We start from the raw sequence: 72,089 nt of genomic DNA, 5'->3' as shown, positions 1-72,089 counted from the left end.
AGTTTTTACATTCGATTGACTCTTCCTGTCATGACTGGGTCAGTGACCACCTGAGGGCGCTGTAGTTCATCGGACACTTAGTTGAAACTACAGCGCCTAAAAAGACTACAAATCCATACATACCACGCGCATACACTGTGTAGCGTACAGTCCGAAGATAAAATTACTTATTGATTTAAGTATTTGATATTTACTATTTGATTTGAGTATTTCGCATGGGTTTTACAACTCCTGGCTCCAAGAAGTCTGGATTTTCGTGACAGCTTAAGTTGTTCAGGGGGACTGGAGAGATAAGCAGGAAACTTCAAAGGCATTCCTGCCCACACACACACACACACACACACACACACACACACCTACGAGGCTGTTCTGACAGAAAGAAAATGCACTCAGAGATCCTGAAACAGCACAAAACTAAAGTGTTTTTTTTTTAAACTTTGTATCTCATTTCTGACTTTTCTTACCTGTGTAACCTCTCTTATAACCTGTATGCATGTTCCCTTTAGGCCTTTGTAAAGCATAAATATTGTAAGGATATGAAAAATTATGTTGATGTACTTTTAACCCCCCCCCCCATGTTTGGTACCGATGGGTTTCTGCTGACATTTTACAACACATGATGCATAGAGCAAGACCATAACTCGCATTGCTTTATTCTTTAAAGCCCTGTATTAAATGCCTGTCCGCATGCTTTAGGCGGACACTCAAATTTGCATACGAGCAGCCTCGAGACAAAGGAAGGTTCGCGCGCAAACTTTCCCCTGAAATCATTGGTCAGAATGCTGTACGGGTTGTCACGTGACCCGCAGGTATAACCAGACGTCTGCCCAAACATCTGGGCAGAAAGAGAAGGTCCTAACAAAGAACCCATCAAACATGGTCCCTTTAAGGGCCACGTGGCTTTCTAAGCCGCACAGACTTTTTCCCGTATTGCTTTCTTTATTTTTCCGGCAAAGTAAACTCAGTTTAAAGTTTGCGATCGTGTTCGTCCGAACTGCATTACAAACTCAACGCATCAAGAAGGACATCAAAGGAGTTTTCATCACGACGGAAGGGAGACTCGCATAAGAGGGACCTCCAAACATGAAAATCCAGGTGATTTTAGTTATGCGATTAAGCTGTGCCCCTTTTATCAAAAAAGGTGTTTTTGTTTGGATAATCTTGGTGGTCCTTAATGATGCATGTGGAACTGAAAGTTTTGTCACTCTTTTATCTGAAGCCTCTATTTCCTAGCTTTACTATTTCTCTTTGTTGTTACACGTTCTATAGACCCGATATCTCCACGTGGTTTACCTTTTTGTTTTGTGTTTAATGTAAGTTTGTGCGTTTGTTTGTGCGTTTGTTCGTACATCTGACTAGCCAATAAATTCCATTATAATCAAATTAATTGTATTGCTTGCTTCACTAGAAAATGTCACTGAAATACAGATTCCCCTGCCTAGCTATTATAAGTTGTTTAAAACTTTCGAATGATTAATCTACTTCACAAGAAGTAGATTTTAAATTCCCTTTTTCTAAATGAATAGATTACAGTGTCCGCTCGGAAGAATAATAAATTGATCCGGAATATTAATGATTAATAATAATTTGTTATTGTTGATAATTAATATTTATAATCTGGGAATCCGCTTGGTCGCGCAAGCATGATCATATACAATCATGTGTTTGTTTGACCAAATTGACTGAAGCTTAAGCCGGAATATTAATAATTAATAAACCGTTATTGTTGATTATTAATATTCATAAAATGAGCTAATTTCATGTTACACACCGTAACACATACACTTATTGTTTTCACAGCTGTCTCCGTTTTCTGTTGATAATCTGGACTATATATTCTATCATGCCACCACTGTTTGTCATCGCATTGTTGTCTTTCTTGTTCCTGTAATCCCAGTAAGTCGAGTATTCCGAGTTTGTTATTCTGATCTTGTTCTTGTATTTTGCCATAGTCTAGTTTGTGTTTTATTTGTATTTCTCGTCTGTTTTCCAGTAAGTCTAGTTTTTCTGAGCCTTGTCTCTGATTTAGTTTCATGTTTTGTTATTTATTTGCTACTTTGTACCTTGCACTCTGGACACCTTGTTTTATGTTTGATGCACTGTAAATAAATCGGCACTTGGATTCGCACCTTTTTGTTTTCCTGTTTTGATCACGCATAACGTGACACTTCCTCTTGATGAATGGTTGATCTCACTTGAATATCTTTCATCCCCTTAAACTTGGTTTTTATTGGGTATTGTTTGACTCCGCATTTCTTGGTTCTTCTTTTTGACCATGATGGAACATTTTTAACTGACCTGTTGTGGTTTTTCACAGTTCACCCAGGTCAAATCAGTCTGACAGTCAATGTTGCTCACAGTTGGTTTTACAACTGAAGCATATGTTTTCTTCAAACTAAAAAAGGGATATTGATTAACCCTTTTGCGTGCTTTCATATAGCTGATCCTTTAAACACACTTCAGTCTTTGTATTTCTTTTTCCTTTAACTAAACATGACATCCCTTTGTTGAAGCTGGATGATTCCTTAAACAGTTAATACATTTAGAAGGTCTTGAACATCCTGATTCATGTTTTTCTTCTCCGCAATTTCAGTAAGTTCTTTTTCTTTTACAGACAGTAGATCCATGACCAAACTTCTGGCAGTTGTAGCATCTCAGAAGGTTTGGAATGAAGATACTGACCTTTACACTCACATATCCAATCTGAATCCTCTCTGGAGGTTGTGGTTTATTAAAAGTCAGAATGTATGTACCAGTTTCAATGATCTGTTCTTCTTTTTTGATTGTAATCCTCTTGACATTTGTCACATCTTGTTGATTTAATTCTGATGCTATTTCAGCCTTATCCATGTCCTGAAGTTCTCTACTGTGTATAACTTCTTTGCTGCTATTCAGTGATGGATGATAAAATGAAACATTTGCCAATATATTTGCACACAGTTTATTTGCAGCATGGCTTTTTTATCACTCTACCAAAATCTGTCAAGATCGTAGCTTTTTCATGTCTTTAACAATTCCTGCTATGTCTTTCTGTATTGTTTTGCCATTCGTCATTTTGTTTTGTTTTTTGTTTGCCATATTTGTATTTTTTCTTTTATTCATCACATCTGCTCCTTACCCACCTTGGAGTCCAACAAGGGGGTGCACAGAGGCACAGTAATCCTTTAGATATGCACCAAGGATACAGTAGTGATATACTTGAGCAAAAATAGCAAAAAAATTATTTTACTCAACTGACCCTAAGCCAAAGACCTATTCTGTACTCCTCGACTAGCCGATTGGTTGGACCGGGTCTTTCCAACCTCCCGTCTATGTGAATTCAAAGCCAAAGTATTGTGTTGGATTTGAAGAAGCCGCAGCATACACTGTAAAAAAAAAAAACTTAATTTTACAGAAAATATCCTTAAATTTTTTACAGTAATTTTTTGTCATTTCACATTATATTCAAAACTTAGTAAAATGATAACCAATCTCTCTAAATTAACCATTTGACTTTCATTTTAGGTACTTTATTATTAAAGACAAATTACTGACATTTGTGTTTTTTATACAGGGAAATTACAGTATTATTTATACAGTATTTTTTCTGTTATTTTATATTATATTCAAAAGTTCGTAAAAATTACAAACATTATCAGTAAATTAACGGCTTGACTGTTATTTTATGTACTATATAAGTAATGACAAATTACAGCAATTTGTCTGTTTTTTACAAATAAATTGACATATTTTTTACAGTGTTTTTTCCTGTTTTTTAAGTACATTTAAAATTACGTAAAATTAAAGTAATAAATTGTAATTACTTGTTCTGTAAAAAAAAAAAAAATCGTAAAAAAAAGGTCAAATGACTGGCAGCTATGGCTGCCAAATAAAAACCATAAAGTTATAGTAAACTTTCTTTGTTGAAAAAAAGTGCAAAAAATAATAAATCTACAGATATTTTCATTAATGTTTACAGAGAACACTGTTATTTTACAGACTTTTCCTAGATTATTACTATCAAATCCATTTAATAAAGTTACACACTAAGAGTGCTCACATACACCTGTTTCAGATTCCGCTGATTGCACACACACAGTCGGAGGATCGTTATGAACTGATTACATGCACTTTAAAAGCAGCACAGACGCACGCACCAGTTGCTTAGTCTTGTTATGATGCTACTGTGAACATTATGATGCGGTTCTCTTCTTTTGCCTTGCTTTGTTTGTTAATTGTTTACGTTGTTTGCTGCCGGGACTGACCATTTGCCTGTTATTTGACCATGACTCTGGATTCCCTGCAAAATGTTACATTTGTTTGCCCCTGTGTTGACTGTTGCTGTTTGCCTTTGGATCTGCACTCATTTGTCAGCGTCCCCTTCATGTTACAGTTCAATTTCATTTAATATCTGTAACTGAATCATTCCATATAACTTAAACGTCTACATGATTTACATAAACACTATTCAATAAAATGTAACAACTGTAATATTAAAGTTGTGAGAATTTTAATCAGTTGTATCTCGTTTGTTGTTTTTATCAAAATTTTTTGATCCAAAATAAAACTGTTAAATTACGATCATGAGCATGTCTTGGCATGTTATTAAAGGTGTTTAACCGTAATGATTTAGGGAAAATTCTTTTAAATAACATTGTTTTCTCTTGAACTTTTAGTGTAGTCACTTTATTGATGATGTTTGATCATAATAATCTAGGAGAAGTCTGTATAATAACAGTGTTTCTTTGTAAAACTCTTAGTGTATACCTTTATTGAATGGATTTGATCGTAATAATCTAGGAAAAGTCTGTAAAATAACTGTGTTTTTCTGTAATCATTTTAATGAATATATCTGTAGATTTATTATTTTTTGCACTTCATTTCAACAAAGACATTTTACCGTAATTTTATGGTTTTCGTAGGTGCCAGTCATTTGACCTTTTTTTAACGATTTTTTTTCTTACAGTGTGCACATTCCTCAATTACCATGTTCTTGTCCTCCCCAGACATGGGTTGCAACTTACGGCAAAGAAGTTGCCCTATTTGTCGCCTCTAATGATGAGCAAGGGGGTGCTAGGGACCTATTCTACCCTAGGTGAGCAAGAGAAGCGTCTGCTGCGTAAAAAAAGTGGAGGAAACAGAACAAGGAAAGAAAAGAGTAAGCAGAGGCTAGGAAGCTGGACATCATTACACCAAATTCTGATCCTGTCCAGCAGCAGTTGCCTTCAAGGTCAGAGTAGTGAACAGTTCAGATTATATATGATTGTACTTACAGTATGTTGGAAGCAAATCTATCACTTAGTAATAGATTGGTTGCACATTATTTTATGGCATGTGCACTTTTCGTGCACTGAATTATTACTAAGGTATTGAGTAACATAAGATAATTATATGGGTTAAGTTTACACTAAGAAATGCTGGGTTCCAAACAATAAATTTTTGTTGGGAGAGCATAAAGGAATTAAGTTAACTTTTTTTTTACAAATTAATGTGGATTGAACAGAAAACAATTCTTAAGAATTGTTGTTTCATTCATTCATTTTCTTGTCGGCTTAGTTCCTTTATTAATCCGGGGTCGTCACAGCGGAATGACCGCCAATTTTATCCAGTACATTTGTACTCAGCGGATGCCCTTCCAGCCCTTCCTATCTCTGGGATACATCCACACAGTCATGCATACACACACTCATACACTACGGACAATTCAGCCTACTCAATTCACCTGTAACGCATGTCTTTAGACTGTGGGGAAAACCTAAGCATGCGGAGGAAACCCACTCAAACACAGGGAGAACATGCAAACTCCACACAGAAACACCAACTGATCTGAGGCTCAACCCAGCGACCTTCTTGCTGTGAGGTGACAGCACTACCTACTGCGCCACTACGTCGCCACATTGTTGTTTCAGCTCATTTTAAATAAGTAGTTTAAACAAACAAAAACATTTTTTGAGTGTAGTTAAGTTTAGGGATAGAATTCAGGTTACTACTTTGTTAATACCTATAATAAATACATAATATAAACATGAGGAACAGGGGCCTCATGTATCCACGCTGCGTACGCACAAAAACTTTGCGTACGCCAGGTTTCACGCTCAGAATCACTCACGTTTAGATTTACTAACGATGAACTGAACGTGGGAATGTGCGCAGCTCCACGCCAGCTTTATGGCTGGTGTACGCACATTTTTTGTGCGTGTCTGTTTTATTTCCATTGGCGACTCCTAGAGGCAGTTGTGTTAAATTGTACTCTACAAAGTGTCTGAGACAGGTTCATCTAGCAGGTATATAAGGTTTCCATACCATACAGTTGACCAGCCAAACATTAAAGCGCAATTTGCAGCGGTCGCCTGTTTTCCCAATGTAATCTGAGATATCTACTGCACGCACATTGCTATAAAGACACTATCTAAAGAGGAATTTGCATGCGGGAATCATAAACATTTCTATTAAAAAATGTGCAAATAAAATATGATGCACAAACTTATTAATGATTCCTACTTGTCTTTCTCGTGATAAATAGGCAAAATCTGATATGTAGCGGGGGGAAAAAAGAAGAATGACTTAAACAGACGCTGGATTCGAACCGAGTTCATGCTCGAACGTGTCAAAACATATTGACATGCGTGTTACGAGCTGCGCCACTGAGACTGTTGAGGGTACTGCAACATTTTACACCTATAAATCACATTATTTCTTCTGTAATTCACTCAGTGCGATGTTCAGACCCAACCGCATGAGCTAAACTCTACCACTCTAATATTTTTCTTTTGTTGTTAATTCCAGAGGACAAACTTTCAAACAACCCCGATTTTCTCCGGTCTACCTCCGAAAGCAGCGCCTCCAATTCACATTCTGTTCAAAGTTTCTCTTTTTGCTTGCTTTTGCCATTGCTTTTTCGTTTGGTTTTGCCAAAGTAGAGTCATTTGCATATTCATACGGGGGAGGAGGCAGGGAGGGGTTTTGTGCTCGTGCATGTTGCGCTCAGTTTCACGTTCATTCAGATGTACAAAAGAATATGCGTGAGATTCGGCGTACGCAGTGTTTTTTTTTTCTTAATTTTTTTCTTCTTCTTCAATGTTTTAGTATGATTTCCACGCAAGTCTTAGTACATGAGGCCCCAGGACTGTATAATAAAGTGATATATAAGTTTTACACATGGTGAACAGAACATAAACCCGTAAGTTAGAAGCATTATTTCATTCAGCAAAAAGAAGGAAAACTAATTTCCAGGAGGAACATGAATAATGTAAACAAAGAGATTTAAAAAATCACTAGAGAAGGAAAGAAAATGTGCTGACAAATACAAAAAAAGATACAAGCGGTTAAAGATAATTGACTTTCCTCGTTCTAAAATAAGAGAATTAACGAAGACAGGTTTGAGTAAGCTACAAAAAAAATATTTCATGAAGTATTGATTGAGGACATAAATAAGTTTCTTAAAGCAAGAAAAGAGAAAGTAAAACAACTGATAGCAAAAGTAACAGTAGGACAGATTTGCAAGACGATTTTCTGCAAAGGATTTGCAGATTATGCCCTTGGGTTTTCAAAGAAACGTCACAATGTTTAAGATGAAGACCTCCTTTCCACCAACCGAAATCCCAAAAACAGATTCACTGTTGCTTTCAAGTCCAAAGTCAAAAGCTTCTTTGTCCGAGATGACAACAGTAGAATTACAACTGGAAGAAAGCAAACAATTACAAGGAACCAGGTGAAGAAACAGAAGAGGTTTTTTATTTGATACAATGAAAATCTTCACAAAAAAAATTCTCACTGAAAACACAATATACCATACCCCCTTTTCTGCAAGCTTCGCCCATTTTAGGGTGGTCATCCCACTTTCTCTAAACAAAACGCATGCCTGTGCAAAATCCATGAAAATCTCCAATATGTTGTTGAGAAGTTAAATAATTTGAGGCTCATATTTTCTTCAGATCTTGAGAGTTTATCTAAAATAATCACCTGTGACACCTCTAGGAAGGTATGCATGTATGATGAATGTGAGAAATGCAAAGATATGACTGTTCAGCTCCCCAGATTTGATGGCTCAGCAAAAGTTGCATTCAATCAATGGGTCACATCAGAGAAAACAAGTCAAGATGTAAAGGAGGATCCTACCACTGTAAAGATCACAGTGAAAAAAAAGTGGAAGATACACAAGACAATCTTGTGGAGTTATTCCACTCTTTTACATAAATTCAAAAGACTCACATACAACATTAATCAAATGTAGTCCTTCTGCAGAGAGCTGAAAAGGAACTTATCAAAAGAGGAGGCAGTAATTCACATTGATTTCTCTGAACACTACACATGCAAGTACAGCTCAGAGATTCAGGCTGTCCACTTTGGTTCTTCGCACCAACATGCTACTTTGCACAGTGGTGTTCTGTACATAGGTGGTAAAAAAAGGCCATCTATTTCAGCACAGTGTCACCCTCCAAACACAAAAGCCTCCCAGCTATATGGAAACACATGAATCCAATTCTGAATCTACAAGCCAGAGACCCACACAAATCTCTCCTGCACTTCTTGAGTGATGGAACATGTATGCAATATAAACAAAAAGGCAATTTCTTTCTTTTCAGCACAGAGCTTGCAAGATGAGGTCTGAAAAGTGGAACATTGAACTTTTTTGACAAGCCATGGCAAGGGGGCCCCTGACGGTGTTAGGGGAACCTTAAAAAGAACAGCAGACAAGCTTGTGTCCGACGGCTGTGACATACCAGATGCCCAAGAGCTGTTTACAAGTAGTCAGCTATTTTGTTTAGCATCTTAAGCAGTGGAGCAGACAATCAAAATGATGCCAGGCCAGATTCCACCAGTGCCATCCTCAATGAAAATCCACCAAGTGGTCACATTTATTCAAGGAGAAATCCTTTACTGGGAAGTTAGTTGCATGTGCTCCACCCAAAGGCAGCTAAAGCCTAGTTCACACTAGAGGATTTTAAGCCTTATTTGAGCCCGATTTGGATGTTAATGAGCTCGCCGACAGATCAGGCTGTGATCGGGAAGAAATCTGCAGGTGCACAGCGCTCGCCGCTCTTTATATGTGAACTACTGAACAACGCATCAACGAGGCTCGCTGACGCGTCGCCGACACCTCGCAGACGGAAATCCAACATTTAGCATGCTAAATATTCCAGAGCAGTCGGCCGACTCAACCCCACGTGTGGTCCGATGTAGTGACAAGCTGCAGCCAATGAGAGAGCATATCAGCATGAGCTGAATGCCTGTGTGTTCAGGAGCTCAGCAGAAACATCTGTGATTGGTCAGAATGGGCATCAACGCACTCGCTTCATTCTGTGTTACCCACAGACAAGAGAGCAGGCTATATTAACAGTGGAACTACAATTCTGTAACTATTAGAATTACCATACTGCTCATTCTGACCGTTCTCATATAAAACGCCATATTGTCACATCATATTTACATTCAAAGCTATTATTGAGATATTAAAATTAAGCTTTGAATGTCTGGCATCATATTTAATGACACCATTACCTTAAAAATATAATTTTTCTTTGGTAATACAGCCTATAAATATGTAGTTAAGATACTAGAACATGCAAAAGTCTTGGCTTTCATTTTCACTTTTAAACAGGAGCTCTTTCGCGGCACAGAATATGCTGTTTTGAAAGATATCTGAAGTAAACTGATGTTTTTGCCAACAGAAAGTTTTGTTTATGTCAGCAGGAAGTTGCTTGGCAAAAAAATGCACACATATTTAAAGTCACAGCGAAAAGTATCAGACATGCATGCAGTCTTTTGACCAATATGGCAATTTAAGGCAGAAATGTTCAGTTCTTTACTGTTTTGTTATTAAAAAAATAACAATGTAAGAAAGAAATACACTGATAGTTAGAAAACGGCAGGGTGTTATTTGTTAGTTTTATTTCAAAGAGTTATACAATTACAAAAATTAAAAACTCTCTGTGTATCTATCCACTCGAACCTTGCAGATGAGTGATTAATCCGCTGATAAATCAGCTGATTTGACGATGTTTTTAAATGCTTTCTCCAAAGCTTGAAACGCTATCAGTGATGTAATCAGCACACAAGCAGCCAATAGTGTTCAGCTTTTTCCAACGACTCCTCTCTTAAACTTTCATTGGCTGTGGTTTGGTATCTTGAATGAGCTGTTGGGGAATGAGTTGTTGTCAGATCATGTAGTGTGTGACCCCCCTCTTGTGGATCATTCACAGAGTGTTGTGTAGTGTGAACACCACAGAGATTAAAAGACACAAAGTCAAGTCATGTAGTGTGAACGGCACAGCGATCTGCAGATGTTTAAAATCCTGTAGTGTGAACTAGGCTTAAGATGTCAGTGCTTCAACACACAGCATTTTCCTTTTAACATGACTGCCCAAAAGGTACCAACAGAAGGAACTGCTTGTTAAAGTGTTGATGTCATTGGAAAGTGTTGTGTGCTTAAATATAACAATGACCTGTACCCTGGGATTACCATGGACACAGATGAAGCTCATCCCCTTTTTAAATTGTATGCACCGTGTTGATGCCAACAGGTTAATCTCGCCTCCAAGAGATGACTTTCTCTGGTATCTTTTTGTGCTTGAGCTCATTCAGCCACCACAGCTAGGGACATCACGCTACATGGAAATCTAAAAGAATGTGTGGAAGCGACTTTCCCAGTCACTTTCATAATGTTCTTTTCAACAAAATTTCTTCCCCAATTTTGATGTTTACACTACCCACTTTTAAAAGTTTAAAATCAGCAGTTCATAAAAAAAACACTGTCCATACCACCCTGTCACAGAGAACAAACATGTCACATCAGTTACTACCCCGTCACACTGTCATTTTGTTAAAAGTTTATGGAAAGTAAATCTATTTCTTTTTTTACAACTGTAATATCATACAAATTGTCTGTGATGGGATGGTACACGAAAAGCTATCTTTCCTAAATAAAAACAATATCATAATTAAGGATTTTGTGCCTGAGGTGGGAAAACAGCTTTTTGAAGGGTTAACATATATTTCAAGTTTGTACTTGAACTTGCACCTGTTTGATAGAATGACCCTGTCATACTATGTCATTACTATGAAAACAAAGTGCTAATTGTCATAGAATGGCATCAAAAGAGACAGACCATGTAACATCACTTATGTAGCGTTTTCTTTTTTAAGCTAATTATCTAACCCGATTTCTGACAAAATCGTAAATGTTCTGTGCACTCCGTTATGCCAAAACAGTGTGCTCAGCAGATTTACATTGCTGGCATTAATGCATGGTTGCCAGTGTTCCTTTGGCTATATGACCAAAGCGGTGATATCTACATTTGTCCGAGATGCTTTCTGGCCTCTCCATGGGTTTTGGGTTTCCACCTTGTTTTCATTATCTGTACATAAGAACACATCAGTGAGTTCTGACTCTTGATGAAGGCATTGTAATTTAAATGTCTGGTACCTTTGAGGAATTCTATGGTGTTCAGTGACACCTGAACTCCTGCAGGAAATAAGTAATATAATTTTAATACTCTCTTCAATTGACAAAGGAATCTTCCCTTAAAATTATATTGTTACAAATGGTTTGTTTCCTCTTTTTAATATTACACAGTGTTTGTTCAAAAGTAGAACTGTTCACTGGGCCCAGACTCAATTTGTGTGTAAACTATGAAAAAATGTAAATAAACAAAACGAATACCCCCTCGTTGCAGGCCTGGACGATGCTTGGGAGTGTTGTGGCTCAAATAAAATGCCCATTCACTTTAACGAATAAATACAAAGTACTCAAAATTCAGAACGATCCTTCAGTATGTTACTGCTTGATCTAGATGACCTGCGAGACGCCAATGACTCGAACAGATTACTCAACAGATGCAAACTTGTCCAATGCAGACAGCAGAAGCAACGGCTGTCTTGAAAGCATTGTTTTTCTAGATGATCTAGCGCTAAAAGTCTCAGCATTCGTTAATCTCCCTGTTATGTAAGTTTGGAAACTTGACCACTCACAGGCTTTCAGCATGATTGTTTTTTTAATATCAACTTCACATATAACAGCACTCTCTTCATCTCAAACAAGCTTCCTTGTTTTTTTTTTTACATCAAAACAAATCAGTGTGACTCAATAACCGATACATGTGTGATGGGGCGACGTATGGGCTTGGCACTACATTTCCCATAAGTCCGTAGCAGAGCGTAACGTAGCGTAATAGGTGTCAGTACGCGCTATAAATAGACGCACAACAGCATAGCGTGTTTTTGGTTGTCATTCATTGAGGCTACAAAAAAGTGGGTATCAAGCAGAATCCCACCCGTGTTAATGGTGATTGGCCTGGTGACACAGTCGGCAGATTTTAACTGATATGCTACTTGTGTGAATTACATTCAAAAGGTTCTCTAAGAAGAAACTCTGGGTTGGGTTTTAATTCCTTTCGGTTAGGTCCAGTTATGTAAGGACTAGCACGACTATTGTTACTATTTTTGTTTGTTGATTTAGGTGAAAGGCCCTGTTAGTTGTGTGCTGTGTACAAATATTATTGTAACTTTTTCTTTGGTTTGTTTTGTTACTCTTGTGTGTTAAAGGGCAGCCGCTCGTCTCCTCCGTGGGTGTGACTGGCACTGGTGAGGTGGTGGGACCCTTTAATGGTTTGTGGTGATTTGTGTATATTTTTGGAGTGCTGTGGTTGCTGTAGTGTGATTGCTGTGCTACTGGGAGTTAAGAGCTTCTCATCTGTTGCATCTTCTCACACTTCGTCCTGCCCCGTTGTAGGCCTGAGGTTTGCCCTGAATGTTTTGTTATTTTGTGTTGCTTACTTTAGCATTCTCTTTTTTAAATTGAAATTGCCCCATTTATGCAATATTTTAACGAGTAACTGGTTTTGTACTTTATAATAAAAACTGTTTGAATGAGTCATAGAGTTCTGATTAAGTTTTGTGGCTATTATTCACTCATCATTATCTGATGGGTTACAATTTGGCGTAGTCGGCAGGATCATTAAAAAAAAAAAATACATAATTTTTATATACCTTTTTTTTCTCTTTTTTTTTTGGGCTTCACCATTTATTGTTGGTAAGTAATAGGTAAATGTACTGGTAACAATAGTCGTGCAAGAAGACTGCTGTTTTGATCTCCCTAGAAGTCAATCCTACATTGTTGGCTTGCTGTGACTTCTGCTTGAGTTTGTTCCAGAATGTCTGAAGATCTGCAGCAAGAATTAATGGACCTGCGCGAACAGCTGCGTAGTATGAAGGCATTGAATGATCAGCTAAGAAGTCAAGCCTCACCAAGTGGACATTCGATCAATCCATCGTCCTCTATTAATTCTAATACTCCTCCATCCTCTTTTAACAGGGTGCTGTATGTTCCTAGAGAGCGAAAATGCCCACGTTTTTATGGACAATCTGATCCTTCAGCTGTGAGTCTGGAGGAGTGGATTGAGGAGGCCACTATGTGTATTGAGGGGAGAGGTTGATCTGAGAGGGAGCAAACATTGTTTTTACTGGATCATTTGGGAGGGGAAGCAAGGATGGAGATAAAGCTACGTCCTGCTGCTGAGAGGGAAAAACCTGAACTGATTTTTAATATTTTAAAGAATATGTATCGGGGTAAACTGACTTTCGTGCAGCTCCAGCAAAAATTTTTTGAGAGGAAACAGCAGGAGGGAGAATCCTTAATGGATTTCTCCCATTCATTAATGTCTTTAATGGAGGCAGTGCGAAGTAGTAATCCATTAGGTGTTCCTAATGCTGATCAAGTATTACGAGATCAGTTTGTAGAGCATGTTAGCGATGTAACATTGCGACGTGAACTCAAGCGATTTGTGAGACAAAAGCCTTCTTGTTCTCTCATAGATGTTAGGGGTGAAGCAATTCGGTGGGTGGAGGAAGGAGAAATGGGGTCCACTACACCAATGTTACAACCATGGTGTAATCGAACACAAGGTAGGGTAGTCCAGTTTGAAACAAAACCCAGGTTGGATAAGTTATCCGAGTTCAGTGAAATTAAAGACATGCTTAGAAGTCAACAAGAGCAAATAGATGTTATTACCAAGTGTCTTAATGAACTTAAGCCTATATCTGAACATGTCAATACCACTTCCCCTAAACCCAATTCTCGAAGGTGCTTGCGCTGTAATAAGCTCGGCCATATTGCCCGATATTGTCGACAGCCTTGGCCGGTTGACGCTAGACCTAGGTCACCGACGGTTAATGTGGTTGAGACCCCTTTGGAAGAGCCTTTAAACCAGTACCCTCTGCTGTCATGAGCCAGACAACAGAAATGGGTAGTGATGGCTCAAAGCTATCTATTCCAGTGTGCCCTTCTGTTTTACAACGTATGGTTGGGCAGTGTCCACACGTGACTGTTCAGATGGGGAAGGTTACTGTTCCTTGTCTTCTGGATACTGGTTCCATGGTGACTACCATAACTGAATCTTTCTTTCTTAGCCATTTTAAACTGTTGGGTGAAGAAACCCTTAAAGAATGTAGTAGGCTCCAGTTGAAGGCTGCAAATGGGTTAGAAATCCCATATGTAGGATACTTTGAGACTGACATGTTGGTGTTGGGACAAACTATCCCAAGAAGAGGCGTTCTGGTAGTTAAAGATCCAGTTGAAACTTCATTGCATCAAGGAAGGGCATCTACACCTGGTCTGCTGGGTATGAATGTTATTGGCCAATGCTACAGTGATTTGTTCGAACAGCATGGCCCAGGATTATTTTCAGCATCTTTAGTTCAACAGGCAGAATCAGGATGGAAAAATGCCCTTCTGCAATGCCAGAGAGTCGAGAATGCCTCTACAGCTGACTCTATTGGTCATGTGCGAGTGCAGTCGGAATATCCAGTGCAGATTCCAGCAGGCACATTAAGGTTAGTACCAGCACTTTGCCCAAAAGGGTTTGGTTATGATAATACAGTTGCATTATTGGAACCACAGGAATCAGGATGTAATGGTTTACCTTCAGGAGTTTTGATTTCCCCTTCCCTGCTCCGTTTATGCCAAGGCATGGTGTTCGTTCCAGTAGTGAATGTTAGTACAATTCCTGTTAGCCTACCACAACGAGCTAGATTGGGAACATTAGTAAGAGCTGAAATGATCCCCTCAAAACCTCAGGGTTTTTCATTTGAAAGGGTGGAGAACACTTTCACCGTTTTGGTTCAGGCTCAGCAAAGTATATCCAAAATAGAACTTGATACTAACTTAGAATTACAAGGGCTTGCTGAATCAGAACAAAGACGGGTAAGAGACCTCTTAGGCAAATATAGTGACATTTTTGCAAAAACTGATGGGGATTTGGGATGTACCTCTTTGATCGAACATCAGATCCCCTTATTAGATGACATCCCTGTGCGTCAAAGGTATCGTAGACTTCCCCCAAGTCAGTTGGAGGAGGTTAAAGATCACATTAAGCAGCTGTTGGATGGCCAAGTCATTAGGGAGAGTTGTAGTCCTTACGCTTCACCTATAGTACTGGTTAAGAAGAAGGATGGCTCCTTACGAATGTGTGTTGATTATCGCCAGTTAAACGCCAAGACTCGTAAAGATGCTTTTCCATTACCAAGGATTGAGGAGTCTTTGGATGCGCTGACTGGTGCCAGGTGGTTCTCAACACTTGATTTGGCCAGTGGTTATAATCAGGTTCCGGTAGCAGAAGAAGATAAGTATAAAACTGCCTTCTGCACACCTTTTGGCCTATTTGAGTTTAATAGGATGCTGTTTGGATTATGTAATGCACCAAGCACGTTTCAGCGGCTAATGGAAAGGATTTTTGGTGACCAAAGTTTTCAATCCCTGCTATTATACCTGGACGATGTGATTATTTTTTCTTCCTCCGTAGATCAACATCTGCAGCGCTTGGAATTGGTGTTGAACCGCTTACGACAACAAAATCTAAAGGTTAAACTCAGTAAGAGCCGTTTCTTTTGTCCTAAAGTCCCCTATTTAGGGCATGTCGTCTCTGCTGAAGGTGTGGGAACTGACCCCGATAAGGTGGCAACTGTGGCAAATTGGAAGCGGCCTGAAAATGTCCAGGAGCTTCGGTCATTTTTAGGATTTGCCAGCTATTACAGACGGTTTATTAAGGGATTTTCGGGCATAGCAGGCCCCCTAAATCGACTAGTCGCAGAAGTCTCCTCTAGTAAAAAGGGAAAGTCTTCAAAGATGTGTGTGAAGAAGAGCTGGACAAAAAATTGTGAGAGTGCATTCCAAACACTGAAAGAGTTGTTAATAAGTGCCCCAATCCTGGCCTATGCAGACTTTAGCAAACCTTTCATTTTGGAAGTGGATGCAAGCCATCAAGGGTTGGGAGCAGTTTTGTCTCAAGACCATCAGGGAAAACTTAGGCCTATTGCCTTTGCAAGTCGAGGTCTAAGGCCATCCGAACGGAATATGCAGAATTACAGTTCAATGAAATTGGAATTTCTGGCTTTAAAATGGGCTGTTGCTGACAAGTTTCGAGATTACTTATTGGGACATAAGTGCATAGTGTACACCGATAACAACCCCCTGAGTCACTATCAGACTGCTAAACTTGGAGCATTGGAACAGCGCTGGGTGGGACAATTAGCAGACTTTGATTTGGACGTGAGGTATAAGCCAGGTCGACTTAATGGCAATGCAGACGCACTGTCTAGACAATACACTGAGTCAATGTCTCAGATTTCTGTAACCACATCGATCCCAGAGGCAGTAAGGCATTGTGTCAGTGAGGAAAATCCGGCATTAACCGTGAGAACTATTTCTGCCCTTCCTCTTTAGACGAAAACCAGCCTGCGGGAATGGCAAGAAACCGATCCGGTGATTGGTCAATTTCTTAAGTACTGGGATCGTCAGAGGCCTCCAACGCGAAGGGAGAGGAGTTTTGAGTCTTCGGCAGTGATTGAGCTGGTTCGTCAGTGGCAACGGTTAATAAAGGTGGAGGGTATCTTGTATAGAAGGTATCAAGCCCAAGATGGATTTAAAGAGTTTCGTCAAGTGGTGTTACCTCAGGCTCTACGAGATGAAGTCTTAAGTAGTCTGCATGACAATCATGGCCATCAGGGTGTGGAACGGACGGCCAGTTTGGTTCGAACACGTTGTTACTGGCCTGGTATGTACAAGTTCATTGAAAATTGGTGTAAGCAGTGTCAAAGATGTAATTTGGCAAAGGATGTGCGACCAAAAGTTAGAAGCTTTATGGGTCATCTTAAAGCAGAAAGACCATTGGATATTTTGTCCATCGACTTCACACTTTTAGAACCCTCATCTAATGGAACCGAAAATGTTCTAGTCATGACGGACGTCTTTTCAAAATTCACTCAAGCGATACCAACCAAAGATCAAACAGCACAGACTGTGGCACGGATATTAGTGGAGCGTTGGTTTTATTTATTTGGCCTGCCAAGGCAAATCCATTCAGACCAAGGGCGATGCTTCGAGAGTAGAGTCATCCAGGAACTGTGTGAAATATATGGAATTGCGAAAACCCACACAACTCCTTATAGACCTCAAGGAAATGGTCAATGTGAGCGGTTTAACAGGACAATGCATGATTTACTGCGCACCCTTCCTGCTGAAAAAAAGTTCCATTGGCCAGATTTTCTTTCACAAGTTGTGTTCGCTTATAATACCACAGAGCATCAGTCCACTGGTTATTCTCCATATGTCCAGCAGATGGAAGTGGTGAAGTTAAGAGGATACACAGATGTGAGTTGCGGCCGGTCTGTAGTTCTACAGATGATCCTGGGTTGCCCCCTCAAATTAGAGACGAAAAATCTAATTCGAGCGTGGAACCTATCTTTATTATAGTAGAACCAACAGAAGATGTATGCTCTGAGGAATGTATAGGAAACCCCCAGCCTGATTTAAGCAGGAATTTAAGTGTGGTGCCAACATCTGTTCGGTCTGATACAGAACCAAAACGCACACAGAGATCTACTGCAGGATGCCATCGGAACCCATACCACCTTCCCCAGTCAGCATGCAGTAATGAACAAAGAGCTGTCCCGGTGATGAGGCCATCCAGCAGCCCCCAAGGTTATTTGTTTAGGCCATGGGTGTGAAATGATTTATCGATGGGACATCGATTCAGATTAGGGGGGTGGATTGTGATGGGGCGACGTATGGGCTTGGCACTACATTTCCCATAAGTCCGTAGCAGAGCGTAACGTAGCGTAATAGGTGTCAGTACCAGGCCCGGATTAAGAACTCAGGGGCCCCTGGGCACATTATCTTGTAAGGCCCCCTACCTGGCCGCACCCCTATAGTTGAATTAAAAAAATAAGAATAATATAATAATTTTTAAATAAAATGAATCTATAATTTGTTGCCCACATATTTAAATAAATGATATATAGTACATATGTATTTATAGTCTGCAAAGATTTAAATTATTTTTCAAAGCATTAAATAAAAATACTAATAAAACTATATATATAATAATTTTTTTAAAGGGTATTTTATTGTATTGCTTTTCCAAACTTATAAAGCATATTATTGCCATTGCATATAACGCACAATGCTTCTCCAATCCAGTTCTATGAATCTGAGTCTTTCATAATACAAACACGAATTTACAGTCTCTCTCCTCCTCTACCTGTATTTTCTCTACTCTTCTCGTGATGAAGACTTGATTATAAACCTAAAAGTATCCGAAATCACAGACACTCTACCTCTTCTCTCCCCTCTCTCTCCTCATCTGGGCCTTTCTCTCTCTCTCCCTCTCTCTCTCCCTTTCTGTCCGTCTCTCACACGATGAATCCAGTCCGCGCTGCGCTGCCGTTAGCCTCCTCCGCCTGGTTAATGCTAGCTACTCATCATTTAAAGTTAACGTCGTCTTCTGTACCCTCATTCTCCTGATCAAGGGTCTGTTTAAAGAAGGTGTGTATGGAAAATGCCTCAATAAAGATGCCTCCTCTTCTCTCTCTCTTGCGTTTGCTAAATCCACTTGTCCACTCATTTTTGATCTATGACAGATATAACGTTACACTAAAGTCCGCTCAGTTTAGTGCGGATTACAAAACTGACGTTTCCGCACTTGACCAATTACAGCATTCTGTTTAGTTAAAGAAAGAAAGGCAATTTAAATATAATAATGATATTAACATGTGATCGCGATTTTTTTGCTCAGAGGAAATACAGGTGTCTGAGCAATAGAGTTTTTGAAGAGAGGCGCGGCAGGCGCCTATAATAAGACTAAACATTATTAAATACCCACGAGACACTTGTGACTTTATATCACATTTGCATTATTTTTAAAAAATGTTTCTTTCCTGTTAAAAATAAATATATTTCCAATCTGATATGTAATGGGGAGAAAAGAAAGTAGCACGAGTTCAACTGATGGTGGATTCGAACCGATGTTATGACTAATCGCGTCAAATGATGATGCCATTTGCCTTACAAGGTGCGCCACTGCGGCTGTATTACTTTACTGCTCTTTACTCATCTTGTCTCTATCAATCAGGCATCGATTTGCGTAAACCCTGAATAGCTTAGTCCAACTAGATGCGCTATTTGCAATTAGCCTAAAAAGACACTCCGAAATTGTCTTTTTTTCTCCCCCCTCGCAGGGGCCCCTAGTGCGCACGGGCCCCTGGGCCTGTGCCCATAAGGCCCATTGGTTAATCCGGCCCTGGTCAGTACGCGCTATAAATAGACGCACAACAGCATAGCGTGTTTTTGGTTGTCATTCATTGAGGCTACAAACAAGTGGGTATCAAGCAGAATCCCACCCGTGTTAATGGTGATTGGCCTGGTGACACAGTCGGCAGATTTTAACTGATATGCTACTTGTGTGAATTACATTCAAAAGGTTCTCTAAGAAGAAACTCTGGGTTGGGTTTTAATTCCTTTCGGTTAGGTCCAGTTATGTAAGGACTAGCACGACTATTGTTACTATTTTTGTTTGTTGATTTAGGTGAAAGGCCCTGTTTGTTGTGTGCTGTGTACAAATATTATTGTAACTTTTTCTTTGGTTTGTTTTGTTACTCTTGTGTGTTAAAGGGCAGCCGCTCGTCTCCTCCGTGGGTGTGACTGGCACTGGTGAGGTGGTGGGACCCTTTAATGGTTTGTGGTGATTTGTGTATATTTTTGGAGTGCTGTGGTTAGTGTAGTGTGATTGCTGTGCTACTGGGAGTTAAGAGCTTCTCATCTGTTGCATCTTCTCACACTTCGTCCTGCCCCGTTGTAGGCCTGAGGTTTGCCCTAAATGTTTTGTTATTTTGTGTTGCTTACTTTAGCATTCTCTTTTTTAAATTGAAATTGCCCCATTTATGCAATGTTTTAATGAGTAACTGGTTTTGTACTTTATAATAAAAACTGTTTGAATGAGTCATAGAGTTCTGATTAAGTTTTGTGGCTATTATTCACTCATCATTATCTGCTGGGTTACACATGGTTACGTTCTCAACAGCCTTGTGAAAGAAGCTACATTTTAAAACAAATTATTATTATTTTTTTTTAAATCTAGAGAACAGAGTGTAACACTGTGTGTTTTCTTCGGCTCTCCTCTCTTCCTTTCGCTTTTACCCAAACCCTCCTTTCTCTCCCCAGGCATGTCACTCAAGGATGTCTCTCAGCCAATCAGATTTCGAGTATGTCACAGTTTAAAACATCAAGTTAGATAGACACAAAAGGAGCACATTTTTGGAATGTTCATTTCCCCTTAAACTACAAAATTCATACAACTTTATTTTAAGGAAAAATATATATATATTTAAATCCTTAAAATAAAACAATGACAATCCAGTATTTCACACCTAGTCAGAGTCATGTTTATTTTACCTGGGTTACATAATAATGAGGATACCCAAAATTAACTAAAAGAGAAGAAACATTATAAAAAAAATTCTAAAGACCTGTTAATTTTCTTTAAGCAGCATTTGTCAGTTTTACTCCAAACTTAATTCATATTTTATATTTTAAATGCTGAATTATTTCTAACTTTGATTGTAAAAACAACTTAAGTCTCCAGCAGCTCCAGCAAGAGCATCATCTTCAGCATCACCTTCTTCATGATCACTGTCATCGCAATCTGTCATTTCGTATTAAATTTAATTTTATTCAAATATATCTGGATTCGGAAGTCAAATAGCAATAACACAGCATTTATGTAACATGCCAGATGACCCTACATCTTATGCTGCGTTCACACCAGACGTGGATGTGCCTCCTGCTGATGTCGGACAACAGCTGATCAAACTGGGCTCAACTCAGTCGGAAGCACCATTAAAAAGCCTCCACCATCCAGGTACAGTTTATGGAGGAGTTGATAAACTCACAGAGCTAATTGTACCTCTGAAAAGATCTAGTTGACTCAAAGCGCCAGACAAATATACACAGCTTTTTAGCCTTCCTAAAGTATTTAAAACAGCTACTCTCTCAATAAAGTTTCTACCTTTCTTCCCCTCTTCCCTGATCTCAACTTGACTAAAGTGGCTGCAGATTCTATGCTCAAACTGGCTCAGGCCATTGACACATCATTATAAAGAGCAGTACTGTCCCTTTCTCTGAAACCTTTTAGCAGCATTTTAGAGACCTCCTCAGCACATCTGTGGTTAAAAACAATGATTCTGGTGAGTATTGCTTTGGTTTATTCTGCATAATGTTGTAAAAAAGATAAGTTGTTTTAAGAAGAGAACCCAGTCCAGGAGACTCGAAACAAGCAAAATTCCTTTACTGAGACGTGTTGGTTTATCTGCAGTCATACAGCATCTTTTAAGAAGTCTGTGTGTCTGCAGAGCCTACTGGAGGTCTGCAGTCTGCTAGTTTATCTCAAGTCTGATTTGAGACAAAGATGTCCTGTCTATATTGTGTTCTTAAGAGGAGGGGAGATGGTTAAACAAAACATGCATATTCAGTTTTGGAGTCAGAAGGGTAAGACTCCAAAACTCCAAAAAATAAATAAATAAATAAATCAGAAAGACAAAAGGGTAAATATCCCTCCTAGCTGGGATGTTGATGAAATGATATAATTAAAAACCAAAGAACAGAACTTTTCAGTTATATGTAGATTATTGTTCATTTGAAATTAGATTATATAAATTTATATTTCCACAATAGCTTTGAGGAGATGCTGTCTCTTGTACTTTTCTTTTTCAAGGTGGCAATATAGGAACTGGACATCCTGAGTGAAGGGAAAGGTTGGGGGCTTGTTAAATTTAGCTTCGTTCCGTGTCACCAAAGCAGTGTGTAAGATCATCTCTGACCACTTTGAGTAGATCTTTTTAAAGGTCTCTGTAGATGTAATCATTTCCTTGTCTTCAGACATAAGTGCCCGAATTTAATAATTTCGCAGATCTTATTCAATGAACACCCCAGTTTTAAAGCAAGACTTTAGCTTTGGTAACAGTGACTCTTCTTAGCATAGCCAGATTCCATCTGAACTGCTCTAATGAGTCTATGAACATTGGCAGGTTTAATGACTTCTTTAGGACTGTACACAGAAAATATATACGCAAAATCAACAACAATCATCCAACCTTGAATAGTTTTTGACGAATAAACTCAAATTTGTTAGGGTCATGCCGGTGTTTGTTAAAAACAAGACAAGCTGAAGAGTACTCTGGTAATTTTTGACAACAGCAGAAATGTCATCCTGCTTAATCACACCCAATAATTTCCAGACAGCTTGAGAAATTTGCTGATTGAATAAAGTCTTTGTTATAGGTCCAAGGCCCAAAACGGTCTCCTCTCTTCAGTTTTATGGTCTGCTGATTTCAAAGGACATGTTTTCAAATAGCACCTCAGAACTCTTCGTATAATCATTGCTTTGCAGTGCATGCAATGAACAAAATTCCTTGCATCTCATTTTCTTTTAGGTGCCTGCTTTATTTTGAGGTCCCCCTCCCCACACTGTAGAACATCAGTGTTGTTTAAAGTTTCCCTAGTTCTTGGGCCTCTAAAGCATTTTTTTTTTTTTTTTTTCTTTCGAGTGAACTGGAAATGAAAAAGCCTGCACAACTTCAAGTTCACCCATATGAGTTTTTAAATGATGTGCTAACTTGGATTGAGGCTTGCCACAGATGTAACAATAGTTATTACTATTTGCTGAACATGAGATATTTGCAGACTGCACACACTGACCTTCAGCCACACTGCTTTCCCTCTCTGGGCGAAATAAGCACATTTGAAAATTGTGCATCACTGAGCCTTGCTTTCTAGGAAGAAGATGTTCACCATATCTGTTTGAATCACTATCTGTCTCAACATCAGTCAGCTGCTTCTCATGACAGAGTAAATGTACAAAGTATCTTTGAGCCATGCAATGCCAGCTGTATGGGATGGGATCATCCGCATGTGTAGCAGGTATATATAAGGTTTCCTTACCATGCAGTTGAACAGCCAAAAATGTAATCGTAATTTACAGCGATTGCCTGTTTTCCCATAAACGAAAACGAAAATAAGCTTGCTCTTTCAAACAACTGAAAAGTGCACTGTCATAAGATTTTGAAATGGTCAAAGCTGAATTACAAGCAGTTAAATCCGAGATAGCAAGCAACGCTTCGGCTGTTCGCTCAGATCATATGGCAATTAAAACGACAGTGTCAGACATGGAATGAGGCTTGTGAAAGTCAGTACACTATAAAACTCTGCAAACTTTATAAACTTACACATAGAAAATGTACTGAAATAGTTATTTGTAAATGAAGAGTTTCATTGCAAAACAAGATATATCCATTTTGACAAATGTTGGTTATTTGACATTATTTTTTAAGACATCAACAGTCACTTTCATTCACAATTTTTATATATTTAACTATTGCTTGGGCTCATTGAAGGCCAGGAACACAATATTCTTCAAATCCAGGATATTTATTTAACTTTAGGTTCATAAATAGTTCATAAATAAGTCAAAAAAACATGCCAAAATGCAACATATTATCTTAACATTGTCAAACATCTCAAATTGATTAAAAAAACATAGATATGGAATAGTATATACAAAGATTGATTTATAATACGATTCTGAGTTAGTTTTGGAAATCTCATATTAGAGCAATGTTATTTTAAAGAATGATAATTAATCAATATTAACAGAAATAACTGAGCAAAAGAAAGCAGGTGAAAGACACCATGTGCGATAATAAAATCTTTAAAATAGTCGCGCGCATCAAATTTTGGAGCAAGTTATCATCCTCAAAATTTGATTTTCACAGGAATTATTTATAGAATAAACTTATTACGGACACTTAGAAATGTAGCCTTGCAGACAGGTATCCTGTGATGGGAGCGCAGGAAAAAGGCAGTATTTCACTGTAACCCCTGACCTTCTTCTTGACATCAGTGGAGACTGACAGACGCAGGATGTTTTTTTATCTTGGTCCACTTTTGTAGCGTTTTTATACATTTTTGTGAAGATGAAGGTTACATCTTCATCTAATAGTTTTTTTGGCATGACACAGACCAACATTACTCGCATTTCTGAGCAAAGTCAGAGAACATCATATCTACTTTAGCTCTCTTTGCCACTGGTCCTTTACCTCTGTTGTTTTCACATCTGGAAATTTACATATGTACAGCTTACTCACAGGCGGTATAGAAGAATCCATACCAGTCCTTACTTTTATATGGATTACATATAAAGAGATCATTTGTTTTCGACTTGAATTGGTTAATACAAAATTACACATATCAAGCTTTATATAGAAATCATAAATCATCATCTTTGTTGACTGATTGCCGAGTTTCCTTTCAAGAGTTCACACTTAGCTGATGATTGATTATAAGCAAGTTTGGCATGCTGTCCCGGGAGAGAGCCCTGAGCTCAAAGGTTCTTGAGCCCTGGGCTCCCTCCCGTTTGGAGGGCGAGAGGGGAGTCTTGAGCTCAGGTAGATCTCGACAACTCCCCCTTGATAAAAACTGATGACTAAAAATTGAATGCTATGAAAAGATATGCTGCATGGTGAGAGATTAACAGTGGTGCAAAATTTAGATTTATCAATTTACTTGTCGTGCATGTTTTTGGAATGTGGGAGGAAACCAGAGGACCCGAGGAAAACCCACGCAAGCACGGGAAGAACATGCAAACTACACACAGAAACGACCACCAGCCTGTTAAAGGACTAGAACCGGTGACGTTCTTGCTGTGAGGCAACAGTGCTAATCACTGGGCCACTGTGCTGCCCTATGGAGGAAAAGGTGAAGAGATAGGGGTGGAAGGGGGGATTCTTCAAATCAAAGATGACTGTAGTGAAAAAACCCTGGCTCTTTATAGTGGGTTAGGAATGGCCTGATTGGTGGATCATGCATGCTAATGCAGAACCAGCCGTGTTCAATCAATCTCCTTTCGAATTAGTTTATGAATAAACTTCACTTCAAGAGTTCACACTTAACTGATGATTGATTATAAGCAAGTTTGGCATGCTGTCCCGGGAGAGAGCCCTGAGCTCAAAGGTTCTTGAGCCCTGGGCTCCCTCCCGTTTGGAGGGCGAGAGGGGAGTCTTGAGCTCAGGTAGATCTCGACAACTCCCCCTTGATAAAAACTGACGACTAAAAATTGAATGCTATGAAAAGATATGCTGCATGGTGAGAGATTAACAGTGGTGCAAAATTTAGATTTATCAATTTACTTGTCGTGCATCATACATGACGCAAGTGATTAATTTTTATAAATTGTTAAAATTTTTGGTATTTGTTATGCAGCAAGCCCAAAAATGGTTGTGTACAACATGACTTTGTATAAAACTAACTTATTGTGTAATATGTTTAAAATTGATCATAAACAAATAATTTCTCAACTTACTGCATGGGGAGACTCATGAAATGTTAATTATAATGTTTACAAAGCGATTTATTACTTCCAAAATCACTATCACAATACATACGTCCACACCTTATATCTGACGGGCAGAAAGTGATTAATTTTTATAAATTGTTAAGTTTTTGGTATTTGTTATGCAGCAAGCAATGGTTGTGTACACTGATTTTGTATAAAATTAACTTTATTGTGTGATAAGAATTTAAAGTGATCATAAACAAATAAATTTCTCAACTCAAATGAGTGGCGGCTTGGACCCGGAAACAGTATTACATACGTCACCAACAGGTCACCACCTAACAAGCGGACTCTTCTTTCATGCCGCTTGCAGATTAACCAGGTTTGTTCAGGCCCTGATGCAAGTTCCAGCGTAAGGCCGCCTTCGCTGATGTAACCAACGCCGGCAGCCTTCTCTCTTCTCTTTTCCTTCCACCTGTGATCCTAGGGTCATCAGTAGCGCAAGTATGCCTCCGCAAACGGCTCTAGTCCCCAACTTTCTGTCAGGCCCCGACGTAAGTGCCAGCGTGAGGCCGCCTCCGCTGACGTCACTAACGCCGGCAGCCCCTCTTCTCTTTTCCTCCCACCTGTGATCCTAGGGTCATCAGTAGCGTGAGCACGCCTCCGCAAATGGCTCTAATCCCCAACTTTCTGTCAGGCCCTGACGTAAGTGTCAGCGCGAGGCCGCCTCCGCTGACGTCACTAACGCTGGCAGCCCCTCTTCTCTTTTCCTCCCACCTGTGATCCTAGGGTCATCAGTAGCGTGAGCACGCCTCCGCAAACGGCACTAGTCCCCAACTTTCTGTCAGGCCCCGACGTAAGTGCCATCGCGAGGCTGACTTCACTAACGCCGGCAGCCCCTCTTCTCTTTTCCTCCCACCGGTGATCCTGGGCCACGTATAGACTATATCCCTTAGATTCATCGTCTAGGTACTTAACATGTATAAACTTAAATATGTTATTAACGTTTACATAGACAACACGCGTATATAAAATAAATTGCTTAAATAAATTTGATAAGTAATTATGAAGTAATAATAACACCAATCCGATAAGCAACTTCAGCTCGAAATCATCCAGAATCCCATGACTAGCTTACCCCATCTATTTTCACAGAGATTCAAGTCGCAATTGCACTCAATATAAACCATGGAACTCCATTCAAAACTTTCGGCTACTACTCAATGCTCCTTGCACTACCATAAGTTCCTTTAATCCTATCAATTAAGTTTTCCACAGAAATTAAACTGAAAAGTCAGTGGAAATGCGCCATCATTGCCCCCTTTTTTACAATTTCAATCCCTTAACCTTTCCTAATCCTGGTCATTAACCCCTTCAAGGAGTTCTATTATAAGGTTGCTGCTGCACATTATAAGGTCGCTCTCACTGGAGACGCACACCTTATTTATCATGCACCACTGCAATCGCAGTTACCTCTCCTACAGGAGTCACACACCTTATCATTTTGTATTATTGCAAGCGCAGTGACTGCTCCTACAGGAGTCGCACACCTTATAATTTTGTACTATTGCAAGCGTAGTTACCGCTCCTACCGGAGTCACACTCCTTATCATTATGCACTACTGCAAGCGCAGTGACCGATTCTACGGGAAATGCACACCTAATTACATACTACTGCTAGTGCAGTGACCTCTCTTACAGGAGACATACACCTTATTATCATGCACCACTGCTAGCGCAGTAACCACTTCTACTGGGGACACACACATTAATATTATGCACCACTGCAAGCAAAGTGATCACTCCTACAAGAGACATACACCTGATTACACACTGCTGCTAGGGCAGTGACTACTCATACGGGAGACACACACCCTATTATTATGCACCACTGCAAGCGCAGTGACTGCTCCTATGGGAGAAGCACACCTTACTATTATGTGCCACTGCAAGTGCAGTGATAGCTCCCACTGGAGACGTACACCTCATCACGCATCACTGCTAGTGCAGCGACCGCTCCCACGGGGGAAGCCCACCTTATTATTATGCACCACTACAAGTGTAGTGACAGCTCCCACTAGAGACGTACACCTTATTATGCACCACTGCAAGTGCAGTGACCGCTCCTACGGGAGACACACTCTTGATTACACACTACTGCTAGTGCAGTGACCACTCCTACTGGAGACGCACATCTTATTATGCACCACTGCAAGCGCAGTGACTACTTCTACGAGAGACATACACCTCATAATTATGCACCACTGCAAGCGCAATGACTGCTCCTACGGGAGACGCACACCTTATTACACACTGCCGCTAGTGCAGCGACCACTCATACCTCATACAGGAGACACAAACCTTATTATTATGCACCACTGTTAGTACAGTGACCGCTCCTACGGGAGACGTACACCTCATAATTATGCACTACTGCAAGTGCAATGACTGCTCCTACGGGAGACGCACACCTTATTACACATTGCCGCTAGGGCAGTGACCACTCATACCTCATACAGGAGGAGACACACATCTTATTATTATGCACCACTGTTAGTACAGTGACCGCTCCTACGGGAGACATACACCTTATAATTATGCACCACTGCAAGTGCAGCGACTGCTCATACGGGAGACGTACACCTTATAATTATGCACCACTGCAAGCGCAGTGACCACTCCTATGAGAGACGCATACCTCATCATACACTATTATGGGGATGCATACTTTAACACACACCATTGCTAATGCAGTGACTGCTCCCACAGAAGATGCCGACACTCTTGCTGGAGACATTCATCATGCACCACTATCAACACAACAGCTACTTCCTCCCGAAACACAAACCTTATAACTCAACAGCACCCCTCCAAATTTTTAAGATCAGCAAATTTTGGGGGGCTTGCACATTGTCTGGCTGCTGTCCTGTAACCAAATAGCGTTTTTTGGGGAGCGTTCTGGGGCCGGGCTAGATACTTTGCTCGAATCCCAACTCCTCTTTCCTAATAAGAAAATAACTTGAGTTGGAGTGTCTCCTCGAGCTCAGAGCCCTCCCCCCGGACAGCACGCCAAATTTGCTTTATACTTAAACGAATGCAAGTGTGAACTCGTGAAGTGATGTTTTGTAAACAGATTTCGGGAGGAGCATGCGCAGAAGTTTCAGTATCGAATACGTCAATGACAATTATCCCATCATCAAATCAGTTTCTGAGCAACTCCTATATATACCAAAGCTGTCTTACCTGCAGCATCTCACTACTTTAGCATCCCTCCACCACCCCGTCACCTCACCTCTTGCATTGCATTCCCGGGGGGAGCGTTCTGGGGCCGGGCCAGATACTTCGCTTGAATCCCAACTCCTCTTTGTTTCCTGATAAGGGGAATAACTCGAGTTGGGGTGTCTCCTCGAGCTCAGAGCCCTTCCCAGCATGCCAAATATGCTTTATATTTAAACGAAAGCAAGTGTGAACTTACATTTAAGTACAAATGAGCCATCATATCTATGAGGAGCCATAATCAGATTTCTGCACTGCACTTATTTACTTGTTTAACTCGTTAAAACATTAGATACAATATAATAAGTAAACACTGAATATACAATATGAGCATCCAGCCACGATTTTCTTTCTCTATCGTTGCTGAAAGAAATAGAGAATATTATCCCTTACTGTAACTCTAACCAGACAAAACAACACAATTAGCACATAAAAGTACTGCAGAAACCAACCCAAGCTCATTCTGAAAACGTAGTCCCGCGGACATTTTTGGAGACAGCGAATATGTCCCAGGAGGTACGTACGGCTGCATTTATTTTCTTCAAGCGAACACTGCGGGGCAGTGTGATGCTGTTCTCTATTGCGCTTGCTGGCCAGCCGGCCGACCGCTTACCTCCTTGTGGAGGGCTTCCCCGCTGCAACCCGTTTGTCCACTCAGCTCACTGTGTACGTTGGCAGGCTTGAGATGCAGATAGGAGTTGACCACGGCGATCGGTTTCGAGTCCGGGGAACAGCGGTTCCAGCAATCAGGTAAGACAAAAACAGAATCCCTAATTAAGTGAACGAGTTTCATAACAGGGTGAGAACGCGGTAAAATCCAAAAACGCGGTAGAAAAAAAAAAATCAGGGCTTTTCTTTTTTTGGACGACTTTTGTAAACTGTTGCCTGTGTTTAGGGAAGCAAGCGGGCGGGCGGGTCAATCGGTAAAATTGGTTGGGTTCAGGGAAGGAGGAGGGCGGGTCAGCCGATTGGCCGGTCGCGCAGTCAATCATCCGGTCAGTCGGACAGCGGCCTCTGGTGGGTTCACGCGAGAACAGCGCGGGCATGAACTGCACTCATGAGAGGCGTTTGAGATGCGAAAAAGCGCACAACAGTGGCCTCTCACGGATTCGCAAAAACAAAAACTGCAGCCGTACGTACCCGCCGGGACGTATTCCGCGGTCTCCAGAAAGGTCCGCAGGACTACATTTCCACAATGAGCCTGGGTTGGCAGAAACACTTAACGTTAAATCATGAACAGCTGCTACTTACCAGCAAAATACACTACTCGGGCGACGTGCTGAGCCATTTGGTTTCGCCCAGTGGGCCAGTTGACCACAACTTCTTTGGAGAAGTCCCATTCCTCTTTTTGTTTAATGCTGTTTAATGTTTCAACGTGAATACCAGTGTCTTCTATGTACTTCGAAAGGCCTATTTCGACCGTATTTACCTTAAAAAAAATCAAACAAACAAAAACTGAGCATCGTATTTTGATGACGGCAAATTAGTATTCAGCAGACGGTTAAGAAGTGTAGTGACGTAACAAAAAGTGCGCCAAAGCGAGATCCACCAATCAGAGAAGTCATTGTTGCTACCACAACATGAATGAAGGCAAGCGCTTATGTGGCGATGCCGCCAGCTAGCGGTGGTAGGTAAATATTAAGATTGAAAATAATAATATATACAATAATAATAATATAAAATTTTGTTACATGAATTAATTCATTTATTTTACTTATTTCATACAAAATTAACATACATATAGATAAAAATGGAGCCCCCCCCCCATAAAGAGGGGACGGTAAAAACAATATCCTAAAAATTCAGATGTACCTGTTCCCAGACAGACTAGACATAACGTTCGAGGTTACTAAAGTAACCCTTCGTTCCCCGAGGAGGGGAACGGAAGCACTATAAGTGGATTTGATGTTCTAAATCCACGTATGGGAGGATTCGGTTCAGAAGCCGATCGTCTGAAAGAGTATTGAACGGGCCAATTAAGCAATGAATTGGCAGGAGGGGCTACCGGCTTTCGGCGGGGCATCGGCCGTTGGCGGGCGCCCCCGGCGAGGAGCAGCGGAGGTGGATGGCTCGGCCGGGGATGGAGCGGGCTTACGGCCCCGCCGATAGATGACATTGCCCATCGCATCCGACTGCTCCTTCACCGCCTTGAACTCCTGGGTGAATTCACCGACGGTGTCGCCGAACAGGCCAGCCTGGGATATGGGCGAGTCAAGAAAGCGAACTTTGTCAACCTCGCGCATATCTGCCAGGGTTTGCTAGAGGTGGCGTTCCTGGACCACAAGTGTGGACATTGTCTTCCCCAGTGCACAAGCGGCAGACTTAGTGGTCCGGAGAGCATAGTCGGTGGCCGTGCGCAGCTCGTGTAACAAGCCTGGGTTTGACCCACCCTCGTGCAGCTCGGCCAGCGCCTGCGCTTGGTAGCGCTGGTAGGTGGCCATCGCGTGCAAGGCGGAAGCTGCCTGGCCCACAGCCTTGTAAGCTCTAGCTCCGAGGGAGGCAGATAACCTACAGGCTTTGGACGGGAGACAGGGCGGACCGAGGAAAGCGGGGGCGTCACGCGGACAAAGATTGACCGCAATGGCGCGCTCCACCTGCGGGATCGCCTCATACCCCCTGGCAGCTCCACCATCCAGGGTGGTGAGGGCGGAGGCGGACGCAGTGCGGGCAGAGAAAGGTGCCCTCCAAGACTGTGTGAGCCTACTGTGCACTTCCGGGAAGAAATGGACGAGAGGCTTCGAAGGCTTTGCCTTTTGGTCCTCTACGTAACACCCATCTAGTCGGTCCGGCCGCGGGGCTGGGGGATGAACCATCTCCAACCCGACGGCCGAAGCAGCCCGAGAAAGCACGGCCAACATGTCCGCTTCAGGATCCGTTTTGACAATGAATCCGAATCCAGATCATCGTCGGACAATGAAAGCCCACCCTCCGATGCCGCGGAGGACATCTGATCTCCGGTGTCAGCGAGCGTGAGAGCTACCATCTGATTGGACGGATCACTCCCAGTACTCGAAGCTTGGATGGAGCGCTTGGAGGAGCGAGAGGTCCGCGAGCCCTTAGGCGGCGGGTTGTCTCTCGCTGGAGCCCTCAGATCTGCCCGAGCGTCCGCTGCAGAGGAGGAGGCGACAGGGATGGCTCGCTCTCTTACGAAAGCTAACCGCGATCTCAACTGTGCGATGGTCATGGCATTGCAGTGATGACATGAACCGCCCCCGAGCACCACATTAACATGCTGGACCCCCAAACATGTAATGCAGTAATCGTGCCCATCATCCGGAGCCAGGAAACCCCCGCAACCAGAAACGCACAGTAAGAGCGCCATCCTGAAAAGGACGTGCTGCACGACTGTGTTGCTCTTTTAGGATGCTTTGCAGCAATACGCACCGCTCTTGGAGGACCGGACCCAAAGGGACGGCAGGCATTTATTTTACTTATTTCATACAAAATTAACATACATATAGATAAAAATGCGTGGACTCGCTCTGGAGCGGGAGACACTCGTTCGCTCGAAGTGGCTGTAGATCAGCAGGAGGAACCCTCATGAACTCGATCAGAAAAGTCTCTGAAGCGAAAAGGATAGCGTCTGCTGGCGCCAGGTGTGCTTAAATGCTCAGTTAATTGGCTATGCAGCACACCTACGCAGGCTTGCGCTGCCAATTCATTGCTTAATTGGCCCGTTCAATACTCTTTCAGACGAGCGGCTTCTGAACCGAATCCTCCCATACGTGGATTTAGAACATCAAATCCACTTATAGTGCTGGAGTTCCCCCCGAAGGGGAACTGGAATAAACAAGGATTAACATGGGTAAGTTTGTTTATTTATTTACTTATTTATTTGTCAACATAACATTATACAATTTTTTATTTATTTATTTTTTAAGTAGCCTTGAATTAACCTGTGGGTTAATCTTTTGCAGCCACGTATAGCTTTGGTTCAAATTTCATGTTGTTTACATTTTCTTTGTTTGTTGGGGAAAATAAGGAAGGAATTGCATAAAACGAAGAAAGGAGATAGAATTCAGAATTTGACAGCTACGATGAAAGCCTTTATAATGAGGTAAATCAATCAATGAGTTAGCTAGGTCATAATACTTTTTAAATATGAACATATGCAAATAGCCTGGCCATTGTTGGTAATAGACAGAATTGTATATGTCACTTAAAATCTAAAATAAGACAAACAATAAATTTTTTTTGCCATTTGTAGCCATTATGTGTCATATGATAAAACTGCACCTATGCATTCAACTTCTTAAAGCACCAATAACCTAGTAAACAAATAAAAATGTAATATACAAATAAGAAATACAACAAAAAATAATTTATTTCTTTTGTTTTTTATGTGGATACAGAATTCAGAAGTGGAAGTGACGGCTCAAATGAGGTAACATTTAAAAAAAAATTCATGCAAAATGTGAAAAGTTATATATAGTTATTTAAAATGTGTCACTTCCAGGATGACTGTGATGCTGAAAAGCAGATTATAGAAAATCTGGAAACAGGCAATTTGTTTGAGAATAATAAGGTACATTTGAATTGAGAGAAGGGGTATTATTAGAAGTGTTAAAAGGTAGCCTTTAGCTTGGCACTAGAATGCTTACTGCCAAATATGTAAATACTTGTCTAGTAAAACCTTTACATGTGTATGCATGTATTGTATACATATTTTAAAAATCCAATTCAGCATCCTTTAGTACATGATTTATTAATTTTCATAAATATATACAAAAATATGTAATTAAATAAATAAGATATAAATAAAATAAATATTTGTATAAATAAAAAACGCAATAAATAAAAAATAATTACATACAAATAAATTAAGTAAATACTAAATATACTAAATGGAATGAGACTGTAAAAACATGGGGATAAAAGTTTATATTAAGTCATGAAAGTTGTTTTCATAAGAATAAGTCATTTTACCATACCTTAGTTGTTCACTGAAAATTAAATATTTGTCTATTTGATCCCGAGTTGCTAGTGTTAATGTAAAATCATAATGATGATTAAGTTATTTTTTCCTCTTAGAAAAAGAGTCCATCAACTTGTGGATCCTGTATCGATTCAGGGCAGGCAAATCTGATTATTACAGCATTTATTCTCCGCCACAAGATTACAGAGGCAGCTCTTCAAGATCTCCTTACACTTCTCAATGAAAGAGCCCACACTCTCAATGAAAGAGCACCCCACACTCGCTACCTGGTTGAGAAAAAAGTGCTCATGGTGAAATGGAACGTTCGAGGTTACAGAAGTAACCCTTCGTTCCCTGAGGAGGGGAACGGAAGTGCCATAGAGTGGATTGATTGAAATCCACGAATGGGAGGATTCGGTTCAGAAGCCACTTGTCTGAAAGAGTATTGAACGGGCCAATGATAGCAATGAATTGGCAGCGTAAGCTTGCACAGGTGTACTTCATTGCCAATTATCACAGCATATAAGCACACCTGGAGCGAGCAAACGCCATCCTTTTAAGCTGAAGAGACTTTCAAACAGCTAAGGGACAGTCATTATGGCGACGGAGTATGGCACTTCCGTTCCCCTCCTCGGGGAACGAAGGGTTACTTCTGTAACCTTGAACGTTCCCCTTCGATTGGGGAACTTCAATGCCATAGAGTGGATTGATTGAAATCCATGAATGGGAGAAGTATGGAAAGCGCCATAATGACTGCACCTTACCAATGCCCCCGATGAGGGGATAGTCAAGCAAGCGTGACGCACCCACATCATGGGAGGCGCAGTCCTCCAACGTGTCCCTGGCCCTAATTTATCCTACTTCAACAGAAGTCTTACGGATTTAGATATATTTCTTGGGAAGTCGTGAGCATCTAGATAATTCTAGGAAAATACGACAGTACGTTGGGAAGCGTGCAATCCCGATAGGGAGGACGCTGCGGAGGCCATTCGTTACCCAAAAGGGGGATAGATGGCAGAATTTACATATAGACTAGCCCTAAAAAGGGGGAGTGCGCATAGCAAAAGAGTGGTTAGCGGAGAGGGAAGACACGGGTCCGCCCAGGGGGGGGGGACTTAACCGTGGCGGAATAAGCATATGGGATCGCCTAGTGGGGATCACGCATAGCAGGCACCTTTACCCAAAACGCGGGCTGACCAGCGGGCAGACCTACAACGTAGTGGGCCAGCAAGTGACTCCTCCGCTGAGTCAGTGCTGGGGGCCACAGAGGAATCTGCAGGGCTCACCAGACGGGGAACTTTACTGACAGATAAAAAGGCGCACGTACCTCCGTGTTAGGGAGAATAGCGCAGCAAGCGATTTTCAACACCCTACCGACTTGTTTCCTCAATCACCAAGGGTTACCTAATACCCTTGAGGAAACCGGCTCCACTCGCAGATTGTAAAACCTCGCAAATGTGTTGGGTGTCACCCAGCCCGCAGCTCTACAGATGTCTGTTAGAGAGGCGCCGCGTGCGCGCGCTCGAGAGGATGTGAAGCTCCGAGTGGAGTACGCACGCACTCTCGGGGGACGCGGCTCATCTCGGCTCTGATAGCGAAAGAAAGGCATCCACAATCTAGTGGGAACTTATTTCGGTAAGGCACTTCCCAGCTGCCGACCGCTATAACAGACGAAGAGCTGCTCAGATGATCTAAACTCTGAGTGCGGTCCGGATAATACGCAAAACGCGAACTGGACAATAAAGAAGGGCTGGGTCTGCCTCCTCCGAGGGCAGCGCTTGCAGGCTCACTACCTCGTATTAAAACGGAGTGGTAGGAACCTTTGGCATATATCGCGGGCGGGGTCTCAGGACGTGAGAGAAAGCCAGCCCAATTACAGGCACAAGTCACTGACCGAAAAATGCCTCCGGGTCCCCGACCCTCTAATCGATATCAACGCGACCAGCAGAGCTGTCTTCAGGAACAGAAAGATACTGAGTCGAGGATCGAAGGGATCTGACGCGGCTTGTGTAGCGAGGACGAGATCCTAAGAGGGCATGAGAGGGGGCGGGGTGGATTAATTCGCTTAGCGCCCCTGAGGAACCGGATGATGAGGTTATGCGTTCCCACCGTGTCATGAGAGCGGAGATGGCAGCCACGTAACCTTGAGTGTGGAGGGCGACAGCCTGCTCTCCAGCTTCTCTCGGCGTAAGAAAGCACAACGCTGATCTGGCAAATTACGGGGGTCTTCTCTGCGAGAGACACACCATTCAGTGAATAGACTCCACTTCAGGGCATAGGCGTGCTCGGGGAGGGGGCTCTAGCCTGAGTGACGGTTTTAGCCACTGCAATCGGAGGTTACCTAAGTCTTCCTCGCATCTAAGGACCTCCAAAGATCGGCGAGGGTGCCAGATGGTGCCCTGTCCCTGAGAGAGTAGGTGCTCTCTCGAAGGGACTGCCAGGGGAGGGCTATCGCGAGGGAGAGCTCTGACATCCAGGTCCGGTTGAGCCAGAGGGGCGCAACCAGCAACCTGTTCCTTGTCCTCCCTGACCTTGCACAGTAACTGCGCGAGCAGGCTCACTGGGGGAAACGCGTATTTGCGCATGCCCCGAGGCCAGCTGTAAGCCAGTGCATCCGTACCGAGAGCACTTGGTCAGGAAAGAACAACTGGCAATGAGCGATCTCAGGGGAAGCAAAAGATCGATCTGGGCTTCCCCGAATCGCGCCCATATCAGCTGAACAGACTTGGGGTGGAGTCTCCATTCTCCAGGATGTAAGGCTGCCGTGAGAGCGGATCGGCTGCACGGTTGAGCTTGCCTGAATATGAATGGCGTGCATCGATTTCAGCCGCGGGTGACTCCAGAGGAGGAGACGGCGGGCGAGCTGAGACATGCGGCGAGAGCGCATACCCCCCATCCGGCTGATATACGCCACCGCCGCCGTACTGTCCATCCTGACCAGCACGTGTTGCCGCTCCAGCACCGGAAAAAAACGGTGGAGAGCGAGGAACACTGCCAACAGCTCCAGGCTATATGCCAATGCAACTGGGTACCTTCCACAGGTCCGCAGCCGCATGCCCGCAACGCACAGCCCCCCAGCCCGTGTTGGAAGCGTCTGCTAAAACGACAACAAGACTGGACGCCTGTTCTAGAGACACCCAGGCCTGTAGGAACGAGGGGGCGCTCCAAGGTGTGCGCGCGCATGCCATGCGCGTCTGGAAACTCGATCTTGAAGCCAGTGCTGAAGTGGTCTCATATAGAGTAATCCGAGCGGCCTGAAGCGGCTGCGGATGCCATATGCCCCAGGAGCTTCTGAAATAGTTTCAGTGGGACCACTATTTTACTGTCGAGCTCTCTCAGACAGAACAGCATCAGCTGAGCGCGCTCTCCGGAGAGGCGCGCTGCCATGGTGACCGAGTCCATCTCCAGCCCGAGAGAAGAGATCCTCTGCACGGTTGCGAGTTTGCTCTTTTCTCGGTTGACCTGAAACCCCAACAGGTGGAAGTGCCGGAGCACTTTGTCTCTGTGTATAATCAATTGTTCCGAGAGAGGGCAAAAATCAGCCAGTCGTCAAGAAATTGAGTATGCAGATGCCCGCGAGCCGAAGGGGCGCTAAGGCACCCTCCGCAGGCTTGGTGAGGACCCGCGGAGACAGAGAGAGCCCGAAGGGGAGGGCTTTGTATTGCCAAGCTCGACCTTCAAAAGCAAACCACAGAAACTGACGGTGGCGAGGAATAGTGGAAACATGGAAATACGCGTCCATCAGGTCTAATGCTGCAGACCAACCCAGAGGACGAACGCACCGGAGGATGCGCTTCTGCGTGAGCATTCACGCGCAGATCTAGGATTGGCCGTGACCCACCACTCTTTTTGGGCATGATGAAGTGTGGGCTGTAAAACCCGCTCTCCATCTCGGCTGGAGGGAGCGGCTCGATTGCATCCTTCGCCAGGGGGACAGCAATCTCCTCTCGCAAGACAGGGGCGGACAGGGGGCTGACCCTGGTAAATACACACCCGTGACTTGGGGGGCCGTTTCGCGAACTGAATCGCATAGCCGAGTCTGATTGTGCGTATGAGCCACCGCGAAGAGCTGGCCCGCGCTAACCAGGCAGGCAGAGCTCTCGCTAATGGACTCATCGCTACAATCGCTGACGTACCAGCAGTGGGGCAGCGTGGAGTGGGTGTGCTGATCTGGGAAGCGCGCGGGTCCCACGGAAAAGCTGGAGGTGAGATATTTGCTCTCCCTCCGCACCCGAGCTCCGGAGGGGAGGCTCGAGGGGTGGGAGAAAGGAGACCGTCCTTCCAGCGCTCGTGAGCCACTGGCGAAACGCACCGAATCTGCAAGCTAGAAAGCATAGCGTCCCAGGCTGTCACATCCGGGGAAGTAGAAAAGTGCCCTTTCATAATGTTTTCATGGCAGTAAAAAGTGCCATTGGAAATAGGGCCCCGCCCTCCAGCGGGGAAAGAGCAAGTTCCCTCTTCTCCAGATGGCCTGTCCCAGGGACGCTTCGCGGTCCGTTGCCAGACTTAGCAGCGTTCTGGGCAGGGGGGCTGCCTGCTTCCGAGGTGCCCGACGCGCTCGCTTCGCCAGAGGCGTGTGCAGGGGCGGAGCAACTCTCGTAGACGGGCGCCTTCTGCGAGGAGCAGGTATGAATGGCACGGCGGGCGGAGCGGGCTACGGACCGCCGATAAGACATCACCCATCAACTGCTCTCTCACCGCCTTGAATTCCTGGGTGAATTCACAAACGGTGTCGCCGAACATGGCTTGGGATATGGGGAAAGTCAAGAAAGCGGACTTTGTCGACTTCACGCATATCAGCCAGGGGTGGCGCTCCTGGATCACTAATGTGGACATCGTCCTCCCCAACGCACACGCAGCGGACTCAGTAGTCCGAAGAGCTAAGTCGGCGGCGGTGCGAAGCTCGTAAGCCTGGGTTGGACCCACCCTCGTGCAGCTCGGCCAGCGCCTGCGCTAGGTAGCGCTGGTAGGTGGCTATTGCATGCAAGGCGGAAGCAGCCTGGCCCGCAGCTATGTAAGCTCTAGCTCCGAGGGAGGCAGATAACTTACAGGCTTTGGATAGGAGACGAGGCGGACCCCGCCAAGAAGAGGCGCCGCGCGGATTGACCGCCATCGCGCACTCAACCTGAGGAATCGCCACATACCCCCTGGCTGTTCCACCATCAAGAGTGGTGAGGGTGGAGGGACACGCAGCACGAGCAGAAAAAAAGTGCTTTTCAAGACCGCATGAGCCTACTGTGCACCTCCGGGAAGAAGGGAACGCCCCTCTAGTCGGTCCGGAAGCAGCCCGGGAAAGCACGGCTAACATGTCCGTTTCAGGATCCGTAGTTACATCGCTCACCAGCCCGAAAGGGGCGAGCGGGTCTGGATCATCATCGGACAATGAAAGCCCACCCTCCGATCGGGCGTAAGGGCTACCATCTTTTAGACAGATTGCTTCCCCCGCCCGAAGCTTGGATGGAGCGCTTAGAGGAGCGGGAGGTCCTTGAATTCCTGGGTGAATTCACAAACGGTGTCGCCGAACATGGCTTGGAATATGGGGAAAGTCAAGAAAGCGGACTTTGTCGACTTCGCGCATATCAGCCAGGGGTGGCGCTCCTGGATCACTAATGTGGACATCGTCCTCCCCAACGCACACGCAGCGGACTCAGTAGTCCGAAGAGCTAAGTCGGCGGAATACCAACTGCCAATTCGCCCGTGGGTGACGGATTATCTCTCGCTGAAACCCTCAGATCTGGCCGAGTGCCCGCTGCAGAGCAGGGGACAACTGGGGTGGTTCGCCCTTTTGCAAAGGCTAGCCGCGATCTTTACTGCGCAACAGTCATGGCATCGCAATGATGACATGAACTGCCCGCGAGTAGCGCATTAACATGCTGGACCCCCCAGACATGTAACGCAGTGCCCGTGCCCATCATCCGAGGACAGGAAACCACCGCATCCAGAAACGCACAGTCGGAGCGCCGTCCTGAAAAGGACGTGCTGCACGACTGTGTTGCTCTTTCTGTGAAGTTTGCAACTTTATACGCACCAAAGAACGCCAGACAAAGAACTTTATACCGGACCCAAAGAACGCCAGGCAAGGGAGAAACCCAGCTCGACCGTCTGCCGCTGCGTGTACACACTCTGGACCGTGAGAATGCTCTCGTTCGCTCAGAATCGCTGGTCACAGCAGGAGGAACCCTCATCGACTCGATCAGAAAGTCTCTGAAGCGAAAAGGATGGCGTTTGCTCGCTCCAGGTGTGCTTATATGCTGGGATAATTGGCAATGAAGTACACCTGTGCAAGCTTACGCTGCCAATTCATTGCATTCATTGGCCCGTTCAATACTCTTTCAGACAAGCGGCTTCTGAACCGAATCCTCCCATTCGTGGATTTCAATCAATCCACTCTATGGCACTGAAGTTCCCTAACCAAAGGGGAACTGTATTTCTACTTTCCATCTTGCACAGAGTATATTGGAGAAACTGGTGAGGGTGTGTAGGGATACCAACTGCCAATTCAAGTATGATTTGACCACTTGCAAGAAAAATGGAAACTTCTTTATCTATTTACCACTGGCTTCACAACTAAAAGACCTCTTAGAAAATTCAGATATTTTCTCAAAGCTTGGAAGGCCCCAGAGTTACAGTGATGATACAGTCTCTGACATTTTTGATGGAAATCAAATGCGGCAAACAATGCTCGAATACAGCATAAGTGAGTCAGATCTAACTCTTCTTTGGAACTGTGATGGTGTTCCAGTTTTTGAGTCATCAATGTATTCTATCTGGCCTTTACGATGTGTTGTCAATAAACTGCCACCTGAAATTAGAAAAAAACATGTTCTTTACATGACATTATGGTTTGGACAGTCATCACCAAATCACAAATACACAAGCTACCTCCCGAGCATTTTTACTCGCCAGTGCTTGTGATGCAGCTGAACGGCCCAGGCTGAAAAATTCCATTCAGTTTAATTGGAAATTTGGCTGTGATTGATGTCTCCATCCTGGCGAAATGGTTGAGAAAGGAGCTGGGATGGTTCGTGTATATCCATTCAGTGTGCATGAGCCTGAGCCGAGAACACAAGACAAGTGGGTAGATGATGCTATTGCTGCAAATAGTACTCCCGTAAATGGTGTCCGTGGCCCTTGTCAGCTTTTGTTCTTGCCATTGTTCAACATAGTGAAAGGTTTTGTACCTGACTACATGCATTGCGTGCTGCTAGGTGTTGCATCTGATTAAAAAAGCTGACTTGATGCTAAAAAAATGTCATATATGCTGAAACGCCTTATGGCAAACAGCATGTCTCATTTACTGTGCATCAGCTGACACATTTTGCAAGCAGTGTGCATAGCTGGGGACCCCTTTAGGCTGCATCTGCCTTTTCATTTGAGGCCAAAAACAGGAAGTTGCTAGGTTTCTTCCATGGACCTCAGCATGTCCCCATTCAAATAGCAAAATCTTTTTTGCTATGGAGAAGAATCCCTAAAATGCTAAAAGCAGCAGATGATGCATCACCAACTGCAGTCACCTATGTTTAGAAAATCTGAAACTGCTGCACTGTTCTCCCACAGAAGTCTTTTAAAAGGGGCATCTGCATCTTTTTCTGTAAAGGCGTGGTGAAACAGTTGCCTGTGCAACATATGTTGGCTTTAAAGCGACTTCTGGGGAACGGTGTTTACCAAGGCATTTACCACAGCAAAAAAATATTTTGTCAAAACTTATTTGCAGAGGAGAACAGTTCCTAGTCAGATCGAACATGCAATTATCCAGCGATCGTTCGAGTGGACAGTTGAGTTTATTATGGCTATTGCTATCAAAATAAAAACCCATTAAGTTTGAGCAGGGTAACAAGATCGAAGTTTAAGACATTAGATTTATAAATATGCACAGGCACCTTTCTTTATACAAAATAAAACTTTATTGTCTAATCTAACAGAAACTAACACCTAAAACAAACACACATTCATACAAGTGTAGAGAAAAATAAAGAAGGTAAAGTAAGAGGTTGCGAGAATGTAATGATGGGAAAACCTCGGAGTTTGTAAGAGCAAATCAAGCAAACCACACATAATCATTTTAACCCTTCTATTGTATCTTTAGGGCTGAATTTAGTTCCTACCAGTTCAGATGTAGGCAGAAAGTGGGTACTTGTGGTTTATCCGTGATGTGAAGAAGCTCCCATTGTTAAGCATCTGGCTGGTTGGCTGTCCCTAGTCCTCGCGAGGTTTGAGAGTGGAGGTGGAGTAGATAGTTTGAAGTTTGAAGCGGTACGGCCAGACGTGATGTCTACTGGTTTGTGACGCACTTAACTAGACTCTTGATGGAAAATAAATAAAAGAAAGTATCTGACATGTGAAATGTCTGAGCTGTGCAATTAACCCTTTCCGTCTGGGTCTCCGCCTGCTTTCTTGGAAGTTTCTCTGCTTAGGTCTTGTTCTTAGGTAGTTGCTATGACTTGAATAGTTGAAGAGAGAGTTACTTTTTAGAAGAAGAGTTGAAGAGGAGCTCTTTCTAAGGAAGAGCAAGTTGAAGAGGTTGCAGAGTTTGAAGAGGTTGCGGTTTTTGAGAGCATGGTTCCAGAGAGTTGCAGAGCACAGTGGAGAGCTGCCAGTTAAGAGAGCATGGTTCAAGAGCATGGAGATTGTTGCTTTGAACAAGCTTTATAGGGCGGGTTCTGATCCACCCTCCATGGAAAGTAAGAAACTAACTTCCTTGAATCCTGGTTTTATGGCTCTTTGTTCGAAGAAGAGGAATTTGCATTGGCAAACTGAAGCAGATATGTTTAAGTCTCTTAAAATGTTAACATGTTGTACTTGTATTAAGATAAAATGTCAACAATCAAATAGTACAGCAAGTTAGCTTCAAAACAACTCTAAACATGATTGTTTATGAGCTTGTTTAGCTTCAGTAGAGAGTAACATCCGGTACCATGTGTCAAAAAGTTTGATTGATGACCGCCCGCCCCTTTTAGGGCAGGGCTTCCGGTGTAAACCCCGCCCCTTTCCGTTAATTAGATTCTTATCAGTTGAATTAAATTAATAATTCCGGTAATCAGATTCTTATCAGTTGAATTAAATTAATAATTCCGGTAATTAGATTCTTATCATTTTAATTAAATTAATAATTCCGTTAATTAGATTCTTATCAATTGAATTAAATTAATAATTCCGTTATTATCACATTAAAATGAGATATTTTAATATTATAAAATAGATTTTAATGAAATAAATTATGAAATAACATTAATTTAATGAAATAAATTAATGTTATAATAAAACAATAAACGATTAACTGTGTTGTATGTTCCATTTCTAATGTAAAGATTATCTCATGCAAATTTTTAATCTATCTATGATGCAAACTGTGAATAAATGTCTAATTACAAATATTTTATATTCCTACACAATGAATATCAAATATTTAACTTTATTTAAATGTTATAATAAAACAATAAACGATAAACTCTGTTGTAAGACCCATTTCTAACGTAAAGTTTATCTCGTACAATTTTTTAATCTATCTATGGTGTAACCTGTGAATAAATGTTCAATTACAGATAATTTAAAATCATACACAATGAATATTAAATATTATTATAAACACTCAACACGATTTGAATGTTATATTATTTTGGCTCAATATAGAAATATAGGAAGAAATGAATTCAAGAAACTGTATTTAATAAACCATCATCATTTTGGTATGATGTTTAACTCAATACCACGTTGTTACATATTTTAATCCAGGCTAATGATAACCTCTTACATTATTTTAATGATTGCCGCAACTAGGTTATATATTGTTTTCATTAATAATCTGGCATACGTCAGATAATCATTATTGAACGTCTTGTTTTAGTCTATTTAATTTTATTTGATACAAACATTAAACTGCGTTTACGTTTCTTTGAATTTGGATTTTTGAATTTGTCGTGCGGCACCTCTGTCGAACTAATTTCCTCAGCGCAGCATGAAGAGCCTACAGGTCTCTGCGATAAGGTTATAGCCGTTGTCCGTTGTAATAAACACAGTAAGGATCCGAACAGATCTGTGAACACGAACAGCGGGTGGTTCCGCTAAGGTCTTTTGATACCGATAAGCGCCATGGGTCTCTGAGCACAAACATAGACCTCTAGCGCCATCTAGTGTTTACTCAGCAAATACATAAATTCGTTTATTCCCTTATTTTCACCCGATTAAATGAAATATGTTTAACCTTATCTAAATAATAAACGAGTGTATTACATCAACTTGGATGCAATAGTCTAAAAGACCATATTAGTTACAATTATCATATTCCATGTTTTATCCAAACACATCTGATATTTTAATTAAAATAACCACGTATTTATGTCACCATTAAAACAGTAATATTACATGTTAAAATGTTTCCGGAGGCTTGATTATAGATTATACGACTACAATAATAGATAATAACAATGTTTTCCATTTCATTCATATAAAGTGAAATGATTCAATATTAAAGATATACGTGATATAATACATACACGACTATATATATACTTTATTTAACCCTACATTCAAGTTATTCCATTACGTTATATCAGGTTTTAACGATACTGTTTAATAAATTAAATAATCTATAAACTAGCTGTCATAATATATAAAAGATATTTTTATTTCTACTATTATATAAAAGTCTGTGTTTGTGATTCTGAAAGTAATACATTCAAGTAGTTTTTATGGTTCTTATCGCTCTCCGACACCTGGCACGACCCCCACATCTTTATACTTAAATACAGCAGACATCCCCGGGGGAAAGTTATTCATCTGATCATCGCCCGTTGATGTGAATCGTCTCCTTCACCAGCTCTTCTAGTCTACACTAAACTTTTTGAGGAAGCATGGCTCGTCGTAAGTAAAATATTATTATTATGGTGTAATACATTACATTAAGTAATACTTCGTCAGTCATACTGTGACCTGAAATATTTTCAATCTATCAGCTTTTATGTTACAGAATTAAATTAATCAGTGATTGATGATTTTGAAGCCATCAACCAATTCTATGAGTAAATATTGTTTTATACGGATATTTTATATGTTATATAAACGGCTGTTTTAAATCATACATTTCTGCTTTATCTCGTAGTGTGGCCTCGATCCAATACTGACGCCCAAAGGGAAGAAGGTAAATGTTTTATTTAAATGAAATATTCTAGGCCCATTGTATCCTAGCGTGGATTCGAAACCCGGTTAGAAAACACACGCGGCTCGAAGACGAGCGCTTTTCATACAGGCCACAGAAATAGTCATGTGATTTTGGTCATTTAATGTCTCTAGAATGGTGCAGTTCTAGATAATCTAAAACGTTATTAATACAATATTTTCACTTTTATGTTTCAGATAATAATCAAAGTTATTGATTTAACAGCGGAGGACGAGCAAGAAGCGACCGATCTGGTCCAAGCAACGTTGGTCAGCTCGACACGGCCGGAAAAAAGATGCCTTGATTATAACTTTAGCCCTGTTTCAAACAAGAGGCTGAAAATTTATACCGCCGTACAGGATCAACATATTGAATATGATGGTGATGATGAAGATGAATCTCGTTTAGGTAATGTATCATCTTGTTTTATACGGTTTAAATCTATGTAATTTATAACTGTTGAAATGTGCGCCCGTCCATGCTGAATGTTTCATGCTAGACCTAGTTTGAATTTTTTTTCTGAATATGCACTATCTGCTTCTACTTTAGTTCCGCGATCACCGGATACCAGCCCGCTCGGACCTGGTGAAAGTGTTTTTGAAATACAACAACGTAAGTGTTTTATTAACTTTGAAAATACATTAATCGGTTATGATGTGTACACATTTCTGTTCATTTAAATTACATTATATATGCATTTCTCCTCTCGTTCCTACGTCACCGGCTAGCAGCCCCCACGGTCCTTCTGAATGCAGTATTGAGGCACAACATTGTGAGTGTTTTATTTTATTAAATGTAAAATTACGACTTTCTAAACAATATATTAAAGACTTTTTCTTTTTAATGATGTTTCAGCACCAAGCCTTCAATGCTGGACTGATGACGGTGAATCCAGCGATGGTTATGCCTCAACGCTAGGTGGCGGTCGCAGCCCTGTATATACACCATACCCGTCTTTAGAAGTAGAAGAAGAAGACGAGCCGGAAAAGCAGGAAGAAAACAATTATGGCGGAGACCACGTTTTCCAACAACAACAAGCCGATGATCTCACACAAACAGGATCCAACTCTATCGTCGAACCACATTTTAATCAACTAGTTCAGCAATATCTTGAGCGAAACCAGGTAAAAATTAATCAGATATCTGAATATGTTTTACACCAGCAGCGTGATATAGATGAACAACTAAGGGGTGCAAATCAGAAACTGACTGAGCTATTAAATTTACTGAACAAAGCTGAACGTGATCGCCGTGTTTTAGGTTCAATACTCTGTTCTATTAAAAATGCTTTGGTACGTAGATGATTTATCAATAACGTTTTTATTTACTCATTACTAGATTTTGATTCATGTTAGCTAGCCTTATGTTTTAGTTATTCGTTTTGATCAAATGTGTTAAGTTTGTGTTTAATATTTGATCTCTTTTGTTAATTGACTTGTTTGATTAGTTAGAATTTACATTTTCCCCTGTATTAATTTTCTTAATTCTGTTTTTGAGTTTACATTTTAAAAGATTTATAAAATTTTCTATTTTAGTTTACAATTAAACATTGTATTTGGTTTGTTTAATACTGTTTCAGTGTATACATTTAATCATCTTTGATTTTGTTTGATGCTGATTAAGATATAAATTCTATTCAATATTATTAATACTGTTTTAGTTATTCAATTAAAATATTTCTATTTCTTTAATTTTTTCTATTTTACATTTTTAAAAATTCAATTCAATATTGTTTAATACTGCTTTAGTTTTACATTTAAAATATCTGATTTGTTTATTTCTGCTTTAGTTATACATTTTTAAATTTGATTCTATATTGGTTAATATTGTTCCAGTTATACATTAAAAATATCTGATTTTTTTATCTGAATTCTGTTTTAGTTATACAAATTAAAATTTTATTTACTATCGTTTAATTCTGTATGTGTTTTACATTTTAAAACACTCATCAATATTATTTTATGTTGTTTATGTTATATATTTTTAAAATTCTTTTTAATATTGTTTAATACTGTTTCAGTTATACATTCAAAATATCTGATTTGTTTATTTCTGTTTTGGTTTTAAATTGTTTATTTCTATCCATTCATACTGCGTATTTCTGTACAATTATCTTTTTATACCATTACTGATATTGTTGTTATTGTCTTTCTAATCAAATAGATTTAGTTTGTGTTCATTTTATATGAATGAAATATAAAATAATAAAAACAAGAATATAACCAAAAAGTATATCTGAAAATAAAATTAATAAAACAAGTCAGGTATACAGCAATAAATAAAATAAAGAAAAATAGTAACACGTTAAAAAGTCATACCCAAAATATTTAAAAAGTCATACCTAAAAGAATTAAAAAGTAAATAATAAAAAATAAAATATTAATAATACTAAAACAAACTTAACTATAAACAATCAATAAAAGCAATACTATCAACATAAAAACTAAAAAGTAAAGAATTCTTAAAATAAAGTAAAGAGTTAAAATATTAATAAAACTGAAACAAATCTGAATATAAGTAATAAATTAAAAACTAAAATAAAATCATTTTAAATTAAAGTAAAGAATAAAAATAATTTTAAGTAGTCAATAAAAATAAAAGTTTGTAAAAAAATATTAATTAAACATAACTATAAATAAAACTAAAAGATTTAATAAATTCTAAGGTACGATATTCAATAAAAGTAATCATTAATTTAAACAATAAAGTAACCATTTTAAATTCAAAATAATAATCAAGTAAATAAAATAACTGTAATGGGTAACGTAAATACCTCAGATGATGCACACAAAAATCAACCAGATCAATCATTATGTTACGCCACAAAGGTCTATCGAACCTGACACAGACAGATTCTTAGATGATTTGCAGTTAAATTCTATGGACGATGCTTTTAACATCGATTCTATTTTAAGTCCAAATTTAGATGAGATGGATCAGGAAAATGAATTTAATTTATCAGACTACGTACAAACGTTATTATCTAGCGAACAGGGCGGTGGGGCACTAACTCAGGATGCCACCCCTTATAACGACACTAACGGTATGCCGTCAGCTATCCTGATTGATCATGAACAGCCGACGACTAGTCGCGCGATAAATGATACATTTACATTTAGTCATTTAGCAGACGCTTTTATCCAAAGCGACTTACAAATGAGGACAAGGAAGCAATTTACACAACCAAGAGCAATACGAGTAATAACAAAACGCCGGACCCGGCCGTCGACAATGATCAGCAACCGTCAACATCCGCTATTGTTGAACCTTTAGGTCAACAACACATCGACATTGAAACATTGTTGAGAGAAGGTGGTAGTGTACATGAATATCATGTTTTACCAAGACCTCGTTTCAACAGCGTATCACTGCGTAGGTCAGGATTTAGCGACGTACCACATATGTTTACACAATACAATGGATGACATAGTGTCATTTGCTAGACAGATTGGCGGTGACGGTAGTGTTATCAATTTATGCCCTAGAACCCCATCTCTGAAATCCGATGTAAACGCTGTTTTAACACCTAGTAATAATTATGACGTTAATCTTTTTATGGACCAAATTGTGAAAATTCTACAGAGCGATGACCAGTTAGCAGCTAACGAAACTGTTGAGATTGAAGCTGATGTTGTAATGAACAGACTAGGAGGCGGTCGTCGTAAACTCACTGATTTTGCATTTGATCAGGTAATCAAAAGAAAAAAGACGAGCTTATTTATACCTACAAACATATCAAACAAACTATGCTTCTCTATATGTCTAGCACATTTTCTAGAGCCTGAATTACCGGAGTGTGAATTAGAAAATTTTTTTGTTTGATGTAAAAATTGTTGTTTTTTATAGGTTAAACACTGGCGTGTTACAAACCTACGTAAATAACAAAGAGCCGCACCTCAAAACGTTGTTCCTTTATCTACAAGACGAACATTACTACATGATTCTCAATTTGACATCTTTCATAGGCGCTAGCTATGTGTGTGAATTTTGCTATAAAGGGTTCTCAAAGCTTAACCAGCACCAATGCGATTACGTCTGTAATGTCTGTTTTGACAGTGATTGCTACAAGCATCCTAAAAAAACCATCCATTGCCGTGATTGTTTGCGTTATTGTAAATCAGCTTACTGCTACGACGCTCACAAGAAGCCGGTGCTTGAAAGAGATCAAGCTCCTTGTGATGTTATAAAATATTGCAAGGAATGTGGTAGACGTTACGAAAAGCGCAAGTCACCGCATGAGTGCGCCCCGATCCGTTGTTGGGCATGTCGTGAAGAACTTACCAGCCCAGGGATTCATGAATGTTTTATCAATCCTGAAAGACTCAAAAAACCACAGAAAAAATATGTTTTTTACGATTTTGAGACCTGTTATGAAAATGGCAGGCACGTGGCTACTTTTGTCTGCGCAATAACATTTCGCGGTACACCATTTGTAGCTGCAGGAACTGATTGTGTGGAAAAAATGATTACGCATTTCAGAAAACCCAAATACAAAGGCTACTGTTTTATAGCTCATAACGCGTCCAGATTTGACTCCTTTCTAATTCTCGAATATTACTGCAAAGCCGGTCTAAAAATGGACATCATCATGCAAGGTTGTAAATTAATATTAATGATCGATGATGTGTTCGAACACTGCTACATCGATAGCATATCATTCATCCCGATGGCTCCATCGAAGATGCCCGCGGCATTAAATCTCACCACGACGGAGAAAGATTACTTTCCGCATCATTTCAATAGAAAAAAAAATGAGAACTATATCGGACCGATCCCAGACAAAAAGTTCTATGGGTATGACAACCTATCTGAAAAAGATCGTGCAAAGTTCGACGCATGTTACACTTCTGCTTCACGTTCACGACTTTAAGGAGCAATTGTACCAATATGGTGAAAACGATGTTATCTTGCTACGCGAAGCGTGTATGAAATACCGCGAATCCTTCATAGAGTGTACTCAAATCGATCCGTTCAGTTTCACGACTCTTGCAAGTTGCTGTATGGGGGTTTTCAAAACTCATTATCTCGTAGAGGACACTGTGGCTCTAACCCACAATAATGCGTACATTCAACAAAATAAGACGTTCTCAAGCGTGTCGATCGAATGGTTGGAGTATGTAAGTTAAGTATGCTCTCGAATTCAACGGTTGTTTTCACCATGGGCATGAATGTTGCTACGAGCCCCTTGACCTACACCGACTGTCGTTGGTCCCGTACGGTGTTCTCAGAACTCAGTCTGACGAAAAGGTCGAAATTCTACAAAGTCTGCATGGTATGAAGGTAGAGGTTATCTGGGAATGTGAATGGACTAAGATGAAGCAGACAAACGCTTCAGTGATGGAATTTATGAGCACTTATTCGGCTCCTGAGAGACTGAAACCCAGAGATGCTCTTTTTAGTGGGCGCACGAATGCTTATAAGTTGTATCACAAAGTGTCCGATGGCGAGAAAATCAGTTCAATCTTGATTTTACGTCTTTATACCCGTTCTGCCAATCAAGAAAGAGGTACCCGATAGGTCACCCGGAAATAATTTTCCACGATTTTCAACTGATTGAAAATTATTACGGTCTTATCAAAGCCACCGTGTATCCGCCGCGTAAATTACTACACCCGGTCCTACCTTACAGATGCGGCGGTAAACTCATGTTCCCCCTATGTCGCACATGCGCGCATGCGGAAAACCAGACATCAAGCTGCGACCACACAGATGACGAGAGGGCTCTTTCCGGCTGCTGGGTCAGTATTGAGCTCTTAAAAGCGATCGAGAAAGGCTATGTAGTCGTCAAACTCGACAAAGTTTGGCATTTTCCTGTAAGGACGGATAAATTGTTTAGCGAATACGTTAAAACGTTTTTGCGTTTGAAACAACAAGCATCCGGGTACCCTTCATTCGTAGTCACCGATGCTGAAAAAGAGACTTATATTCGCGAGTACTACGAGAAAGAGGGGATTTAACTTGACCCCTCGATGATTTGTCATAACCCCGCCCAGTGTGCCATAAACAAGCTATTGTTAAACAGTTTGTGGGGGAGGTTCTCTATGCGTGAAAACCTTCCAGCTACCAGATTGGTGCATGACCCTGAAGATTTCACCAGGATCGTTTTTGGCAAAACTAATAATTTGAAATATTTCACATTCATCTCAGATGATGTGGCTATCGTCCAGTATCAACAGTCTCAAGACACTCCTAGTACTACTAGCGACATTAACGTTTTCGTGGGAGCTTTCACCAGGATGGAATTGTACAATTTGATGGACAAACTCGGCGATCGTTTGTTATACTCCGTCACGGATAGTGTTATTTTTGTATCTAAGGATGGCGATTGGATACCGCCTCTCGGTGATCATTTGGGAGAGCTGACGGATGAAATAGGTGATGGTGATTATATTACTGAGTTTTGTTCCAGCGGTCCAAAATCATACGGTTACCGTACCGCCGCAGGCAAGGTTTGCATGAAAGCTAAAGGTATAACTCTGAATGCTAAAAATTCAGAATCGATAAGATTAGACACATTGATTGGTCTGGTTGACGGACATGTGACATCCGGTGATGACACTCAATACATTTTAGCACAGGTTGACAATATTGTCAAGAATAAAAAACAGCTCACGCTGCACAACAAATCAGTCGTTAAAAAGTTCAAGGTGGTGTATAACAAACGTAGACTTTTACGCGATTACACAACTCTGCCATATGGCTTTTAAGTCAATGCATAGAGGAATGCGTGAAGCGGTTGATTTTGATTTCAGGCTTCAACATCCGTTTTCGTGTGTAATAAGTGGACCATCCAATTCTGGAAAGTCCTTTTTTGTGAAAATGCTTTTGGAGAATGCTGTAAATATGGTTTCTAAAAAAAATTTATAATGTTGTTTTTTTGTATGACTGTTGGCAACCTTTGTATGATGACTTGTTGAAATTGTATGACATTAAATTTGTTGAAGGTATACCTCAGAGTCTGAATGATGATTATTTACTACCATGTGATAAAACAAACTTGTTGATTATCGACAATATGATGAAAGAAGCTAGTGGCAATTCTGAGATTGAAAAAGTCTTCACGCAATACGTGCACCATCGTAATTTCTCTGCAATTCTTATCGTGCAAAATTTGTTTGTTCAAGGCAAATCCAGCAGAACCATCAGTTTAAACACAAATTATTTAATTTTGTTTAAAAACCCTCGTGACCAAACCAAGTAGCGGTGTTGGGACGTCAGATGTATCCTGGTAACACAAAATATTTTATGGAATGTTATCATGATGCCGTCAAGACCCCTTTCGGCTATCTCATGATAGACTATAAAGCTAAAACTCTGGAACAATATCGTCTCAGAACTGGATTGTTTTCAGATCGCCAGGTAGTCTATCTCCAGAAAAAAAGAAGAACGTAATAACGAACCATGTCCTCGCGACTTGGTAAACATCTACCTGTATTAAAAATGTTACATAAATCTAGTCCTAAACAAAGACGACTTATTCTTCAGTCGGCGTCTGACGAACTCATTTTAGTGCTGCGTGAACTAGCTCTCAACATCCTACACGGAGTTATCCCTATCAACAGACAGCAATACAGAAAGTTGAAAAAGAAGAGGGCTGAGTTAAAATTGCTTGCTAATAAAAAAATCAACATTGCGGCTAAGAAAAAAGTCTTTAATCAGACTGGTGGGTTTCTTTTACCACTCCTAAGTGTTGCTATGTGAAGTTTACTTATAAACAAATTTCGAGAGGATCACGTGCTTATGATTGCTAGCAGCTGACCCGCATTATCTAATTTACTACGATCCAATCAGATGACTCCTAAACTACTATAAATACCCTGGGGTTTATTCCAATTCTATCTTCGTTTTAAAGACCAAGCAAGCCAGCTACCTTCAAGCCAGCTACCTTCAAGCCAGCTAACCAGCAAGCCAGCTAACCAGCAAGCCAGCTAACCAGCAAGCCAGCCAATTAACCAGCAAACCAGCTAACCTTCAGGCAGCTAATCAGCAAGCCAGCTTCCCAGCAAATCAGCCAATTAGTAAGCTAACCAGCAAGCTACCATCCAGCCAGCAAGCTACCATCCAGCCAGCAAGTCATCCAGCCAGTAAGACACCCAGCCAACAATAACTTTCACCGCCACCATCGTCAACCTCTATCAAGTCAACCCTACGCTAATACATCATTACCATGAGCAATTTCGACAATAACAACAACAACAACATGGCCGAAAACCAAGAGAACAACCCTCAAGACCTCCCCACTATCATCGTTACCCCCCCAGCAACACTCCAGCCTGTAATACAAGACCCCCAACCTCAAAACGAAAGTTTAACAAGAGGACGAAGAATTACCCGCTCCGCTATCAACAGACCACCCCGCCACAGATCACCATCGCCAGCAACATCCAGAACAAATATCGTTTCTCCTACCTCTTCTTATGCCTCTGCATCCTACTTCATCCAGCCATCAAAAAGAATAACCGTCACCGAACTCAGGAAACTCCTAGGCGATCTTGGCATCCACGCTCCCCGAAACCTCAACAAACCGGAACTGTTAAAATTATACAATAACGCCACTTCAGACTCTCACCCCTCGCTCAGCCCTTCCGCCAGACCAAACACTCAGAAGTCCGATTCCCGCTATACTCCCTATACCCAACATCCCCGCTCTCAAACTGGGAAAAGGAAATCAAAACAAAAACATGTCTCAAGCCACACCCCCTCAGAACAACTCCCTCAGGCAAGCCGGCAACCTCAGATGACGTCACCTCCAACCCTCCAGCAAGACTCCAATAGGGATCCCAACAACGCCATTCACTCTCTCACGCAACCCGGATCTACACCCTTCTACTGGCCGCCTGCTCCCCCTAGCGCCCAAACCAGTCCTCACATGCCTTCCACCTCAGCCTCTCATTTCAACCCTCCTGCAATCCCTCTAAACCAATCGTTTCCTCCTCAATCTTCTACCTCTTACCCTCTGCCTTCATTTCCAACCTCTTCAACCCAACCTACTTTCCTCCCTCCCTCTTCTCTTCCCCTCGCTCACACCAATACTGAACATGTCACTTATCCGACTCTTCCCTCACCAGTTTCTTCGCCACACCCCCCATTCACTCTTTACACAGCCACACCCCTCCCTCCGCCTCAGAATGCCTTAGCAATGGAACCACCTCCAGTCTCCAGTTCAACAAGAAACCAAATCCTTGCAGGTGCAGATATAGATCTCTTTTCACTCCTTTCACCTATTACAACCCCTGCGGCAGAACGCCAGGTAAATTGCGGCGATTTCACAGTCACACTCAAACCACCATCCAACACCCATTCTCGCACTTTATCTCTGGCCGAATTCTCCATAGCTTTCGCTCGCTTCACTGACGTCATCTGCTCAGTCTTCCCCCATAGGAGACGCGAACTGAATGACTACATGGCTATTATAGCTGAACTAGCGCTCTCCTATGGGGGTACACATTTCTACACGTACCATAAATTGTTCTCCGCTAAATGCGCTATCAGATTGACTCAGTGGAATCAAATTTCTTACTGGGGGGCCGTAGATCTTGAACTCCACAACCGAGTCTTTCTGGGATGCCGTAATTTATCTTGCGCCGTCTGCCGCTCCATTCTTCACCCCACCACATCCTGTCCCTTTATCACTCTCCCCTCTGATTCTGCACAACCTCCTAAATCCACTAGTTACGTCCCCCGCCCACCCAGCGATAATCTGCCTTCTCTTCTCTCTCCTTCCTCTAATCGTCCTATCTGTCAAAACTTCAATATCAGCAGGTGTTACAGGGCTCCTTGCAAATATCTACATTTATGCAGCTACTACGGAGGCGCTCATGCCAAAGTGATTTGCCAGGTGTTAAGAGCAAAGAATAAAAAATCTAAAAATTACTTGTCGACTCCTGTGAATGTTTCTCAACTTGCCTTTGAATTGCGCTGTCACCCTGATACTAACTTTTCTGATTTTCTGATTTCAGGTCTAACCCACGGATTTAACCCGGGCGTTTCAGCTCTCCCTGCCTGCAACCTATTCTGTCCTAATCTGCAATCCGCTACTACTGATCCCGAAACTGTCGATATATTAATCAAAAAAGAAATTGACAATAAATTCATGATAGGACCTTTTTCCGCCCCTCCTTTCAGCGTTTCTCGTATTAGTCCAATCGGTGTAGCAACTAGGAAATTCTCTAATAAAAAACGATTGATTATCGATCTCTCCGCTCCGCATAACTCTATATTTCCTAGCATTAACAGCACCATTCCTTCAGACGAATACTCGCTGAATTATCATCATATAGACCAAGCAATTTCGCTCATCAGATTAGCCGGTCGCAATGCTTGGCTTGCAAAAATCGACATTTCATCCGCCTTTAAAATCATGCCAATTCACCCAGACCTCTGGCACCTTTTTGGCATTCATTGGCGCTCACAATTTTACTTTGCAGTTCGATTAACTTTCGGCTGCAAAAGTAGTCCAAAAATTTTCGATATGCTTTCAGAAGCATTATGCTGGATTTTATCCAATAACTACGAAATCCCGCATATCATCCATCTACTCGATGATTTTCTCCTCATTTCCCCACCTTCTTCTCCTCCAGCTAAGCACCTATCGATTACCCAAAAGGTTTTCGAAAATCTAGGCATCCCCCTTGCAGAGGAGAAAACAGCCGGTCCCAGCACTTCCATAGAATTTCTGGGCATCAACTTAGATTCGAATAAATTTCAAGCATCCCTTCCCAAAGAAAAGATCGACCGCATAATCGCCTTAGCTCAAAATTTCCTCGAGAAACAATCATGCACTAAACGCGAACTGCTATCTATTCTCGGGCATTTCAATTTCGCGATGCGCATAATTCCCCAAGGTCGCCCGTTTATTACTCACCTCCTCCAGCTCTCCTCCTCGGTCCCTGGTTTAGAAGATACCATACATCTTTCTAAACCCAGTCGCAATGAAATCAGCTTATGGATCTCCTTCCTTAAGCAATATAACGGCTGTTCCTTTTTCTATAGCGACCTAATTTCTTCCCCGGTGGATATTAATTTATTCACTGACGCTGCCCCCTCAGTCGGGTTCGGCGGCTTTTACCAAGGTCACTGGTTCGCTTCAACATGGCCCCCACAGATGCTCAGTCTACCCAGAAATCAGCAATCATCTGCGCTTTTCGAACTCTACCCCATAGTCGCAGCAGCACTTTTATGGGGAGATGAATGGTCCACCTCTAGCATTCTCGTTCATTGCGATAACGAAGCTACCGTTTATTGCATCAATAAAGGACGCTCGCACGCACTTCCAATTATGCCCTTACTAAGACGCCTCGTTTGGACGGCAGCCAAAAAACAATTCATTATAACTGCTAGACATGTTCCAGGTTGCAAAAATCAAATTGCTGATTCTCTCTCTCGCTTTCTCTTTCAGAAATTTCGGCTCTTGGTACCGGAGGCAGACCAGCATCCAACACCAGTTCCACTCTATTAACAAATGATATTGCCATAAACCACCCATTACACCGCCTACATGAAACTTCCATAGCTCTGATCCTTCACGCTGTAGCACCAAGGACCCTTCAGTCATATCTCACAGCATGGAAATCTTATAAATATTTCCATACCCTGTATCAAATACAGTTCCCAGATTTTTCATTGCTTACCATCACCTCATTTATTTCCCACCTCCATACAGCCAAAAATATCCAGGCAAGCTCCATTAAAAGCTACCTTAGTGGGGTCCAATTTTTTCACAAATTGATTTACGGGGCCACCTCAGAAGCCATTTCTAACGCTCAAACTTCCCTCCTCATTAAAGGTATCCAGAAATCACACCCCCCCTTCCTGACACTAGACTACCCATTACACTCAATATTTTAGCAAAGTGCATACGCACACTGCGCAAAGGATACCTCTCACTCCACACAGCCCGCACACTAGACGCCATGTTTACCCTGGGTTTTTTTGGCTTCCTGAGGTGTTCAGAAATGACTATCACATCCAAATTCAATCCCGCAATACACCCCACTATATCTGATCTAACACTGCTGAATGCTGAAACACTCGCCTTTTTCATTAAGCAAAGCAAAACAGATCAGACAAGGAAAGGGCATTTAATTTACATATTTAACATTTTTTTCCCCCACACAGCCATTCCAAACTCTCCTAGCTTTTCTCCATTCAAGGAGAGCAAAGGAGTCCGACCCACATGCCCCACTTTTTACTGATGACGCTAATCGTCCAGTAACCCGTTTTTGGTTTCAAAAACATCTGAAAGAAGTCCTTCGCCTTTCGGGCGTTTCCCCCGAATTGTATTCCAGCCATTCATTTAGAATTGGCGCAGCCACCACAGCAGCTCACAAAGGTCTATCCTCACACCAAATCCAGACCCTAGGCCGCTGGTCCTCCGATGCCTTCAAAGCTTACATTCGCCTCAGCCGATCCCACCCCAAGACAGCCCAGCTAGCCCTAATCAGCTAAATTCCAAACTCCAACTAGGGGTACGAGCTCGACCCTAAGTAGGCTGGAGTACGCTTGTGTATGGGTGCGCATGGGAATGTGTGTGGTTGCCCGCACAGATACAGCGTGAGTTTGCACACGTATACATGCTTATTTACACGTGGATATGTATATGGGTGTGTGCGTACGTCTAGGTATGCATATGCACATGCAAGCAAATGAGTATGTGAGCCTAGGAGCATTACATGTCGTGCAGGTCGCATGTATGCTCTTAACTTTCCTTTCAAACCTACCATGCTCCTTCCCTCACCATGCTCTGACCCCCGCAGGGGTCCAATCCGAGCTTCGACTCTCGCGAGTCACCCCTAGCCCATCCCTGGCCACCCCTTCACTACCACCTCCAGTAAGAGCCTGCACTACCCCCTCCCTCTTCCCAACTCTTACTGCCCCACCCCCACCCCCCCACCCCCCCCATAGCTCTGACCCCCGCAGGGGTCACGCTGAGCTTCGACTCTCGCAAGAGTCACCATTTGCGCCGCCCCCCCAGGCCTTTAGAAATGGTATGTACGCGCATGTTATACGCATACATCCGATGTATACCTATTCCGAGGCGTGTGCATGCACATGCCGAAACAGGAATAGACGTACGTGCATGCTTAAGCACGCAGGTTATTCCCTCTCTCCTTTTCTTCCTTTGGCGTCGAGTTCCTCCGCCCTCTCTTTTCTTCCTTTCTCATAGGCCATCAATCCTCAGCTCTAACTCCTGCAGGAGTGACTAAAACGAGCTTCGACTCTCGCAAGAGTCCCGCCCCGGCCACCTCCTGCTGCAGTCTCCACCGCCCCCTCCCTTTCCCAGACTTCAGCAGGAGAAATGCCCACAGCAGCTCTGACCCCCGCAGGGGTCGCTCCGAGCTTCGACTCTCGCAAGAGTCAATCACTGCCCATGCCTGGCCCTTACCATATAATAACCATATATATTCATATATATATTTATATATGCATATATACTCCTATATTCTCCTTTTGTTCTTTCTGGCGTCGAGATTTTCCGTCTGGCAATTATCTGCCCCTTCTTTCTTCCTTACAGCGTGAGTGCTCCCGCTACTTTTACCCTTCTCTGATCTTCCCCCTTATCTCCTTACCCTCCTATTTCCTCAAATTCTTTTCCAACGTTGAGTTCTCCGCTAACTGTCTTACTTTCAGCGTTTTCGCTATGTTCTTTCTTTCGCTTAGGCCCTCAATCCTCAGCTCTAGCTCCCGCAGGAGCGACTAAAACGAGCTTCAACTCCTGCCGGAGTTCAGGCCCTGGCCACCTCCCACCCTCTCATGCAGGAGTCTCCACCGCCCAAACCTTCCCGACTCTTGCTTGAGCAATCTAACCCCAGCTCCCACCCCCGCAGGGGTGTATATATTTGAGCCTTGACTCCCGCGGAGTCAATCCAGCCCTGCCCTCACCCCGCCTAGGCTCTAGCAGTCTACTTTGCTCTGCTCCCGTAGAAGCTTCTCTTCCTAAGCTATCAACGCTATATCCAGCAGCCGGATATGGCTTTGTTACACCTGCTTTTTGGGGGGCTCTTCAATACGCGGCTGCTGTCCCGAGCTATACAAAGGCATTTTGGGGAGTTCTCGAGATCTACCTGAGCTCAAACTCACCTCCCGCCTTGCAACGGGAGGGAGCCCTGGGCTCGAGGATCTCATGAGCTCAGGGCTCTCTCCCGGGACAGCATGCCAAACAAGCTTTTATAATTAATCATCAGCTAAGTGTGAACTCTTGAAGTGAAGTTTATGTATAAACAAATTTCGAGAGGATCACGTGCTTATGATTGCTAGCAGCTGACCCGCATTATCTAATTTACTATGATCCAATCAGATGACTCCTAAACTACTATTAATACCCTGGGGTTTATTCCAATGCTATCTTCGTTTTGAAGAGTCCCCCCATCCTCCCCTACTCCTCCTTCTTAGACGGGTGACACGGTGGCCCAGTGCCTAGCACTGTCGCCTCACAGCAAAAATGTCTCTGGTTCCTGGCTTTACCAAAACTAGCAGACATTTTTGTGTGGAGTTTGCACTTCTCCCCGTGCTCACGTGGGTTTCCCCCGGGTTCCCCGGTTTCCTCCCACCGCCTAAAAACTTGCAATTAAGTCAATTGAACAATCCAAATTGTCAACATAGACACGCTTCTAGTTAGTAATTTATTTCAAGAGCATTCACTTGCTACAGCAGGGGAGTTCTCGAGATCTACCTGAGCTCAAACTCCCCTCCTGCCTTGCAACGGGAGGGAGCCCTGGGCTCGAGGATCTCATGAGCTCAGGGCTCTCTCCCGGGACAGCATGCCAAACAAGCTTTTATAATTAATCATCAGCTAAGTGTGAACTCTTGAAACCATTTATTTCAAGTTTGATCGCGTCTAGACAGAGTTGAAGGATGGAGTATGCTGAGAAAATGTACCTCGTACCACAGAATCAGCTGGATAAAATGCAATCAACAAATACTCGCGAGAACATTCAACAGGTTGCAGAGAACGATCTTGATACGGCTATAAGAAATATTTGACTCAGGACCGATTTGGATCAACGTGAAAAAGTTAAACTTTACTCAAACATCTTAACCAGATATTTAACAATTGTTAAGCTAGGCGATCGCAAGAGTAGTGTTTTAACACTCTCACTACCGACCGGTGATCACGATCATAAAGTTAGCTCTTTGGAAACACATGGTGAAGACAAGCCAAAAGTGTTGTGACGTCTGAAGTTCTAAAGAACGTACCGACAAAACGTGTGAAAAACAGCAAGTATATATTAGACAAAATGTCTAAAGCTAAAGATCTCACCTCCTGGTCTGAGTCTGGTGAGTTTGTGTTTAAGGGTAAAGCCATACCTGGTTCGCACATGCTCGATCTAATAAACAACGTTACAGCACCGCAACAAGTACGAGATGACAGAAGACCTAAAGGTTGGACGGAGTTTCTTCAAACATGCGCAGAATTAAACATACCTTTTTCGACCGTGCCAAACCAGCAAGTTAGGAGTAAGATTATTAGTTTAAAAAACGAGCCTATTGACGATGATCAGGAGACTCTGTCTACTAAAAAAACACGTAAAAAGAGAAAAAGCCAACAAAGGACACAACTGATGGATGAGGACGTGTTTGTTTCACCGACTCGTGAAAAGAGTCGATGGTTGAATTTTTAAATGTTTTATGTTTGTGTATCACTATCTTGAAATAAAATTTAACAAAACAGATGATGTTTGTAAGCTTTTTTTATTACTCATTAAATTGATTTATGCATCATGAAAGAATCACAAGTCTGAACACAATGGGTACACAAATACATGTTTTCGCTACATACATTTGATTTTAGTTTTTTCACAAAAAGTTCAACCATTTTGTCATTTTTAACATAATTTTTACTATACAGTTTCATCAGATAACTATAGTCACGACCCCTAGACAGATGATACAAGAAAAAAACACAGTGCTGACCACACACATTTGACATAAAGTCCTGAACACGTTTTGTAGAATATCTTGTCACTGTAGTATTTGTCATTAAAAAGTTTTTGATGGATATTGGAAACCGATCGCTGTCCGGTTTGTTGCCGAAACTGTCAAAAAAACATCCGGTACCATCTCGCGATAAATATACAGCTAACCAATATTTGCCCAGTAGGTCTGAAGGGTGTGTGTTAATAATAACCATCGTCGGTAAGTTTGTTAACGGTCTTTCAGGTAGTTGATCAGCCGGTAGAGTTCCAAGAAAATTTGTGTTACATGTAATTTTATCCATAATAGCGTTTAACTGTGTGGTGTTCATAACCGATTAATAGTAATCAACCAGAATCTGCCTTCGGTTAGACACCTCAATGATACTGTCAAACACCGAGTAGATGATGAGGTTTATGGTATTTGGCAATGGCTGTCTGAAGCGGACTTCAAGTCTGATATTTCCAGACTTTATAAGCGATACGTGTTGACCGCAGTCTTCGTCCGGTGTAAGGTTGAACGCGTAAAGGGTATATCCCCAGGAGAATTCAGATCAGAGCGCGATTTTTAAGATGTCTGCTGGTAGCTGATACGAGTTGATAATATTCTCGCACCATGGAACCGTCTGTAAAATTTGGCTGCAGAGGTTAAGCAGGAATTTGTTGACCATCGACGTAGATGGCTAGGAACTCCAAATCGTAATGATTGAACGCAAATGGGTTTTTATCATAAGAACCGGTAAATGCATCGTTATTGGTCATCCCCAAGACTATTGATTTTGGTAAAGTACCCAAAAATAGATTTTCCTGATTTGAAACTCTGGCTCCTTGGGGTATGGCCAGCCGAACGTTCGGTGCGACAGATACTTTCTTGACAAATAGCGATGCAGACACAATCTTTAATTTATAGGCTATGTCATCACTCCTCATCAGACAGAACTCATCTTTACCTCTGATCATGCGTATTTTTATATCGACGCCATTGAGCATTAATTTTTCTTGGAAGAAAATATCACTGTGAATAGGACCCATCAGCTCGACAATCTTACTCTTGCTTGGTATGTTGACCTTTTCAGCAGACCCTGGTTATTGGCTAATGGGTCTTTGTCATCCATATGACCGGCCGTGTCTTTGAAGAAGAGACCTGCGCTGAATGACGATTCCAGCGTTCCTTCACTGTAGTTGATGAGACTCTCGATGATACAACGGTAGGGATGTGTGCTTGAGCTTTGGGAGATTAGCCGATCGCCGAGACTGACGTCTACTTGTGAGAAAATGGTGGCCGCCGAGTAATTGATTAATCCGACTTTTGCAGGATAAGCTATTTCACCTCCATTAGCCTTTGTGATTTTCAGTCTTAGATGCAGCATTGTGTTATTTAGATCGATGTATTCCTTGCCAGATCCTGCTATGAAAAACTCCAAAGGCGACGAATCCGAGATGGCCGATAGAGGGGGTACCTCCACATACGTATTTTTCTCTATAGCCGTCTGTGTAAAAGGTACTGTAAATAAGTCAAGCTCTGACTTGATACACTCTCCAGACATGCGATGCAGTAGAGCCATGTTAGAAAATGGTGTTAATGTTTCTCTTAGCGAAGGTATTTCGTCTCACAGTCTTCTTATGCTTCCTGCGTGTGAGTGACAATTTCCTGACAGCACGCTTTTTCTTTACAGGGCGACCACGCCTCCTGACCCCTGGTGGTTTAGACGTTCTCTTACGGGCCATGACCATAAGACCTGAACCGTCTTGCTGCCTATCGTCACGAGTTCTTGACAACATGTTTGAAATAAAGTCTGATGCTGTTTTTTGCAGCCGTTTTCAAGTGAGGCTTAGCGATGTTGAACCCTGTTTTTAACAACGGCACCGCCATTCTAAACAGACCTCTAAATAACCCACCGAGGCCTGATCCGTACATGACGGCACCGCCTGCATACCCGGGGAGCCCACCTCCAGCTTGATTTTGGTAGTAGTTGACATAATCGTTGATTTCGCCCCGGTGTGTATTGTAATAAGGCATTTTAAAGAGCAGACTGTTTCACCGGTCTAAAATGTAGTTTCACTGTAACTTTACTGTAAGCAAATCGGACCTCTCGGTTTTGATCGTCTTTTATTTCTAGTTTTATGTCTGTGATGATTGATTTGTCGACGGATGCGTAATGCGGTTTGTCGTATCTGACGATGTCGTTGTTTTCACCCGTTATATGCACGCATCTTAAAAGTGGTACGTAGGAATCACCGACTGATTGGTACTCGATGATATCAGAGTAGACATATAACGTGTAGAATCCACCTCTGATGTTGGCTTGATGGGGTGCATATGTGGTGACGGTCTTGGTAAAATCAGCTTTTTCATGGTAGGACGAATGACCTAGTCCCTCTTCAGGTCTCACTCCTAATAAAGCACCTAGTTTCTCATAGAAACCTATAAATACGGTAGGTTTTGCAACCAGACAATTTTTTTTTTTTAAATGTATCGTAAAACAATATCCCTGATGGTTTGATGGCATCGTTTATCATTTTGATCACGGCCGGTATATCCTTGTAGTATCCTCCGGGTATTTGATACCGCCTCGAAACAAAGAAACCGGGTAGAACTGGAAGTACATTTGTTTCTAGTTTTTTTCTCTCTTCATTATCAGGGTCAGGGTATGTGTTTAGGTTGTATATACTATCATCGTCTGTAATGTTATACCAACTTCTAGGATATTAAATTTCAGCGAGACCTACTTCCCATTCCCCTTTCAGATGTATAGCCAAATTAGTCTTATAACTAGATATACGATTTTCAGGATAGACAGATAAAGATGCGTTGCATGGGAGCATAACGTAGAAACCGTTGTTATCCATAGCTAGATTGTACAATAATAAATAGCATGAAAAAGAAAATGGTAATTTAAGGTTTTTGAAAATCCATAAGAGCTTTTTTGTCTATATAGCTATTAAATTTAGAGGGCCATCCCAACCATTTCACTAAAACGAGTGTAGATCGTCCTTGCTTTTTCTCACCTAAAATTTTTTCCACTTTGAACGATTTGTTTTTATTCACAAATATTTTCTGTATCTCTTGCTCATAAAAAACTCCGTCGATAAAATCACCGTCGTAATCTTTGAGCCTGTAGACGGGTGGTTGACGCTGTATACACTCAGAAACGGTGAAAAATTCTTCGGTGTAGTTCTGTTCGTAACCTTTGGCAAACGGTCCTCTTACTTTAGAAATCCTAACCACATCGCCAACTTTGTATTTGAACACTGGTTTCTGAATCTTTACGTTACCGTAAGAGTTTTGAAACACTGTAGCTTCATTTTCTTTACAGACATCAATGGGTCTCATCTTGATAGTCTTGTGATAGCTGCTGTTGTAACCAGTCATAATATCTTGTAAGACATCAATGTATCGCCGGGAATTAGTAGCGGTTAGAAAACGCCACATTCTACTTTTTAATGTTCTATTAAAACGCTCGACAACACTGGCCTTTAAATCAGTAGCTGTTGCGAAATGATTAATATTGTGTTTTTTCATAAGATCTTGAAAATGTTTATTGAAAAATTCCTTTCCCTGGTCAGTCTGCCACTTTCGTGGAACGCGACCCTCCTAGAGTATAGACTCGAACGCTTTAGTAACTTCGATACCACTCTTATTCTTTAACACCCGACTCCAGGCATACTTGCTGAATATATCGATACACGTCAGCATAAATTTATTACCGTCGTTTTCCGTAGAATAGGCTGACATATCGACGAGGTCGGCTTGAAACTGGGTATCAACTCCGTATACCACAACTCCATTTCGCTTGCATTTTATTGCCGCTGTTTTATGCAAAGTATATGCATCTTCCCCGGCCAACCAGGCCGATACCTGTTTATCACTTAGGCGGACTCCACTGTCCTTAAACACGGCATCTTTTAAGCGTTTTTTACCTCCTAAAGCGCCGGGGCTTGATGGATCATAATAAACTTTCTTCATGATATCAGACATGTCTTTGTTTTGATGGCTCTCAAAGAATAATGCAAAACATTCGTTGTACGAGTCTTTTTATTTAAAGCATGGAAACATACATGGCATAAAATCAGAAAATGATTACATAATGACATTACAAACTGTCTAGGTAGCAAAGAAATTGTACACATGACATGTTTTTATCTAGAATGTAGGTGACCAAAGATTCAACAATTTCAGCTATGTCATCAACATCGTTTCTCTCAATCAGCGATATACATACATCACACACATAGGTAGTCATACACAGGACATCACCGACTCCAAACCGATCAGATATTTCAGACATGGCATCTAGAACTCTTTTAATCATAAAACAGGTTGGTTCGGTACCGTTAACACAAACATTAATCATATTGTCCCATAAATTATCCAGAGTTCTCACAATTCTCATTTCATTCTTGAAATTTATCTCCCGTCCGGACCGAGATAATCGGTCATCATTCGTAGCATCGTTAATGACTTTACATAAAAGACCATTTAACTGATTTTTGTAATACTCTTTTAAAAAAATGTCAAGTATCTTACTAGGTTTACATGTATTCCCCATTGTTGAGTTTCAGAGGGTTCGAGGTCTAGCCACTGCGCTGCCAGAAATCGACAGCGTCGCTGACGATTTTCTCACAGGAGTCATCCAGAATCTTGGTCCTGATGTCTTCCAGTCTTGCAACGATGAACGGCTCGCTCCTCAATTCGTGTAGAATGCCGAGGACTGTTCCGTGGATCATCTGAGGCTGCGACTTCAAACCAACACGCATCATAGCCTGTGATACAGCCGTGTGAAACTCCGGTTTGATTAGTTTATTGATGAGTGCTGCAAAGTTTGAGTCGAAGTAGAATGGTGATGGTTCAAACAGACAGGTGTGTTGCAGCTGGCTGGGGTGGTCGATGGCACAACCCTCACATTCCTTTTTCAGCTGAGCGTCGATGATGTGCTGCATGAGCACAGTGATCAGAGCTTTTATGAGCTTGAAACCGGAACTGGAGAAACACCCATCGGTGACGTCAAACTTGGTATTGTCATCTTTTTTGTACTTGTTGGTCAGGTATGTCAGGTTGCGGTATCCTAGTTCGGTGCAAAATTTATCCAGCCAGTTTTTTTCATCCTTGTTCGCTCCTGAAGATTTGATTAGCTCAAAGCACGGTAAGTCGCGGTCTAGTGCTGAATCTGCGAATTTCGGAAAGCATGGTAAGGCGTTGTCATCAGGAGGAATTGAATTGGGATCCTCGGGCCTGAAGATGGCAAATTCTGAAGAGAGTTGTTGAGACATTCTGTAGTACTGCGGTGGTCGCTCCCGGATTAGGCCTTTTCAAGCGTGTAGTAGATGGGCGGGGACAATTACGAATGATCCCGCCCGCTGCGCACAGACCTCTGGGGATGGAACAGCTGAACTTTAATATTTCTGTATCGATCATTCAAATCACACCATTTGAACAATTTGTTTATGGTTCTAAAAATGTCATCCATCTTGTCGACGTCTCTCCAGAGGATGGGTAGAACCATTTCATATTGTTCATTATGCTCGTCAGCATGTATTATTCCAGAACGCTCACGAAGCTTTGCCTTGTCATCACACAAGAATATGTAAATGCAGTCTTCAGGGTTCTTTTCACAGTTGTTTCCAACCAGTCGAAACCGATTGTTTGGTTTTTCAGAATCCCACTCGGCGATAAACAACGGCTCCTGTTTAGATTCCCGTACATCTGCCCAGGCATGACTGTAGAATAAGAACCAGTCTTTAGCAGTTAGGACCAGACAGGGGTCCTCCAGACTGTGCGGCTCTCCAGACTCCGTTATGTACAAGGTAACAACCCGCTGCTTTTTGTCAAATAGGTAATGACAAATGAGTTCGCTGGGCATAACAACCTGTTTTTTCATGTAACGTTTATTCTCGTGAAGAAAATATGTCAGCTTCAGGTTGGTGATCCTTTTTCTAGGAGCCATCATCACCCTTCTCATTAGGTGGTCGTCCCACTTTTCTTCCATAGAGATAGGGTTACCGTGTAAGTCGGTATTGAGATCATCGGTCCAAATCTGACCGGGTCTGCTAGCGTTTACTTCAAAGTCAGACATGGTTTTGACATAAGTCAGCATATTACCCGGTCTATATTTATATACGACACACCCATGCCCTGTCTGTTGTATGTTGTGTCAGCATTTTCTTATCATTGATTAGCATTAGGACAGACAATGGTTTATCATTCTATCTTGCTAGAACATCCGACTGATTGTGTCTAACGGTCAACGATTTTTACTTATCTCCTAACAGCATACCGGAAATATGTTGTAACAACCATTAGATATATATTACTTATCTGATATGTCTTCTATCTTTCACAAACAGACGACCAACAGACAGGTAATGGTTTCCTTATCAACACATGCACACATATGCCTGGGGTCCGTTCTTCGTACCTCGCTTAAATGATCTAAGATTATTTGGCAGATCCTGGATCTTTTAATCTTGATAACTGATCTCTCGCTAATTTGGTTCTTCAAACAAGTTCACGAATCAGATTAGAATGTCTGGATGAACTGATCTGAGATCGCTGCGTGTGTTATGAAGGACAGATCTATCGATCCTCGAAATCATGATCAGCAATGCAACGATTGGCTGACGGCATAGCAGCGTAATGACATCATCTGATTAATATTCAATTATCCATGTGAGTAAAATTACATCAAATTAGCAGTAAATGGTTTGTTAAATATGACACGCAAGAACCTTCCACATTTTTTGTGAGCTGCAGGCTTTACACTTTCATTTGTCAAGACAAGAGTATTCATCATGTATTTCAATGCAAATCAATGTATTTAGTTCTGCATTTAGAAAATATTGTCTATATTATAGTAGCCGTTTTTTAATCGGTGTAAAGAATAACTGGTTGTTTACAAAAGCATTTTGATATTGGTAAAGGTGTCTGCAACTTTTGTGAAGCATCAAATCACTATTAACTGTCAAAACAGGTTTATGACTGCATAAATGTATTATTGCTTTAAAAAAAGTCACATATTCTGCCTTTGTATTATACACAATTTGTACTAAAGCGATCTAAAGCGTTCATATCAATAAGTTTTCTCTTTGCACCCCCAGGTGGCAGTCTTTGTACTTTCATTTCGAGGGTGCAGATTGCATAAGTTTTATTAATATGTATAACTTTATTTATTTTATTAATGACTATAACTTTATATATATATATATAGTTTAAAAATATGTACCATTTTCCCAAGTGTATATAACTACTACTGTAAGAAAATATCAGAATTCAGAACATACATTCTGTATTATCTTTGCTTGAACTGTGCCGATCTAATCCTGTTTATATGAATTGAACCTGCTCCCGATCAGGTTTGACCTAGCAGAACTGTTGATATGACAACAACTCTCGGATCAGCTTTGAAGAACGAAACGATCCTAGATCGTATCAAATCGTCAATATCCAAATCCAGCTAATTGAGAAATCCACTAACGAAGAACGGACCCCTGGTGTCAGTTCTGACCATAACAGAGCAAAGGCAACACAGCGGTGCATAAACCTTAGTTTATTAATTCTAACATAATATATTAACATATTATAATTTAATTACATTAACATAATTTAAAACAATAATGACAATATAATATTGTATAATTATAATAACTGAATTTAATACAATAATTAAAATATAATACTGTATAATAGTAAATAATATAGTTTTAATAACGGTTGATATAATTTATTTCATTAAAATCTATTTCATAATATTAAAATATCTCATTTTAATGTGATAATAACGGAATTATTAATTTAATTCAATTGATAAGAATCTAATTAACGGAATTATAAATTTAATTAAAATGATAAGAATTTAATTACCGGAATTATTAATTTAATTCAACTGATAAGAATCTGATTAACGGAATTATTAATTTAATTCAACTGATAAGTATCTAATTAATGGAAAGGGGCGGGGTTTACACCGGAAGCCCTGCCCTAAAAGGGGCGGGGAGGTCATCAATCAAACTTTTTGACACATGGTACCGGATATTACTCTCTCTTTCAGTAGAGTTAAACATTGTATGCAGAAGTATTAAAACCATAATGTTAATACAGGATTAAGGGAAACGTTGCAAAACACATGATTACACAAAAAAAAGAGAGTAAAGTTTACATTAAAACATCAGTCTTGACTTCCGGTTGGGTGGATTAATGGAGTAGGCGTGTAGCGAAATTAGCTCAGTTAATGAATATTAATAATCAATAACAACGAGTTATTATTAAATATTAACATTCAGGTTTACCCTTTGGTCAATTGGGTTAAACAAATATATAATTGTATCTGATCCCGCCGCCCGGCCGAGTGGACTCTCAGATTATGAATGTTAATTATCAACAATAACGAATTATTGTTAATCATTAATATTCTGCATTAACTTTTTGTTAATTTGACCAAATAAATATACCCAGACCTTGCCGCTCGTCCGAGCGGACTCCGTACGGATATATTTATTTAGAAAGGGAATTCTTACTACTCCTTGTGAGGTAGCTTAATCATTCATAAGTTTTGATTAACTTAAATAGCAGCCGGTAGCAAAAGATCTATCATTTCAGTTACCTTTTTCTGTGAGGCAAACAAAAACAATCCAATGCGATTATAATAAGGTTTATTGACTAATCTAACACATATCAAACCAACGTAAACTGAGTATAGGAATATATGGGCATAACATATAACAGACAAACGTATACTAATTCTAAATAGGCTATAAACGGATGTATGGAACATATAACAAAACCGAAAGAGACAGAAAAGCGAGGAAATACAGAAATTAGAAACAGAATGACAATTTCGCTCAGTTCAACCACACGTAACGAGAAACACCAGTTGATCATAAAGACCTTAAAAAGGGGTACAGCTTAAAACGCATATGAAAAATATACTTGCATTTAATCTCTCTCGTGTCGTGCGAGCTTTGGTTGATGCGCGGGGGACGTCAGAGATTCGGTAGGAGTTTGTGTGTCCCGTTCAGCTTGGTCCAAGTTGAATGGTCCCACGAGGCGCGGGATTAAACTGAGTTCAAAAGTCGGAAAACAAAGAAACGAGGACAGAAGAAGGTTCTTTGCGGAGAAGTTTACCCGAGGGTTTTTTCTGCTTCTGCCCAGATGTCGGGGGGGCAGAATGAGTTATACCTGCGGGTCACGTGACGACCCGTTCAGCATTCTCGACCAATGATTTCAGGACAAATTTTGAGCACGAAACCTCTCTTTGTCTCTAGGCTGTTCGTATGCAAATTTTGCGTCCTTCCGCAGCCTAAGGACGGTTTTTAATTCAGGGCAATAAAAAAAGTACATCAACATAATTCCCATATCGTTACATCACTGATGCTTTTAAAAAGACCTGAAAGTACGAATGTGTATAGTCTATGTGAGGGATTGTACACATTACAAAAGTTAAATGTAATTAAACAAGAGATTTGGGTTTTAAATATCTTTGTTTAATTTTTGAGGAATGTCTTGTCTGTGAGCAGAACATTGGCTAAAGAGGTTTTTTTTTCCTTCTCTTATCTCATCTGTCATGTTCTTTTGAAGTCAGCAGAGAGTGGTTCTGTGAAGTCTCCCAGACTTGTTAACATGTCACCAGGGATTTCTAAGCCAGACATTTCGTCACCAAGTGATTTTATTGTCCTTGCGATTGAACCCAGATCGTTTTTGTGGAATGTTAAATGGAATGCTTATCTCCAGAATGCAGGTTACAATGTTACAGCGTGTTTGTCTCTCGCTCCCGTACGTTTTCGATTTAAACTTGCTTAAAGCCTATTTACTTTATTTGTGAACTAACAATTGGAACAATTTTGTTAAACATTCATTTCGATTAAAAATGACCTCCAAATCGCTTAAACAGAGCAAGAAAAAAGCAAAAACTGACCCCACAGAAGGCGCCACGAACGAGCTGAACATGGCGGCGATGGTAAAACTTTTAGATTAACATCGACAGGCCCTGTCGGCGGAGTTTAAATCCTCCATGTCAACTCTTGAGGAGAAGATGGACCGCTTTCATTCTACGCCTTCAGATCACGCACAAAAGATTGCATCATTGGAATTAAACGTCAACGCACTCGACGAGCAGGTCTCGTCTTTAGAATCTGTCTGCACCACTCTGACTGAGACCTGTACGAAATTACAAGATAAAGTTTGTGGACTAGAGGTCTGCATTTATTCGGAAATTTATTCCCGCGCCGCAGAAATTTGGTCGGGTCCCGCGGCGCGGGAATAAATTTCCGAATAAAACGAGGAAAAGGTCGGTAACGGGTTTAATTTGGGACAGGAGCGGGCTGTCTAGCAATATTGTTCCCGACTCCCGAGGGACCACGCGTATGTATGTGTGTAAATGAAATAGCGTGATGCTGTGTTTAGCTTGTTTGTTGCTGTGTGTGTGTGTGTGTGTGTGTGTGTGTGTGTGTGTGTGTGTGTGTGTGTATATATATATATATATATATATATGTGTGTGTGTGTGTGTGTGTGTGTGTGTGTATATATATATATATATATATATATATATATATGTGTGTGTGTGTGTGTGTGTGTGTGTGTGTGTGTGCGTGTGTGTGTATATATATATATATATATATATATATATGTGTGTGTGTGTGTGTGTGTGTGTGTGTGTGTGTGTGTGTGTGTGTGTGTGTGTGTGTGTGCGTGCGTGCGTGACTGAGAGAAAGAGCTTTGCCTGTGTGTGTGCTTGGTGCTTATGTGTGTGTGTTAGTGGCAGCGGGACAACAAATGCTTAATATAAGCGGGAGCGGTCGGCTTCGGACTAAAACCTGGCGGGTGCGGGCGGGAGTATGAAGGACCTCGACCTTCTATATTTTTTGCGCAGGTACTGGTGGACATTCTGAGGGAAGAAGTTTTACCCTCTCCTCCTGAGATTGACCGGGCACACAGTGCTTTGTATAGCAAATGAGGTGAATTTTATACTCTTTAAAGTGTGAAGTTAATCTATATATTTAAATGATATGTGTATAATCTGCTTGTAGATTTGCATACCATTAAAACAATTAAAGTGTTATGTAGCATTAGAAAGGGGAAATGGCCTAAGGAAACAACTAAGGGTTATAAAAAAAAGGGATGAAAAGAGAGTGGTAAAAAAGCCTGAGGTGTCTCGGGAAACAGATGTCAGAGGTGGAATTTGGGGTCAGGGGTTAAACTAGGAGGG

The 72,089-nt window shown here is 41.4% G+C and overlaps 1 long non-coding RNA gene and 2 pseudogenes across 2 annotated transcripts; all 3 read left to right on the top strand.

The window, feature by feature from the left end:
* The first annotated feature begins 7,888 nt into the window (after window positions 1-7,888).
* Window positions 7,889-8,917, top strand: LOC147837399 (uncharacterized; annotated as a pseudogene).
* A 3,309-nt stretch (window positions 8,918-12,226) lies between these two features.
* Window positions 12,227-20,312, top strand: LOC147846861 (uncharacterized). The gene is made up of 4 exons (XR_015476625.1): window positions 12,227-12,331; window positions 12,523-14,808; window positions 19,643-19,730; window positions 19,922-20,312. It is a non-coding gene; the product is annotated as an uncharacterized LOC147846861 (long non-coding RNA).
* Window positions 20,313-21,034: 722 nt separating this feature from the next.
* LOC147846860 (uncharacterized) lies at window positions 21,035-42,490 on the top strand (annotated as a pseudogene). The gene is made up of 2 exons (XR_015477292.1): window positions 21,035-21,097; window positions 40,243-42,490. The product of XR_015477292.1 is annotated as an uncharacterized LOC147846860 (transcript).
* Window positions 42,491-72,089: the final 29,599 nt, after the last annotated feature.

This window comes from Danio rerio, chromosome 1 (assembly GCF_052040795.2).
Source record: "Danio rerio strain M-AB ecotype USA chromosome 1, GRCz13ab, whole genome shotgun sequence".
NCBI lineage: Eukaryota > Metazoa > Chordata > Actinopteri > Cypriniformes > Danionidae > Danio > Danio rerio.
The sequence above is the reverse complement of the archived record's forward strand: the minus strand, read 5'-3'. Positions and strand labels throughout refer to the sequence as shown.